At 41.9% G+C, this 58,471-nt stretch overlaps 1 protein-coding gene and 2 pseudogenes across 1 annotated transcript; 2 read left to right on the plus strand and 1 right to left on the minus strand.

Moving 5' to 3' along the window:
• Nucleotides 1-13,165: 13,165 nt before the first annotated feature.
• Nucleotides 13,166-13,737, plus strand: LOC120304943 (annotated as a pseudogene).
• Nucleotides 13,738-20,396: 6,659 nt separating this feature from the next.
• ACP3 (acid phosphatase 3) lies at nucleotides 20,397-46,785 on the minus strand. The gene is made up of 11 exons (XM_039336070.1): nucleotides 46,622-46,785; nucleotides 44,760-44,855; nucleotides 44,373-44,459; nucleotides 43,240-43,392; nucleotides 40,890-40,988; nucleotides 30,980-31,084; nucleotides 30,076-30,208; nucleotides 28,669-28,751; nucleotides 22,989-23,095; nucleotides 22,471-22,617; nucleotides 20,397-21,377 (listed from the first exon to the last, which is right to left on the minus strand). The coding sequence occupies exons 1-10, from the start codon at nucleotides 46,730-46,732 to the stop codon at nucleotides 22,476-22,478; spliced, it is 1,116 nt and encodes a 371-aa protein (XP_039192004.1). The 5' UTR covers nucleotides 46,733-46,785; the 3' UTR covers nucleotides 20,397-21,377; nucleotides 22,471-22,475.
• Nucleotides 46,786-51,812: 5,027 nt separating this feature from the next.
• Nucleotides 51,813-54,595, plus strand: LOC120304942 (annotated as a pseudogene).
• Nucleotides 54,596-58,471: the final 3,876 nt, after the last annotated feature.

The following is a 58,471-nucleotide window of genomic DNA, read 5'->3' on the forward strand; positions in this document are numbered from 1 at the left end:
AGACCTGCTCACAGCTCAGACCTGATCTTAGTATTATCTATGAGAGATTCAAAGCTAAGAGAGCAGCTGGGCAGTGAAATTGATCTCTAGGGACTGTGGAGATGAACACTTACTGACTCTTGTTTAATAAACAGCCTTCACTAGAAAGACCATCTACAACTACACCAGAAATAGAGGAGGGTCAGCAAAAAATCTTGGCTATGCTAAAATCTATACTTGAAACTATTCTTACAGCCACTGAGACAATGAGATCTAATCTGAAAAACCAAGGTGCCAGTCCAGATGTACAAAGCAGAACCTTGATTGCAACTAAAGAACCAACAATCCAAAAAACAACAGAAGTGGAAGAAGTGAATACCAAGACAGAGGACTTTAAAGATCAACAAGTACAGTTCACTGAAAATATAGACAATGAAACCACAACTTTAAAAATGGAAATGACTTTCCACACAAACCAGAAGAAATCTGAGAAAGAAGAATACCAGATTGAATTGAAGACAAGTATACCAGAGCAGCTGTGGGGATCTGGACCATCAGAGTGACAACTTAATGATTATAAATGGGCCAGTTCTTCCAGAAAATTGGCAACTAGATAGTCTCCTTTAATTCAAGTAACATACACAAGAATGAAGGGAGATCTATTCGATGATTTAAAAGCATTGGCATGGAAGCCTGATTGACAAAAGAAGAAAGCTAGAATTAGGTTGAAAAACTGGGCTCTTTGGATTTACTAGAGAGGATCCTAAATTGTCAACCAGTGGGCTAAAGGGAGATTTTGAGACAAGGGGAAATTTGACTATTAGATTTAAAATAGTTGGAAAATAGTAAAAAATAAGGGATTAGTCTATTTAATACTGAGAGACTTACAAGGAAAATGAAAACTAACTATTAGGAAATAGGTTTGAACCATTGCTTAGCCCAGACAGTATAGATGATGGACTTGAGCTAACAAAGGATAATCTGTTATTAAGGTGGTGATGTACTAGGGTGAGAAATAGAAAATGTTTATGAAATAGAATAAGAATATATTTAAATAAGCAATATGTGCATTTTAGACATTATAATTTTTATGAAGTGAGACAAAGGAAATTTGGGTTACCTGAAAGTAAAATACTACGGATATTAAAGGTCAAATCTGAATACTGTAATTAAAAACTAAAAATTAGGTAAAACTTAATAACAGGATATGGATTGTTTATGAAGATCTATTAAGATATGTATAAGCAAAAATGTATTGATAACTGTGATAATGAAGTTTTCACTGAGTTTGATATAATTAGAAATTTACTAGCTTAAATATTTTATTTTTATATTAACTCTGATAATATAATATCCAGTCATAAGATTGGGATGATTAACAAATATAAGGGATGGATGAAAGAATGGATGGACTGTCAAGCACAGGAAATCAGGAGCCAATACAGGTTTATTGCATGCTAACACTATCTATAAGAATCTGAACTACTAATGGTCAGAGCAAACTGGCAGTAGATAAGAGTGAATTACCCATCCCTCCTTCCTCTTCCAATGCTGCATCATTTTTTCATTTTTTTCAAAATCCAAGTTCTCATGCGAACTTGACAAGGGTGGAAGGGAAGCAATTGAAAAAGTATTTGCCTCATCCTCTTCTGAAGAAGCTGGCAAGCCAAGTGGCAATTGCTGACATACAAACACATCATTAGAAGTCCCTCCTTTCCCTTTCTTGTAAGGTGAAGATCAGAGGTAGAAGGCCTATTGTAAGCAAGTGCCCCACTTCTCCCAGCACAATCCAGAAGAGCTCGTTAATCTCTTCCTTGCCAGCTTTGTCAGTTAATGTGATGCAGAGTGGCTGGGAGTTTGGTCAGTTATGGTTTTTCAGAAAAGCACTGGTGAAACTGGCAAATTAAATCAGGAGTATGAACATGTCATGCATTTTCCCAGTGGGGTACTTGCTTACAATAGGCCTTCTACCTCTGATCTTCACCTTACAAGAAAGGGAAAGGAGGGACTTCTAATGATGTGTTTGTATGTCAGCAATTGCCACTTGGCTAGCCAGCTTCTTCAGAAGAGGATGAGGCAAATACTTTTTCAATTGCTTCCCTTCCACCCTTGTCAAGTTCGCATGAGAACTTGGATTTTGAAAAAAATGAAAAAATGATGCAGCATTGGAAGAGGAAGGAGGGATGGGTAATTCACTCTTATCTACTGCCAGTTTGCTCTGACCATTAGTAGTTCAGATTCTTATAGATAGTGTTAGCATGCAATAAACCTGTATTGGCTCCTGATTTCCTGTGCTTGACAGTCCATCCATTCTTTCATCCATCCATCTATCCATCCATCCATCCCTTATATTTGTTAATCATCCCAATCTTATGACTGGATATGACTGGAGCAATCAGCAACAGCGTAGACTTTCTAGTATTGAATCTGTATTTCTTCCAGTTCATATTCTGTTTCTCTATCCATTATGACTGGTGATGGAGTGGGGTCCTGGGATATTAGTGTACTTGGCCAAGCATCCTTGGAAAGCATGGATTGGTGAAAGACTGGATTCACCTTCATAGATGGAGGCAGTTGGAGGTTGAAGGCTACAGGATTGATTTATTGGAGAATCTTGAATGGTCCCACAAATTTAAGGCCTGGTTTTTTGGAAGGTCTTGGAAGATGCTAAGAACTTGGTCTTCTACTGCTATAGCAACCCCTTCTGCTGGTGGGCATCTGCTGTCTTTTTGTTATACTGTTTTTGCTTTGTCAAGCTGCTGCTTCAAAAGATCTTGAGCAGCAAGTTGTCCCATAAGAAGCCACTGCTCCTGGGATGATTGAATCCAGTGCAAGGTTATCTGGCAATACTGTGGAGTGCATACAGGGCTTAAAATGGTATCATTGAAATTGATGAGTGGGGTGAGTTGTAAGAAAATTTTGCAAAAGGCAATAACAATAGCTAGTTTTCTTGATTGAATATGCAGTAGCATCTCATATACTCTTGGAGGAGCTGGTTCTTCTCAGTTTCTCTATTTGTGGCAGGTTGATGGGCTAAAAAGAGGTTGACCTTGATATTTAGGAACCAGAACAGTGGTTTCCAAAACCTGGATTGGAACTGTTTGCCTCTATATGAAACCAGTGCCGAGACTATCCTGTGGTAGTGGAAAACATGGTCTAGAAAAAGTTGGGCTATGTCTTTAGCATTGAATAATCCCTTGAAGGGTATGAAATGAACCATTTTGGTGAGAAAGTCTATCACCATCAAAACAGTAGTGAAGCTATGGACAGGGGGTAAATTAGTAATAAAATCCAGACAGACAATTTGTCATGGATAGGGGAAGCATAGGGATTGGCTGCAAGAATCCTCCCAGCTTCTGATAGACAGGTTTGGCTCTCCTGCATGTGTGGCAAGAGGCCACATATTCCTTGATATCTGCTGTCATCTTGGGCCACCAAAAGTCTCTTAAGGTTCTATGCAGAGTTTTGATTGCTGCCTTCCCTATAAGGTGGGGAAACTACTATTCTGCCCTTGTGTTTTAAGGTGCTTTCCTCCATTCCAAATAGAGTTACAGTACTTGCTAGGTCTTCCTTTAGGTCATCCATGTGGTCCAGAATGTTGAGCTTTTATTCTGGTGATTAAGTTCTGATGTGGTGGGGTAGCTCCCAACCTATCAGTTGCTGTTGATGCTGGAAATGCGATGGCTGTAGAATTGTTGCTGGTACGGGAGCTTGGCGCAGCAGTTAGAGTGCAGTACTGCAGACCACTTAGCTGACTGTGTTCAGCAGGTCAGCGGTTCAAATCTCACCAGCTCAAGGTTGACTCAGCCTTCCATCCTTCCGAGGTAGGTAAAATGAGGTCCCAGATTGTTGGGGGCAATGTAAATATATATATATATATATATATATATATATATATATACATTGCTTACTGGTGTACACCGCTTAGAGAGTGCTTGCACTTAAAGCGGTATATAAGTCTCATAAATAAATAAATAAATAAATAAATAAACTTGATAATATTCGGGTTTTGAAAGAGAATATCTGGCATCAAGTTCTTTGAACCTGAGATATATTAAATCAAAGCACAAAAAGAATTGGCTCCATCTGTTTTCTCTGGGTGAAAGCAGTTTGGTCTATTGTTAGTGTACAGTTTTTATGTTATGTTGACTTCTGTGGGAAAATGCACTTCTTCCAGAAGTGTCTCCAGTTTTGGAATGTGTATTTAATGGTTAGAAGCTTTTTATTGAAAAGGGAGCGTTGTCTTACCTGAACGCCTTTTCTCAGCATGATGATGGAGAATCCACAGATGGGTTGTCTTAATCTATCTGCTCCAATTAGACTAAGTCTGAAATTTAGTACCACCCCCTCTGTGCCAACTGCACCCCAGTTTTAGGCTAAGGCGATACTCAGACTTTAGTCCGACGCGTCTGAACAATATGGGAACCAGGCTAACTGACCTAATGGGAGGGAGTGGATTCTCCATCATCATGCTGAGAAAAGGCATTCAGGTAAGACAACGCCCCCTTCTCCAGCATGATTGGATGGAGAACCCACGGATGGGACATACCAAAGCCCTGTGTCCCTAGGGTGGGGAATTAGATTGGGCCTGGGTCCCATCCAACATTAATGCGTGTTCTAGAACCTTGCAGCCAAATGAAGCCGTAGAAGATGCATATACATCCCTCTTGTAGTGACAGACAAAGACATGTTGCTGCTCTACAAATTCCCTCTATGGAGGCCTGAGTAGACCAGGCAGCTGTAGTAGCTGCGCCTCGGTTGAATGGGCCGTGATATGCCTGGGATCTCGCAGTGACTGAGACTGGTATGCCAGAGAAATACAAACTCTAATCCACCTGCGTATTGTGGTTGAAGAAACCTTCTGACCTAGTGATGAAGGGTGATAGGACACAAACAGAGCCTCTGTTCTGTGGAAAGATGAGGTTCTCTGTATATAACAATATAAGCCCTGCGCACATCCAATTTGTTCCACTGAACCTCTATGTCATTAGATGGGTTAGGACAGAAGTCCGGCAAAACTATTTCCTGAGATCTAGGATACAAGGACTTGACCTTAGGCACGAAGGAGGGGCCTAGCCTAAGGGTTACCTGTCCTTATGGAACGTACACAGGTCCTTCCTCACTGAAGAGTAGCCAGTTCAGATATCCTTCTCGCTGAAGTTACAGCAACAAGAAATTCCACCTTCATTGATAACTGTTTAAACAAACCAGTGTCAATAGTTCAAAGGGTGCGAAACAAGAGCCTATAAACCTGATGAAGATCCCACGAAGAGTATCTATGTACAGTTGATGGTCTGACGTTGTGAGCTCCTTTTAGGAAGGAGCGTATCATAGGGTAATGTGTTAAGGATTCATTGCCACAGGAAATAACTGTGGCAAGTGCTGCTACCCGCCTGCGGATGGTGCTTGTGGAAAGCCCTTTGTCTAGACCATCCCTCAGGAACTCCAAGATAACTGGCATTGAAACCGCCAACCGTATATTCTATTCGTCGAGGGTCGCCTGGATTGCTGAATCATAGCTATGACCCTTGACGAATATGAGTCTCAGCCTAAGGCCTGCCTCTCAAGTGCCAGACGGTTAACTGGAGTCATTGAGGGTCTGGATGGCGTAGTTCCCCCTGAATGTGGGAGATGCGATTTGCTGGGATCCTCCATGGAGATGATGCGGAGAGCTCCATCAGGTCGGCGACCAAGAGTGTCTCGGCCAATGCGGCGCAACCAGGAGGACCTCTGCTCGTTCGCGAAGGATCTTCCTGATCGTGGCAGGAAGAAACGGCAGAGGAGGGAAGGCATAGAGCAGTTCCCTGGGCCAGGGACTGCGGAGCGCATCTGTTCCCTCCGCTGATGGAGGTGGGAACCCGGAAAGGAATCTGGAAGTTGTGAGTTGGTGGGGGAGGCAAAAGGTCTAAGGTTGGGGAACCAAACCTGTCCACGATCTCTCTGAACACCTTCGGATCCAGCTGCCATTCGGAATGGTCCATGGTTGCTCAGTTCAGTGAGTCCGCCTGCTGGTTGGTCACTCCGGATATGTGCTCCGCCCTGATGGAGGCAAGATTCAGTTCCGCCCAGGACCCCAGCAATTTGGCCTCCTGCATGAGAGGCCTGGACCTTGTCCCCCCTTGTCTGTTGATGTGGGCCTTGGCTGTAATGTTGTCGGTTAAAATCAGGACATGTTGGCCCTGTACTATATCGGTGAATCCCTTTAGGGCCATATGTATGGCTCTGAGTTCCATCCAGTTTATATTGTTCTTTAGGTCCTGTTTGGACCACCGACCTTGAGCCCAGTGCGTGTGGAGGTGTGCCCCCCACCCAAACAGGCTTGCATCTGTGGTAATGGTAATCCTGTCTGGTTCTAATACTGCTCCCCGTGACAGCGCCGGGGAGTCCCACCATTGAAGGGAGTTCAAGTCTCTGAAATGGAAGGAGAAGCCATGTAATTCTCTGGCGTGGAGGCGTGCCCATGGCACAATTTGCACGCAGGACACCGTCTTCCCCAGTAGCTGTGATAGGGAGGCCAATGTGACTACTCTGGCCCTTTGGATCCGACGTACAAGAGTCTGAATAGAGTTCCTTCGGTCCTGAAATAGGTAGACCGTACAATTGTCCATGTCTATAACAGCGCCCAAATGGAGGAGCCGGGTTGTTGTATGACTTTTCTGGAAATTAACAGAAAACCCGTGCTCCTGAAAGACCTTGATGGCTAGGGCGAGGTCTGACTGAGCGTTTCGGAATGATGATGACTGAATTAGTATGTCATCTAAATAGCATTGAATTCTGATTGGAATTTGTCTAAGGTGGGCTGCGAGCACTGCCAGTACCTTGTAAATACCCTCGGTGTCGATGAGAGGCCAAATGGTAGGGTTCTGTACTGGTAGTGGGCATAGCTGAATCTGAGGAATTTGCGGTGGTTAGGAAACATGTCTCAGTTAGGTCTATTGAGGTAAGAAAGTCACCTTGCCTGATGCTGGCCAGGATTGATTGAAGTGGTTGCATCTTAAACTTCTTATACCTCAAGTAAGGTTTAGATCTTTCAAGTCTAAGATTGCCCTCCAGCCCCCCAAGTCTTAGGGATGACGAAGAGGTTTGAGTAAAACCTTCGTCCTTCTTGGTCTTGTGTACTGGTTCAATTGCTCGTATTTGTAATAAATGAGCTATGGCCTCTGACATAAAGTCAGCCCTGGACCTGCGGAATTTGTCAGGTGGTTGAGAACAAAATTCTAGTCTCAAACCTTGCGTGACAGTGTCTAACACCCATGCATCTGTAGTGATGGCTGTCCAAATGCTGGAATAAGGGGCCAGCCGGCATCTGTAGTGGTGACTGCCCAAGTGCTGGAATAAGGGGCCAGCTGGCTTCCTATGGGAAGTGAGACTGTGAGATCACTTGCCTTGTTTAGAGGAACAGCCCCTCGGCCTTGAAGGGGCCGCTTGGCCTGGATCTGTGGTCTGCTTCTGCATGCTGAACGATCCTGCTGTCGTTCTTGTCTCTGAAAGGAATAGAGGGATGCCTGGGCCCAGTCCCAGGATGGAGCTGGTCGAAAGGCAGCCTCCTGTAACTGCTCTGTGACATGAGTTAACCAGAGTTTTACGTTTGTCCTTACCTTCAGTTAAGTATGGTTCTAGTGCCTTACCAAAGAGATGTCCACCTGTGTAAGGTTTAGAGGCCAGACGCCACTTGGTCTTGGTGTCTGCTCGCCAATTCCTGGGCCAAAGGAGCCTTCGTGCTGAGATGTCTGCAGCGATGGTCTGGCAGTGTATCTAGCCATGTGCAGAGAAGCGTCGGCTAGGTACTGGGATGTAGCCACTAACTTACCCAGATTTTGGTGAGCTCTGAGCTGGTCCGGAGGGATCCTGTCCTGGAGCTCACGTAACCCAAGGGCTGAAGCCCTGGCGAAGAAGGCCATGGACGTTGCCGCCTTTGTTGCCCAGGCTGATGCCAGATGGGAACTACGCAATGCGGAGTCAATCTTTTTATCCTCCACCCTAAGTGCCTCATTTATGTCCCCAGGGATGTTAGCATTGGGAAACAATGAGTTCAAGGCTCATCAATCTCAGGAATCTCCAATAGGGAGGCCAGAGAACGGGCAACATTGAATAATGTTCCCTCTACTGCACCGGGACTTAAGAAGGATCCTAAGTTCTCCCATTGTTCTTGAACTATATTCAGAAAAAGGGGAGGGCAGGGAATATTGTTCTGCGAGACTGAGGGCTCGGTGTATATGGCGTGGGGACCCTTGGACGTTGTAGGTGGGGTCTCCTGTTCTTGGGGGAGGTTTGCAGTAGTGCAGGCCCTGAGTAGCAGGGAATTAAAGAATGAATGGTCAAAGAGACCGACAGGAGGGGTGGGGTCAGAGGGAGTGATGCCCTCGTCCTCAAACAAAATCAGGCCAGATTGTTCAGCCCCTGTAGATTCCAAATCCGATGAGGGATCCTCCATCAAATCTGGAGATTGTGGATGATACGTGGCCTGGGGGGGTGGCTGTGGGGTGTTGGAGGCCATAAACTGAGCCACAGCCTGGGCTATCATGGACTGAAGGAGGTCCGGGTTCAAGGCCTGGTTCTCAGGAGGGCGAAGCCCTGCTGCAGTGGGGGTGAACATGGCCTGGGGTCCTGGGGTGTCCTGGTTGGTTGTGCCCCTCCCTGGGTCCACTCTTGTGGTTAAATCTAATTGGGGAATTCCCCTGGGGGAAGACCAGGCCCCTGGGGCTGAGGCACAATGTGAGGAAAGGGGTTCAAAAATGGACCTTCCCATCATGCCTGTCAGATCTGGGGAGGCCGCTCTCAGTCTTTGGGACTCCTCCTCCCTCTGTGGCTCCCTGCTTGGCCGGGCTCGCTTGGTGGTGTTCTTTCCACTTGCCTCTGTTTGGCGTTTCCTCTTGGCCGGCTCGCTGATTTTCTCTGCCATGATGAGTTGCTCTGGGCTCAACCTTGGCAAAACGCCCCCCCTCAGCGCTGTAACTCACCAAGGGAGCCTGCAGAGATGATTCAGCCCTTGAGGGGGGTGGGTGGGGAAGTAATGGGCACCGCGTCCCTTGGGAGCGAACAGGCCCTCCCCGGTTCAACGCTGTAGTCTCGAAGCCTCTGTCACCGATGATGAACACTGCCTTCAAGAGAAACTCCAGGCAGTCTGGGCCTCAGTCACACACAAAATGGCCACCGTGAGTCAATTCAAAATGGCGGCCGCAGAGTTCGCGCCCCAAAAACGGCAGTTAGAAGAAGGCCTTGAGGCCTGAGGCCTAAGCTGCGATGAGCCCTCGTTCCGAGGAATCGCTTGGGCTCCTAACACAGCGAATGGATTCCCAAAAAAAAGGCCATTAGAAGAAGGCTTTGAGGCCTGTGGCCTAAGTTGCAATGAGCCCTCGTTCCGAGGAATCGCTTGGGCTCCTAACACAGCGAATGGATTACAATTAGGTGAGCTGAGAGAGGCTGAGGCAGGCCGAGGCCTAGTAAGGCCTCCAGGCTCTGAAAATTGGATTGGTGCCAAAAACTTTCTCCTGCTGCTGGGGCAGTCTGCTGAGGCCGAGGGACCTAGAAAAGGCTCCCTCCAGGCCTGATGAGCCTCATCGTCCCTTGCGGAGCCCCCCAGTCAATTGGCAAGCTTACCCCTGCCTCTAAGGCCTCCAGCTCTGGTTAGAAGAATGGAGCCTTTGATGCAGAGGAACGGCCCCTGGTAGGAGATTTCTCTTGCTTCTGGGAATCCAATTTTCAAGCTGATTGTGAAGCTGAAAGGCTCTCAAAGGGAGAAAGGGAAAGTTTCCCCCCCAAAGGGAGGTTTTGTCAGCCTGTCAGCCTGCTACGCTACAGGTTGGGATGAAATAAAATAGGAATACACAGTCTTCTGCTCCAGGAGCGAAGAAAAAACACGTCTTAGAGCAAAGAGACTAAGTCTAAAACTGGGGTGCAGTTGGCACAGAGGGGGCTGTTATGTCCCGAGCCTTGCAAACGGGCTCGGGGCGTTTGCAGGCGGTCCCGGGCAGGTGCAAAGCTGCCCGGGACCAGACAGGCTGTCGCCAGCGCCGTGCGCATGCGCGGGTGCTGGCATGGGAAAAGTATCGCATTGACCCGGGAAATGTCTATATAAGGAGCTGGGAGGTTTTGGGAGCTGCTGAAGCCATCTACTTGTGAACTGAACACAGAATAAAAGAAAACTGAGAACTACAACTGCTTCTCGTGTCTTCTTTTCGCCAAGGACTCAACACTGGCGACGAAGGTGGGATCGCCTTACATCACCTAGAAAGGAAGAAATGTAAGCTTACCCAAGTGAGTCCTGAGCGGCGGAACGGCATTGACTCGGCAGCTACTCGCCAATCCAGTGCGCATTCGGGGGTAGGCTGGCTGATAGACCCATCTCCTGAAGATGGCAAAGGTTGGAAGGCTTTCGGAGTTTGACGTCTCACATCCAGAGCGGTGGGAGTCCTACATAGCCAGGGTGGAGAACTACTTCAAGGCAAACCAAGTGAGGGAAGAGAGCTTGAAGGCTGCGACCCTGCTTTGTGTTTGCGGTCAAGATGCCTTCGAAATCGCAGAAAACCTTGCAGCACCTGTTCCAGTAGAGTCTGTTAGCTACGCAGATCTAAAGAAGCTACTGAAGGAGCATTTCCAGCCTAAGATGTCTGTCATCGCATGGCGCCACACCTTCGAGCAGAGGGATCAACGATCCAGAGAGTCGGCCAAAGAATACATCACCGCATTGAGGAAGGCCGCCAAGCACTGCGAGTTCAAGGACCTCGAAGAACGACTGAGGGACCGATTCGTGTGCGGTTTAAGGCATCGAGATCTACAACAGAGGCATTTTGCCAAAGAAGAACTGTCCTTCCAAGATGCCTTAAGAGAGGTCACCGCAGAAGAAGCAGCAGGTGGTGACCTCAAGAACATGCGGCCGATCAGAAACAGTCCAGAAGTTGCATCCGTGCACCAGGAAGACGTCCAAGGAAACCCCGAGGAGGATCCGGACGAGGAAGTCGACCGTCTCCACCCTACGAAGGAAGGAAAGCAGAAGGGAAGCTCTTCAGCTCCACTCAAGTGCATCAGCTGTGGAGGTCGCCACAGGAGAACCGACTGCAAGTTCCGCTCCGCTACCTGCCGGGCATGCGGCAAACAAGGACACATTGCAGCTGTGTGTCTGGGCCGACGAAAGGTACAACCTCAGGAAGAACTGCGCCTGAAAGGTACCGGGGTCCCCAGCCAGAATAGGGTAGGTTTTTGCGCTTCGCGAAGAAGCATCTTCAGGACAGGCACACACAAGCCCATCAAGAAAAAGCTGTCACTCAAGGTGAAGCTACAAGGGGTTCCATTAACTATGGAACTAGACACAGGGTCTGCCCTTTCAATCATCTCCTTGCATACATTTAGGAAGATTTGTTCCGGTAGTGGAACTCAGGCCAAGTTAAGGCCTTCTGACATTGTGTTAACAGATTTTCAAAATTCAAGAGGGTGTGTTAAGGGGGAGGCCACCCTTAACGTGCAATACAAGAATTTTGAAGGTCCACTAGACTTATTAGTAGTAGGGGGTGAACGAACGAGTCTCATAGGACTCGATTGGTTTGAGGCCCTGGGGATACACGTCACAGGACTCAACAGCTTAAAAACACTCGACCTACAGGAAGTCTGCAAAGAATTTGCAGATGTTTTCAGCCCCCAGCTGGGCACATTCAAAGGACCCCCTGTGTCCTTAAAGCTAGACCCCACTGTCACTCCCATTAGAATTAAAGCAAGAAGGGTCCCTTTTGCTTTAAAGAGTAAAATTGACACTGAGTTAGACAAACTGATCCAACAGGGAATCCTAGAACCTGTTGATTCCAGTCCTTGGGAGACCCCCATTGTCACGCCTCTAAAGGCAAATGGGGACATTCGCATTTGTGCTGACTACAAATGCACTCTGAATAAGGCATTGCAGCAACATGCCTATCCTGTTCCTGTGGTCAGTCATATTCTGGCCTCCCTCAAGGGGGGGCGCGTTTTTGCAAAGCTTGACCTAGCTCAAGCGTATCAACAGCTGCCTGTTGATGATGATGCTGCTATAGCTCAGACTATTGTGACCCACAGGGGAGCCTTTAAGGTAAAAAGGCTACAGTTTGGAGTGAATGTCGCTCCTGGGATTTTCCAAAGCGTAATGGAAAACACACTACGGGGCATACCGGGGGTTTGCCCCTACTTTGATGATGTCTTAATTGCAGGAGACTCCACACACATTCTAGCTGAAAGGCTAAGGGCTGTTCTGTTAAGATTCAGGAAAACAGGCCTCAAGCTCAAAAAAGACAAATGCAAGATTGGGGTGCCTTCTACTGAATTTCTGGGGTTCAAAATTGATGCTGCTGGGATTCACCCTGCTGAATCCAAACTAACTGCTATTTTAGAAGCACCCAGGCCAAAGTCTAAGGCCGAACTTCAGGCCTTCCTGGGCCTCCTGAATTTCTACAATTCCTTCCTTCCACATAAAGCCAGTGTGGCTGAGCCTCTTCACAGGCTTCTAGACAAGCAAGCAGTGTGGCACTGGTCACGAACACATGAGGCTTGTTTTAACAAAGTCAAGGCCTTGCTCACTTCTAACAGTGTACTTGCACATTTCAACGAGTCCCTTCCTGTGTGCATCGCTTGTGATGCGTCCCCTTACGGGGTAGGAGCTGTCCTGAGTCACCTCAGGTCTGATGGAACTCAGGTTCCTGTTGCATATTACTCCAGAACATTGTCTTCTGCTGAGCGCAACTACGCTCAGATAGACAGGGAGGCTCTGGCTATTGTTGCTGGAATTAAAAAAATCCATGATTTTCTATATGGCAGGCACTTCACGGTCTTCACTGACCATAAGCTTCTGCTGGGACTGTTTACCACACGTAAGCAGACTCCCCAGATCATCTCCCCCAGAATGCTTAGGTGGTCTATTTTTTTGTCTGCATATGATTTTTCTTTACTCCACAAGCCTGGGAAAGAAATGGGCCATGCTGATGGCCTCAGTAGATTGCCTCTGCCAGTAGTAGAAGCTGACCCTGCGCCAGCTGTCAACATTCTATCAATCCAAGCCTTGCCCGAGCTCCCTCTTAGTGCCAGGGATGTTGCCGCTGAAACAGGTACAGATCACACACTTTCACGTGTCCGTTCCTGGGTTTTGTCTGGTTGGCCTGAGCACTGCCCTAGTCCTGAGTTTCAGAGTTTCTGGTCCAAAAGGAACGAGCTGTCCCTTTCTCAGGGTTGTCTGCTTTGGGGAAACAGAGTTGTCATTCCCACCTCAATGAGGACTAGGGTCTTAGAATCCCTCCACGAGGGTCATCCTGGCATTGTTCGTATGAAGGCTCTTGCGCGCAGCCACTTGTGGTGGCCTAGTTTAGATAAGGATATTGAGGCTAAGGTGCATGCATGCCACCTGTGCCAACGATCTCGCCCAGAGATGCCCCAAGCTCCTGTGCATAGATGGGAGGAAACACAGTCCCCATGGTCTAGGGTGCACATTGACTACGCTGGGCCCTTTCAGGGCCAGTTCTTCTTGGTCCTTGTTGACAGCCATTCAAAATGGCTTGAAGTTGTACCTGTCTCATCCACCACCACTGCAAAGACTATTCAGGTACTGAGGGGGATTTTTGCTGCACATGGGCTCCCAGATGTCATTGTGTCCGACAACGGCCCTCAATTCACTTCCTCCGAATTCCAAGCTTTCTTACAGCTAACATGATTCGTCATGCCACGTCTGCACCCTTCCACCCGTCCACCAATGGTATGGCTGAACGTATGGTGCGCATCACAAAGGACGCCTTGAAAAGGCTCACCTACGGGGACTGGCATCACAGGTTGGCTAACTTTCTCCTTTCTTATCGCACCACACCGTCCACTTCTACAGGGAGAAGCCGAGCTGAACTTCGTTGGAGGCATCAACTTACTACTAAACTTGACCGGTTGCATCCGGACAGACTGCCTTCATCTACCTCACATCCTAGGGCACCTAGACAACTACTTGTGGGTGCCCCGGTTTGGGCTCGCAATTACGGGCCTGGTCATACATGGGTCCCCGCTTCTATTTCCAGGGTCACAGGCCCTCTCTCCTACGAGGTAGCCCTGGACAATGGTCGTGTCCTGCGTCGGCACATCGACCAACTCCGCCCTAGGCGGGACCTTTCAGATGAGACTCCTGGGTCTTTTCCGGGGGGGAGGGGGACCCTTTGGAGCAAAGGGAAGGGCACGAGTTGCTGCCCATCTCTACTGATGGAGCCACTGATGGCCCATTTCAAGCTTCTGCAAGTGCTCTGAAAAGGAATTCATGGAGCTTACCCACACAACAGGCACTCACGCCTACTCCAGCCAGGGAGTCACCACGGGGGCATACTCACTGTCCACACACATCACACAGCACTCCAGTCACAGAGGATACCCGGGAGCATCCCAACAAATCATTCCCCGCAAGAGAGCTGGCACACAATCCCCAGAGTTGGCCTGACCTTACCCCTAATCCTACAGTGGGTCAAACTTACAGGGAGGTGGTCGAGGAACCAAGTCCCGACCGCAACACCTCTAGCCCAAATCAGGGAGTAACTGAGTTTTGGGAAGGTACAGAGACCCACACGAGCCCGGACACAGAACGGGGCTTAGGGATTGGACAGCCTCCTGACAGGTCTTGGACGGACCTAGGAGGTTCTATAGAGACGCCCAGCAGTGGCTATCACTTCAAGGGGCCCGAGGGCCTACAGCTAGGCAGGTCAACCAGGTCACAAAGTGACAGAAGCCCTGGCCTGACGAGCCCGGTGGGCGAGCAAGCAGGCCAGGCATCGGGGCAAAGTCCTTGGAAGGCACCAAGGCATGATAAGGGGAACAGGCTCTTGTCACCCCTCAGTCAGGGAACACCTGTCAGAAACCCAGAGCTGAGAAGGTCACAGAGAGCAAGGAAGTCTCCTAAATACTTAGAGGATTACATAACATTGCTGGCTAAACAAAAGCCAGGTAACGATAGGAGCACTGAGAAGCAGAACACTGCATAAAATAAATGATTATATGTTGGTAGTAGTTTTAGCCCGGGGGAAAGGGGTGTTATGTCCCGAGCCTTGCAAACGGCTCGGGGCGTTTGCAGGCAGTCCCGGGCAGGTGCAAAGCTGCCCGGGACCAGACAGGCTGTCGCCAGCGCCGTGCGCATGCGCGGGTGCTGGCGCGGGAAAAGTATCGCATTGACCCGGGAAATGTCTATATAAGAAGCTGGGAGGTTTTGGGAGCTGCTGAAGCCATCTACTTGTGAACTGAACACAGAATAAAAGAAAACTGAGAACTACAACTGCTTCTCGTGTCTTCTTTTCGCCAAGGACTCAACAGGGGTGGTACTAAATTTCAGACTTAGTCTAATTGGAGCAGATAGATTAAGACAACCCATCCGTGGGTTCTCCATCCAATCATGCTGGAGAATACCATCGTTCCATTTGGGGCAGTTAAGGCTCTAGAGAAGAAAACTTAAGGCAAGATTGTTTTCTCCCTCCCTCTCTTGTGGAAGAATGACTCTGATGGCAACATCTGAAATGTTTATTTCAGGGGTGTCAAAGTCAATTTCATTGAGGGCCACATCAGCATTGCAGTTGCCCTCAGGGGGCTGGGTGGGTGTGGCCTACTGGGTGGGAGTGGCTAGCTGTACAATGTTCGCATCAAGGGTGCCTGTGGGGGCTGGGCAGGAGTGGGACAGATCTGAGGGTCTCTGGCAGAAGGGGATGGGACCAGGGCAAGTGCCAAGGAGGAGCCTCACTGTTCCTCTCAGGCCATGCAGAGGGGCCTGGATGGTGGTGCGGGCTGCCTAGAGCCCTGGGCAGCAGAGGTCAAATGCCCAGTCTGGTCCTCGAGCACCCATGGCACCAAGCCCAGCCCCACTTCCCCAAGATGGCGCACATCTGCACTTACCTTCTCCTGCTTTACTTGCTTTCCTTAGCCAAGTTACTCATGATGGCTACAAGGGCAAAGTCAGAGGGAGGCCCATTCCCTCTCCATGGGAGGAGACCGGGCTTTGTATCCAAAGCTTCCTTAGCAATAGGATGGGAGACCCCAGAATAGGCCAGGAGGAGGGGGCAAGGAGATGGTGAAAGGGCAACAGGGCAGGACTAAGGCAGGACTTCTCTCAGACCCTCTCTCTCCTTTTTGTCTTTTCTTCCTTCCTTCCTAAGTACAGAGTGATGGGAAAATATTTGAGATGAGGGAGGGAGAAAAACAGGCAAGAAACGCAGCTGGGGAGGTGTCACCCTTTGTGAGGAATGGAGAAATGCACCCTCGCCTGGAAGTGGCCAGCACATGGCCTTCACCTACTTCACATATCTGACTTGGTGGGTTCTGGGGGAGGGGATGCCATGAGCAGCGTGAGAATCAACGTTACCTGTGCAATGCTGTCCAGTCCCCAGCCTGCCCAGTCTTGATAGGCAGCGGGACGCTCTCCTCACAGTGCCGAGAGGCTGTGATGAGTGGCGCAAATCCAAAAACAAGCACAAGGCTGTCCAGCCCCAGCCTGCCTGATCTTGACAGGCAGTGGGGTGCTCTCCTCACAGCACCAAGAGGCTGAGCCAGATGGCGCAAATCTGAAAGCAAGCATGAGGCCGTCCAACCCCCAGCCTTCCCGGTTTCGGCAGGCAGCAGAATGCTTTCCTCACAGCACTGAGAGGCTGAGCCGGGAGGTGCAAAGCACGCCAGCTTTGCACCTTGCTCCCTGATGAAACTGGGCAGGCTGGGGGCTGGGCAACATTGCACTTCTGATCAGATTCACTCCACCCAGCTCAGCTCTTGATGCTGTGAGGAGAGCACCCCTCTACCTGCCAAAACTGGGCAGGCTGGGGCTGGGCGGCATTGTGCTTCTTTTTGGATTTGCACCGCCCGGCTCAGCCTCTCGGTGCTGTGAGGAGAGCACCCTGCTACCTACTGAAACCAGGCAGGCTGGGGACTGGATGGCATCGTGCTTATTTTTGGATTTGCACCGCCCGGCTCAGCTTCTTGGAGCTGTGAGGAGAGTGCCCTGCTGTCTGCCAAAACCCCTTCCCCAGAGCCCATCAAGCCGGATATGTGAAGTAGGTAAGGGCCATTTCCTGGCCACTTCCAAGTGATGGTGCATTTCTTCATTTCTCACAAAGGGTGACACCTCCCCAGCATGCACCCAGGGGGCAGGGCCATTGTGGCAGGGGCTGGTTCCTCACTGTTTCCAGATGGCCTTGTGGAGCTAAGACTGAATATGTTTCAGTATAGATGGCCACCACAAAATTGTACATTGGCTCCCTCATTGTTTCCAGGATGGCTTCGCGGGCCACATGAAACCACTTTGCAGTCCTTGTATTTGACATGTCTAATCTATTTGAATCACAAATCTTTTTAATAGATCTGGATGCTGCAGGAGAGTCTTGTGGTCAAAAAGCTGCTTTTAACCCTTTGAATACTGTCTGGTGTGTAGAAGTTCAAGAAAATTTCACTTTTTTCTTTGTCAGTTGGCTGAACGGTTTGGCTTTGTGAGCAAAACTGGATATAAACTTTCTGAAGAAGCCAAGAAGCATTGGATATCTTTGGCTGTGTGCAAGAATTCCAGTATAGAAATGGGCCTTTTGGGGATACATTTCTATGCTTCCTGTGGAAATGCAGTATCCCAAAAGGTCTAGCTATTGCAGATCAAGGGCCTATTTTTCTGCCTTGGCAAAGAGATGATTGTCTCTTAGTCCACTAAGTCTACCTAATCTACTAAGAATTATCCCTACTCATCTGTGTGCTGAGCTTCATTCTCAGAGTAAATCCAGATAGGGAACTATGAATTTATCAATGAGGTCTGTAAAGACCAGGTACGTCAATCTGAAAAATATGGGCTCCACCTTTATTAATCCAATTGTATTCAAACTGTTGCATATGATTTTAAAGACAATTAAGTAAATTCATGGCCCTCTTTGAGTCTAATGAGATTGTAATCATTGCAGAGGTCTAATCTTGTAAAAATGTGTGCTTTCTGCAGTCTATCTAAGAGATCTGGAATTAACAGCAATGGGTAATGGTCTCTCCTGTCACTGTGTTTAGCAATTGGTAGTTGTGTACAAGTCTCAGAGGGAGGTCCCACTTTCGCCAGGTGTGCTGGGATCATGCTTCTTGGATATGAAAAAGGTAGGAGCCAAGGAGGGAGATTGGGATGGTTGTACGAATCCCTTTTGTGAATTAGAGTCCAAACAGGGAGTGGGTTTCAAATTATTTAGTAGACATTTGATTCTGCCTCTTGATGGGAATTTTGGCACCAGGAACCAGGTTTAGGATAAGATTACACTCTCTATGTGAGGGAAGGTCAGTGGCTTCTTACTCGCCAAAGACAAGTGATGTCTGCATACCTGTTTGGGAGATTAGGAATCTCTCTGTCAGTAGAGATAGCAAAATTAACTGCCTTGATGAGAAATAATGAACTAGACAGCTTTATAAGAGGCTGGAAACCATTTGTGGATTTTCTGTGCTAAATACAATAACAGATGGTTAACAGAGGGATTTGAAGACTAGTGTAATATTTGGACTAACCTTTTGAGTGTTTTTTTTTACATATATTAGAGGTTGAATCAATCAATCTCATCCAAAATATTTGTTTATGTAATATTTTTTGTTAAATAAGGATGATAAAGTTTATAACTATTTATAGACCCATTATTTAAGGGAAGGAGAATTTATCAGGTATTTTTTATTTTTCTTTTCAGCATACAGCCAGGTTTGATTTTTTTTTATATGTTTAATTTGGGTCATTTTTAAAAATCTTTTTCCTTTTATGTATACATTTTTTTTCTTTTTTGTTGTTGTTACTATTGGATGTATGTGTTTTTCTGTTGTGTATTTTATTCCTATTGATAAAACATAATAAATATATACATTAAAATATATATTAATGTAAACATATACATTTTAAAAAAGGAATCTCTCTGTTAGCCTTCAGAGGTGGCCGGTGGGGGTTTTTGAGGGCCAATTGCAGTGAGAAAGGCAGTAAAGACTATCAAAGAAAATAGACCATTATTCTACCTAATAATGGGGTTGTGATGTGGCAACTAATTCTCAAACCAGTAAGAGATCAATATGGTCAGTTGCTAAAAGGGCTAACTTTTCGGAATTCTGGTCTATTGTCAATTGTAATGGCATTTTGGTGTGAGTGATTGGGCCTGCTTTTAAGATTCGACCATCAATAGTTTTTATTTCCAATGGAAATTTCAAAGGGACAGTGGGACTCTTGAACTTCTGAACTGTGACGAATCTTATAAAGTTGGCTGTTGCCACAGAATCTATCAAAATGGTGTTGGTCATTTCCTGACTGCTTGGGACGGTTAGATAGAATCTAGTTTGGCATGAATTTATACTCTGGCATGAATGCAAGTAAGTCCTGTTCAGTACTTGGTAGCCCCTTCCTGTGAGTTTCTGCAGGATGGTGTTTAGCCATATCTCTGGTCTTGCAGCTTGCTGCCCTGGTGGTGAGTAACAGAAACATTGCTGGGCTTCCTGTTTCCTCAATTGGGAGGTTTAGTAGGGCAGTCCTTAATCATGTATCTGGGTTCTCCACAGTAGAAACATGTTGTTGCTGTTCTCCTGTATCTGGGGTTTGTCTGGCTTCCCCAGTTTGCATCAGTTCTTTGCCCTTCAGATTTGGAGTAGTCGGAATGCTCAGGGTGGTGATGGGAGGTGGCAGCTGTGGAGGCAGGTTGTAGGGACTACTGGAGAGGGCCCATATTTCTGCAAATGTGATTCAGCTGTTCTAGAGGCCAGGTAGATATTCTCTTGTGTAAAGGAATTCTTTCAATTCTTTGGCAATGCTCCTGTTAGGCCTGCTTCTAAACTGTGAGATCAGAGCTGACTTGTTTCAAAATAAATAAGTGCAAGGAGTTTGAATTTTTCAACATACGTTCTCATGGTGGTGTTGCCTTGGCGAAGCTGGCAGAAGCACTGATCAGCAGTCTCCATCTGAATGGGATCTCCAGAGTGTTGTTTAAACCTGGGAAACCTGGAAGTTATCTAAGATGGGGTTGTTGTGTTTGTTGAGTAGAAATGCACATCTGGTAGTGGAATTAATTAACAGACTGAGGATGGGGGAAATTTGTTATCTGTGGGAAAATCCCCTGGTATGGTGCCAATGAATATTTCTCACTGAGCTAGGAATGCTCTCATCTTGTTGAATCTTTGTGATAGGCAGCTAAGAATCTTGGGAATCAGTGTGGTGGCCACTGGAATTTGGCCCTGGGTGGTGCAGCAGTCTGTGGGAGTTGCCGGGGAGGCATTTGTTGATTCAGGACTTGTACATGCTGAAATATCTGATGCTAAATTTCTCATATTGTCTTTCAATCCATTTTGGCATCTGGCTTGTTTGCTGTTGCTGCAATTCTGGGATTGGATGCCATTGCTTGGGTCTTTCAGAGGCCATGGAAATTTTTGGTGTTGTAGAGTAGTTTAATGTCAAGCACAGGAAATCAGGAGACAAAGCAGTTCCAATGAATACAGATTTATTGCAAGCTAACACTTTCTACAAAAATCTGGACTATTAATGGTCAAAATGAATTGGTGGTAGATAAAAATCAACAGAACTCAAGATGGGCTGGACTAAGATCTCTCCTGGGCACAAAGGGACTGATGATGTGTTGAACCCCTCCCTCAGGCTTAGCCTGGTCATCTCCTACATGGCTTAATCAATCAATCAATCAATCAATGAATCAAATACATTACTTCTGGTGTAATTAATTGTTCCAACATCTCATGAAAATATCAAAAGTTCCCAGGGATCCTTGTGTGTTACATAGAACAGAATAGAATAACAAGAGTTGAAAGGGCCTTGGAGATCTAGTACAATCGCCTGCTCAGGCAAGAACCCCAATACCATTTCAGACAGATAGTTGTCCAATCTCTTCTTAAAAACCTTCCTGACATCCTCCCTGATAGTTCTGGTGTGTGTAAGTTTCATGTAATCCAGTGGTTCTCAACCTTTCTAATGCCGCGACCCCATAATACAGTTCCCCATGTTGTGGTGACCCCCAACCACTTATACATCACCGGGTGCCAGGGGCGTGGCCAAAGAAAACGGAAAAAAATGGCAGACAGCCTTGTTTGGTGACCCCCGTGAAATGGTCATTCGACCCCAAATGGGGTCCCGACCCACAGGTTGAGAACCACTGATGTAATCTAACCAATAGGTAAATAAAATTGTTACCTGGATGATATGGAGTCATATTAATATGACTTCTATATTTCATGGAGAATGGAATTCTGATGAACATTATTTAACTCTACAATTTCAGGCAATGGAAGAAAACAGCAGGATAAAAAAATCACTTTATTTTTTATTTTTAATTAGTAGAAGATTCATAAGAAGTGTGATTTGATTATGGGAATCTTAAAAACATTTTCACTGTTCTGGTAATTGTTGACCTTCCATTCAAGATGTTGATTATTTTGTTCCTCATTGCTTTGATTTCTTCCTGGGAAATGGTGAGAAAGGAGAGCCAAATGCAAGAATGCTCAATGTTAATATTTATAAAGATATATTTAGGAAATGTGGACAAACTAATTACACATTAAATACACAAATCTTATGCTTTTAAAACTGCATTAAGACTTTTGGGACTCATTGTATTTGAAATATACTGCTTCTGATACTGAAAACAATTGTTAGCCATCAAGATTAATAGCCATGCATACAGTATATGTGGGTGGCTGATTGATGATAAGATATACAAAGTATATACTAATTTGTGTTTAAACCATATGTGTACTGCAATATATTTTCCAGAAAATATGTATGGTATTAATTTGATTTCTAGAGAATGGTTTCTGTAGAACATAGAATAATAGGGTTGGAAGGAGCTTTGGAGATCTTTTAATCCAAATCATGGCAAGAGATCCTACACCATTCTGGACAATTAGCTGTATTGAAAACCTCCAATGATGAAGCACGTATAACTTCCAGAGGCAAGTCATTTCACTGATTAATTGTTCTCATTGATAAGAAATTTCTCCTTAGCTCTTGATTGGACAATTGGTTTCTTCCATAATGTGATACTCTCACCTGAGTCTACAAATCAGACACTGAATTGTTATTCCTTCATACCAATTAATTAAACTCATGTAAGGAGATAGAGTCCTTTCTAACATACTCTAAACCTACATTCAGCAGTGGGGTAATAAAAAGACTAGTAGGCTTTTAATAATTTAGAATAAGACAAGATGAAATGAGATATTGAATTCCTCAAGTTTACAACTTAACTTCTGAAGAAGAATAGCAGTTACATTAAAACAGTGCTTCTCAAACCTGTATAAACTACCCAATATTAAGTAAAAATGCTTTGGATAATAACACACAAATCCATTATCCAATCACAAGGACATTTAAATAAGGACTTTCTAATACACAGTAAAAAGGACTTTTTTATATGCAGTTTTGGTGATGAAGAAAAATGCTTAGAAAGCACCATATTAAAGGGATCTGGAAATGTAGGTAACCTCTTGTTAATTTTGTTTCCACTATTTTATTAAAATCTCAAGTAAATAGATGGAAACATGATAATGTCTTACCTCTTTCAACATTCCTTTGTTGGTAAAATAGGAGCAACCAGGTTTTGGAACTTGTTTAATGGACAAGCCTTTGTGCATCCTGGCAAAGTGAGCAAATGGGGTTCAACGGCAGTGCTGTTCCGATAATACATCTCAATAGTATAACTTCTGAATATGTATCATCCCAAAGAGGAAGAAAGGCAAATCAATATATCATTAAAGAATAATCATAGTATTAATAGAATTTACTACTCTTCTATTTGGTTTACAACACAAATGCCTATTTCTATTTTCACACAATGAAAAGAATTGGCCTAAACATGGATGTGTACATATGTGTGTGTGTGTGTGTGGGGGGGGAGAGACAGATAATATAGGACATACAAAATGAGAACTACAAGTTTCTTTCTCTTTTCCAAATGTATATGTTCTTGTAAATTGAATATCAGTGCATTGTGAGAGTATGGATATATTTACAGTATGCAAAATCTTACTCAAGAAATCATGGTTATTTATTGTATCTGTGAATTAATACTTGCCCATTGTCTTCTTTATATAGCTCAAAAATATGGGTAGCAGCATAAGGAGGTAATAACTGGTTGTAAACACCAAGTGCTATTTGGAGAGCAATGATTGTCATATCATGCTAAAATAGAAAGAAAAATAGCAAAACGTTGAATTGTGTATATATAGTGTATTTAATATCTCAAACTTCTTAACTCTGAGAGGTTCCCTGTTACAGCCTGCCATGATGTCAGTGGGTATCCCATTATTCCTCAGTCTCATTTCTGTGACACCATTGTTTCAAGTTCAACCAGAACAAATATTTGGCAGCCCAGATATATATATATAGTACAGTAGCAACAGTACTTTGTCACTTTGAGATGAGAAGCACAAAAATGTTTGAATAAGCCCTAACATAAAAGAAAATAAATAAAAAGAAAACTTTCCAAATTATCACCCCAAATTCAGTGCACTTGTGTAATGTGGCCGAATCCATATAGGGGCCCTCAGCCTTCCCATAACTGTTCAGTTAGGCCAAAGGTAGTCAATCAGAGATTGACTGGGAGATCCTTAGCACATGTTAATAAAAGTAAATACCACATAGTTCATGTAGATCTGACTTCTAAGTACAGGTAGCCTTAGACTTACAACCATTTAATGACTGTTCAAAGTTACAATAGCACTGAAAAATGCGACTTGTGACTTATGACTTACGACCTTTGCAACATAGAATAGAATAGAACTGGACGGGACCTTGGCACTCTTCTAGTCCAGCCCCCTGCTCAAGCAGGAGACTCTATGTCATTTCAGACAAGTGACTGTCTAGTCTCTTCTTAAAAAACTCCAGTGATGTAGCATCCATGATTTCTGGAGGCAAGCTGTTCCACTGGTTAATTGTCCTCACTGTCAAGAAGTTTCTCTTTAATTCCAGGTTGCTTCTCTCTTTTATCAGTTTCTTGTCCTGCCCTCTGGTGCTTTGGTGAATAACGTGCCCCCCCCTCTTCTTTGTGGCAGCCCATCAAATACTGGAATACTGCTATGTCACCCCTGTTTTTTCTTTTCTTTAGACTAGCCAATCCCAAGTCCAGCAGCCGTTCTTCATATGTTTTTGTCTCCAGGCTTTTGATCATTTTAGTTGCTCTTCTCTGAACTTGAAAGGGCCCAGCATAATCTATATGCACATTAGACCATGGGGTTTGAATTTCCTCCCACCTATGTACTGGGGCCTGAGGCATTTTAGGCCGAGACTGTTGGCACACTTGGCACCCGTGCACCTGGGCCTCAATGGCTTTACCGAGTCCAGGCCACCAAAGATGGCTGCGTGCAAGCATTTTCATCCTGACTATGCCAGGATGTCCCTCATGCAGAGAGATCAAGATTCTAGACCTCGATGAGGCTGGGATCACTACCCTGCTATCCATAACAGGCATCCCCTGAAAGTGGAAAACTCATGCTTCTTGTGCCAGAAGCTTTGGAACACAGTATCTGTGCACTTGTCAGGCCATCCTGACAACACCCCATGTCAGCACGTGTGTAAGCGTGTGATCAGTGGCAGTTTTTGCAGCCACATCCCTAGCATTGAGGGGAGAGTCAGGCAACTCCTGAATTGACAGAATATTAATAGCTGGAGCAGGATCTGGCTCTAATTGGTTCAGGGGTAGTCTGCTCAGGCCATCTGCATGACCCATTTCTTTTCCTGGTTTGTGGACTAAAGTGTAGCCATATGCTGACAGGAAAATGGACCATCTCAGCATATGAGGAGAAATAATATGTGGGGTCTGTTTGTTAGTTGTAAACAAACCCAGCAAAGGCTTGTGGTCAGTATAGACTGTGAAATGGCGGCCATATAAGAAATCATGAAATTTCTTAATGCCAGCCACTATGGCCAAGGCTTCTCTGTCAATTTGAGCATAATTCCGCTCTGCAGAAGACAGAGTCCTTGAATAATAAGCCACAGGGACCTGTGTCCCATCAACCTTCAGATGGCTAAGTACAGCTCCCACCTCATAAGGAGATGCATCGCAGGCGATGCAAACAGGCATTGAAATGTGCTAAAACAGCATTAGATGTGAGCAAGGCCTTAACCTCATTGAAACTCTTGTCATGGATTTTAGTCCACTGCCAAGGAGCCTGCTTGTCTAAGAGCCTGTGTAATGGCTCTGCCACAGCAGCCTTATGTGGGAGAAAAGCAAGGTAAAAATTTAATAGCCCCAAGAAGGCTTGCAGCTCACTCTTAGATTTAGGGCTTGGGGCCTGCTGGATGGCTTGCAATTTAGTTTCAGCAGGGTGAATGCCTTGAGCATCTATCCTGAATCCTAAGAAGTCAGTAGAAGTGACTCCTATCTTACATTTATCCTTCTTTAGTTTAAGGCCTGCTTTTCGAAAACGAAGCAAGACAGCCCTTAATCTCTCTGCTAAATTGTGAGATGACTCTCCAGCAATGAGGATATCATCAAAATAGGGACAGACCCCAGGACTACCTCGAAGTATGCTCTCCATGACACTTTGGAATATGCCAGGAGCTACATTTACCCCAAATTGCAGTCTCTTGACCTTAAATGCCCCTCTGTGAGTTATAATAGTCTGGGCCTTTGCAGCTGCCTCATCAACAGGTAGCTGTTGATAGGCCTGTGCCAGGTCAAGCTTTGCAAAAATGCGCCCCCCCTTGAGGGAGGCCAGAATGTGACTTACCACAGGTACTGGATAAGTGTGCTGTTGCCGCACCTTATTCAGTGTGCACTTGTAGTCTGCACATATACGTATGCCCCCATTAGCCTTTAGAGGCTTTACTATGGGGGTTTCCCATGGACTTGAATCTACAGGTTCTAGAATGCCCTGCTGAAGCAATTTGTCCAGCTCAGCATCAATCTTGCCTTTGAGGGCAAAAGGTACCCTCCTAGGCTTAACCCTGATGGGTGTGGTGGTTGGGTCTAACTGTAGCGAAATTGGAGGCCCCTTGTAGGATCCTAGCTCTGAACTAAACAGATCTGCAAACTCCTTGCAGACATCTGCAAGACTCAACATTTGCAAATGGTGCAGCCCAGTTACCTGGATTCCCAGAGCCTCGAACCAATCGAGTCCAATGTTCACCCCCAACAACCACCACATCTAGGGGACCTTCAAAATCCTTATGCTGTACTCTAAGGGTGGCCTCCCCCTTAACACACACCATAAAATTCTGAAAATCAGTAAGTATTAGATTCGATGGCCTGAGTTTAACTCGAAGGCCACTGCTGCTGCATATCCTTTTGAATGTGTTAATGAAATAATGGAAAGAACAGACCCCGTGTCCAACTCCATTGATAAGGGAACCCCTTGCAGCCTTACATTAAGGGAAAGCTTCTTCTTAAGGGGCTTATGTGTCCCTGTCCTCAAAATACTCCTGTGCAATGCGCAGAAACCCACCCTATGTTGGCTGGGGACCCTGGTACCTTTCAGATGCAATTCTTCATGAGGTTGGACCTTCTGGCGACCCAAACAGATGGATGCGATGTGGCCTTGCCTGCCACACGCTCTGCAAATGGCGGAGCGGAACCCGCATTCAGCTTGCTTGTGGCGTTCTCCGCACCTGAAGCATTGAAGAGATGCTGGGCTTTGTCTGGACATTCCTTCTGCCTTCTTTCAGCTGGCTGGTGAAGTCTATCCAACTCTTCTTCAGGATCCGCTTCCAATCTTTCTCGAGCGTCCTCTTGATGAACGGTAGTTGTCTCTGGAGGGCTCCTGATGAGCCGTAAGGTCTTCACAGCCCCGCCTGCTGCTTCCTGCTGCTTCCTCAGCTGTCACCTCTCATAGAGCATCTTGGAAAGAAACTTCTTCTTTACCAAAAATCTTCTGCTGTAAGTCTCTGTTCCTTAACCCACATATGAAGCGGTCTCTCAGTCTTTCTTCCAGATCTTTGAACTCACAAGGTCTGGCTGCTCGCCTTAAGGCCACAATAAAATCCGTAGCAGATTCACCTGGCCTCTGCTCCCTCTGCTCAAACACATGCCTCCAAGCAATAACAGACAACTTTGGCTGGAAATATTCCTTCAACAGTTTCTTCAAGTCAGTATATGTTACTGACTCCAGAGGTGCAGGGGCCACTAGATTCTCTGCAATCTCAAAAGCTTCTTGTCCACAGACCCACAAAAGAGTTGAAGCCTTCAAGCCATCTTCTCTAACTTGATTTACTCTGAAGTAATTCTCCACCCTTGCAACGTAGGAATTCCATCTCTCTGGGTGTGAGACATCAAAATCAGACAAACGACCAATCTTCGCCATCATACTTCCACTTGCTCCTCTGCAAACTTCTGTTTGGGGAAAGGGTCTTTTAGCTAAGCTCACCCTCCAGCGACACTATACTGGCAGGCTGGGACGCTGATTCAGAAGCCGTCTTCCCTCTGTAGGACTTCCTGGATAAGTCCTTAAAACTTTCTCTTTCGTTTGCAAAGGATCCCACCTTCGTCGCCAGCGTTGTGTTCTCCATTCGCTTGCGAATGATGAATAAGCATAGCGAAGTTTAACAGCTCTTTATTTGTTAACCAACAAAAACAAGAGGCTCGCAGGCCCCTTTTTATGGCCAGGACCCGTACAATAACAAGCAACAGTAACAGAGCGTTTTCATGCCTTGCACATGTGCACAAGGCCGGCGCTGCTCTGTCTGGTCCTGGGCAGCAACCACCTTGTGCACATGCTGGCGCCGCTCTGTCTGGTCCCGGGCAGCTTTTGGAATGCCCGGGACCAATGCAACGTCCCAAGCCTGCTTTTGCAGGCTCAGGACACAACAGTACTAGAACGTTGTATGATCTTGATTCTATGCCTCTGTTTATACAACCCACGATTGTATTAACATCCCCATGATCATGTGATCAAAATTCAGATCTGGTTCAAATTTCAATGCCCCAGGGTCACATGACCGCTTTTTGCTGTCTTCTCACAAGCAAAGTCAATGGGGAAGCCAGAATCAACTGCAGTGATTCAGTTAATAACTGTGGCAAAAAAGGTTGTAAAACAGGCCCAAACTCATTAACAAATGTTTCACTTAACAACATAAATTTTGGGCTCAGTTGTGGTTGAAAATCAAGGATTACCTGTAAATAAATATAACTGCAGAATTCTTCACTTTAACTGCGAAGAGAACTACCTTAGAAGGTTATCTGAGGAAATAACTGAAATAAAGAATTGAAGCTGAGATTCTTTGGTTCTTTTGAATCTTATTTCCCTACAATTAACAAACATATTTCCACTGGCAATTTATAAATTATTCCACTTATCCTTGTGGTGGCTTATCAATATTAGTATGATTTATATTGCTACATCAATGGGCAGATGATGCTGTGGATTGAAAATATGGAAATATTTGACATTCTATTGCAACCTTGTTTTTCATACATTTCTTAAAAAGACTTATTCAGTCATGTATATTAAATTTGGATATTCTGTATATATTTTATAATCTCTTCCCTAATTAGTCACCAAAAATTAGAGATCATGTCAATTCTTCCAATTGACAAGGACTATGCTGTAGTATATTAATATCCCAAAGATGCTTTTTCATGAGGCAACTGGACTTTCTTCTTTTTCTTTGAAGACATTTCACTTCTCATCCAAGAAGCTTCTTCAGCTCAATTTTCAGTATATGAATATATTATTAATAATAAGAAGAATGTATGGCTGTGTCATAGCAAGAGTCTGTAAGCTGCATGATCCTTGGGTGCTATAAATGATAATACTTACTGCTGAATACATTATCATTTTATATCGATTCTTGCACTTAGTGACGTTGATAATTTTTTCCAGAATATGTTTCACAAGGATACCTTCATGGAGATTAAAAAGAACATGAGAGCTGTAGTATTTGAAAATAGAAATTTTTGAAAAATATGGAAAAAGGACTTGGTTAGAAATTTGGTGAGTTTGCAACTCTTTGTGGTATAAAATTATTAGAATAATTTATGAATGGTATTAGAACCCCATAAAAATGGCTTCATATTAACCAATATCTTTCTAGGCTGTGTGAATGTATTGACTATGTAAAATGGTTTTTTTTTATTAAATTAAGCATTTTGGCCAACAGTTTTTGAAGAATTTGAAAAATAAATATAATGAAGTCTCGCTCTTCATTTTTCCAAGACTCATAAATTCATGTAAGATAAAGTATTCTACTTATTAACCTTCCAGATTTTTCACAGCCAATAAATATATATTTTTAATGGAAAAGTAACATGTTTCTTTGGACTGTAAAAAGTGTATGAAATAAAATTCTCTAAAAAAAATTATCACAAGAGCAAAGAAAAGTTTAGCGGGAAAACTTTACTGACATTTTTCTGCATTTTTAAAATTGTATCAGTCAAACTACAGGATGCTAAAAATAAATACCATGAAGATGGGCACTTCCTAACATGTTAATATATAGAAATATTTCTTTGGATAGAAATATTAATGTGCATTTTTAAATGTTACCAGTACATAAAAATTTAAAAGTATTTATACAGACATCTGATTTTGTTATTTTAAAGAAATCTGTTCATAAATAACACCATTGTTTGTACTATTTAGTTGTTTATTATGTTTTGGTTAAATAAATAACCAAAATTTAAATAATTAAATACTTTCAAAAAGCATTTCGAAACATATTTCTGCTATTAATCTGTTGTACATTATAATGATGAGGCAATTTATTTTTTAGATAGACATTACATTCATACCCTACTGTGTGGCATGCCTTAGGGATCAATACTTTCTTTTCTCCTACCAAGCATCTGCATGAGACCGTGGTGTGCTTATCCAACACCATGGGATGAAGTGGCTACCTTTATAAATTAAAATTCTTAGTTTTAATTCTTAATAAAAACTACATCTTTTTTTAAAAAAAGAAGAGGACAGCACAGGGTCAGAGAAATAATTAAGCATTAGGTTGTTGAGCCAAACATTAAGAGCTAAATAGAGTCTCGTCTATGTAAAAGTGTCTAAGTGAAAGTTGATCTCTAAAATATATTGACAATTGAAATAAATTATGCACAAGAGTTTTTTATATACAGTATATTCATATGTTAAGGCTCCCACTATGATAATATATTTTACATTTTCATAAATCTGAAAATCAGGCTAAACAAATAAATATACAATTAAAAGAATACTTGCCTCCTTGTAGTTTTGATTTCTCATTTTTTAATTGTCTCCCCAAACCGGCATTTACCAAATATTCCAGCAGAAATTTCATCTGTTCCATAGTCTTTTTATCAGCCCATCTTGGCAAACAAAGTTTGTGAATTTCCTATAGTAATAAGGGAAGATAAAAAAAGTAAGCTATGCTTAGTAATAATCCCATGACTTCTATTATTTTGCACACAGACTTTTCTGAGTAGAAAAAGCCTCACTGCCATTATTAATATTAACTGCTTAGAGAGGGCTGTAAAGCACTGTGAACCGGTATATAAGTCTAAATGCTATTGCTATTGCTGTTACAGGCAGCAAAAGTGAACTGAAAATCTCTTTACTAAGGCTTTTCAAAGGTACATACATGTTTTCCCCCATGTGAAATGAAAGAATATGTTTATTTGTTTTCAGGAATTTTCTGCCTGCACTTAGTTTTTGTAAAATAGAGATGTATGGTAATAGTTTACTGTGCATGTGTAAATAATTTAAGTAGGATCTAGTTTGTCCCTTTTGTTAGATAAAAATGAGACTCTCTGAATCTACTGATCCATTCCCATATAATACTCTCAACTTCTGACAAATTGCACAAAGATCAATTTCCCCCTAAAGTTTAAATAGAACTTTGTCTTTTAAATATCCTGTTTTCAGATGTGTTGAATGATTTTGTATCTGGAAAGAAACTATGGTCAGTCAGAAATGACTAGAGTTTTGGACAGATGGAATTCAATTATATTTAAGGAAACACACATTGGTTTTGCTTTTATTTCACTATAGTGCAGTTAACCAATTATCTGATCATTCAAGTTCTTATTAGAAGTTGTATGGAGTTTTGAATCATGAATCACAGCCCACAAATATTGGAGAGAGCACAATAATGTCTTAAAAGTACCTGAACTTTTAAAGTATCATACACTTTCCAGAATAACATGTTTTGAAAATCCATCAGTTTTTTAATGTCATATCCCAAGTTGTAGGCAACCTTTTGTATCAGTGCCTGAAAGATGAAACCACAATATTCAGTCATCTGTACATTCAAACATATACTCATCTTTGTACTTTGACTGATATGTTATTTATTTTGCCTTTTAGAAACTGGCATTCTACACAAGATCCTGTGAAGGGATTATTGGAATATAGGAAAGAGAGTTGACTAAAATAGGGCAAATGAAAAATAATGGCCTAGTTTCTTTCGCAAAGTCTCAGGCTGTTTAAAGGGCAGAAGGAATGGCCTAGAAATACAGGAGAAAGAACTGTAACACAATAATCAGTTAAAAGAGAGCTGATGTAGCCAGACAAAACATCTCAGAAACAATCTTTCATAGTTCTCGTGAAGATAAAGGAGGAAGGGAGAATTGCACTCAGACTTGCAAGATTCTGTTAACTATGTCTTTACAATAAAAGTAGCATTGCCCTACATGACTTTGGTTTCCTAGTCTAGCTGACCTTGAGAACATGAATGTTTATAATCTATAAGAAAAAAGTTTATAAAGCTCTCACCTTAAAATATTCCATGTTAACTGAAGATTACAGCTTTCTTATTTAAATTTCTAATATTTTGTAATCTATTATTCTACCATTAAACTTAAACCACTCCCTGCCACTATCTTGCCAGAATGACCCAGCAATAGTTTTCTGATCACAGAAACAATAACATCATCTGTTATAGTCATCTACTGATTGTAAAAATAACCTCCAGGCACACCAAGCACATCATTTTCCTTTTCATGAAGTATTGATAGAACAGAATATCTGTCGTTCCAGTGTTGAACTGTGGAGTCCTTGTGCTCTTTAAGCTTGGTTGTTTTCTTATACATGTTTCAACATTCAACTAGGTAACATCAGGAATGCCAGTGATTGTGGGTTTTGCTCCCTCTTTATATGCAGTAGCTTGCCTTACTAGTGTGGTTTTTCTTCTTGAAAGTTTCTTATTATACAATAAATGACAACAAATTAATTACAAATTAATACATCATCCAACAACAAATGGGCAAATCATTCAACAAAATGGATATTTGCAACTTTGTCAAAATGTGCTTGACCACTCCCTCCGTTATAGTATAACCAACACAAACTATGAAAAGAATAATATTGTCATACATCAGAGACATTACAGACTATTACAACCATATGGCATTGCCATAGCACATAAACCAATCAAAGCCCTCCAACACATCCTAAGAAATCCAAAAGATCAGAAGCTCTAGAAGAAGAAAACAGGAGTCATTCACAATACATAGTGTAAGGACTGTAACACACACTATATAGTAAGACAGGCAGAAGATTCACAGAGTACATCCAGGAACAACAACTAACAGTGAGAAGGTACAATGAAAGCTCCTTAATCTCACAACTGATGAACAATTCAACAATAGTTTCAACTCAGAAACTGAGCATCCAAGACTAACCTAATCCAATAATACTAGGAAATTCCTGGAAGATTGGCATTGAGACAAATCAGTCATCAATAGATACCTAGATATAAGCCACCTTTATGCACCATACCAGAAAAAAGCTAAGAGAGAAACAAAAAGATTAGAACATATTTTCCCAGCAGCTAACACCAAGATAAGCAAGGTTACTGGGCCACTTTCATACAAAATGGCATTGGAGGATGGTCGTGTGCTGTGCAGGCACATTGACCAGCTGCAATGGAGGTTACTTAGCCATCCTTCTGCTCCTGACTCTGTTCTGGGGGGGAGGAGGACCACAATTGTGATTGTGAATCCCTGCCACTCGGTGAAAGCGGGACATTGCATTCACTAAACAGGGGTTTTGCCAAGGTTTTGCAGCTCCTTACTCTGGCATTGCGTCCATGGGACATTGTGTTCAACTGGCTTATGTCACCGATCCTTCTTCAGGCTTTGCGCCAACGGGACAGTGATTCCAACCGGCTCCTTATGCTGATCAGGGGAATTCCTCTCCACCGCAGAACTCTGGATTGGGCCTACCGGAATAGGCCAGCCAAAACCGAATGGACAGGCTTGGGTCTACCGGAACAGGCTAGCTTTCACGATCCAGGTTCTCCCATATCAAACGGGTCCCAAAGTCCCGGTCTGCCGAGCCTGGCAGACGAGCTTGCAGATCAGGCACTAGCAGCAGCTCCAAGACAATCGGAATGGGCCAAGGGCCCACCTAATTTTCTGAAGGACTATGTAAGGTTTCTGTCACTGCAAGCTTAAAGAAAATGCTTATGTATTTTTTAAATTACAAACTGAAATGCTTATGTATGCTCCTTGAAATGGAAATGTATAGTATTTTAATATTGTGTTGGAGAACCTATAATGTTGTGTATTATTGACTGTTATAATGTGTGTTATGGGAACGTGTGTAATATTGTAAAATAGGAAGTATGTGCTAAAGATCCAAGAGGGGAGGGGTGTTATGTACTAAGCTTAATTGGGAACAGGTGCAGGGAGCTGCCCTGAAACAATCAGCAGTCCACGTGGCCTGCTGGACCAGACTTGCTGTCTGCAAGGGCTGACTAGGATGCATTTGAGCGGGAAAATATGTTGCATTCATTGGCTGACAACACCCTAGGGTGAATGTATCAAAAGGGGCAGAGCCATCTTGTTTTGAATTCTGTTCAGCCTGAAATAAAAAAAGTACCTGTTTATTACTCTGCCTCTTCAATGCCTACCAACACAAGAAACAGAATAAGATCGACAAAAGAAAGTGCTCGGGAAACAAATGGAGATAATAAAGCATAAATTAAACCTGGCTGAGACGGAAATAATGGCTCAACAGATTAAATGGACCAAACAGAATTTCTTTGAAAACACCAATAAGCCGGGGAGATGGTTAGCATATAGACTGAAAAAAGAAAGAAAAAAAAGAATGATAAATAAGCTACAAGATTCAAAAGGAGAATTACAGTTCCAAAATGATGCAATGAAAAAAAATCATTAAAGACTACTATGAGATACTTTAGAAGGCAGAGGAAGTTCCTAAAGAAAAACATACAGCTGTATTTTAAAAAAGCAGACTTGCCAAAAATTCCAGAGAATATTCGAAATATACTAAATGGAAAAATATCAATGATGGAGATTACAGAAGCCATAAAAAGGCAAAAAAAGGATAAGACTCCAGGCCCAGATAGACTTCCCACAGAATTTTATACATCATTACAAGATGTATTAAGTCTGACTTTGAAAGAACTGTGTAATGAAATACTCTTGGAGGCTAAAATACCAAAGTCGTGGACTGAAGCTAACATTACTTTAATACCTAAAGAAGACACTGATCTCACACAAATAAAAATCTATAGACCAATATCGCTATTAAATGTGCATTATAAAATTTTTGCTTCGATAATGGCAGAAAGAATAAAGAAATTCTTGACTGAATTTATATACCCAGATAAAAATGGATTTTTACCTAAAAGACAGATAAAAAATAACTTAAGAATGATCCTTGATGTTCTAGAGTACTATGAAAACCACCCAGGGAAACAGGTGGCATTAATATTCCTTGATGCACAAAAAACATTTGATAATCTAAACTGGCAATTTATGTTCCAGCAGTTGGAGGAAATGGATTTTGGGGGAATTTTCATAAATGCAATTCAAACAATTTACCATAAACAAGCTGCTAAAATAATTTTAAATGGAGATTATACAGAAAATTTTAATATCAAAAAAGATACAAGACAGCGTTGCTCATTATCCCCATTGCTATTTATATTAACACTGGAAGTATTGACTAGAAATATTAGACAAGATATAGAAATTAAAAAATTGGAGATAAAAGACCAAAAATATAAATTACAAGCCTTTGCTGATGACTTGGTTTTTATCTTGGGAGAGCCACTTGAAACAAGCACTAAATTGTTGGGGAAAATAGAAAAGTTTGGAGAAATGGCAGGCCTGAAAATAAACAGAGAAAAGACTAAAGTATTGACAAAGAACTTAACAGATAAACAGAAAAATCAACTTACAAAAAAGACAAATCTACAAATAGTTAAAAAAGTCAAGTACTTGGGAATCTATTTAACAGCAAGATGTGTAAGATTAAAAGAAGACAATTATGAAAGATTGTTAAACAAATAAAATTGGACTTGGAAAATTGGAAAAATCTTCAACTGTCAATGTTAGGAAGAATAACTACAGTGAAAATGAATATTTTACCGAAAATACTCTTCATATTTCAAATGATTCCTGTAAAATTTGGAAAGGTTTTTTTCTGATGACTTGAATGCAACAATACTGAGATTTATTTGGCAAGGGGAAAAAAGCATGAATTAAAGTGAAAATGTTATAACAAGCTAAAGATAATGGAGGATTTGGATTCCCAGATTGGAGATTATATTATCAAGCAGCTATTTTACTATGGCCGGAAGAATGGATAATGCTGAGAAATAAAAGATTACTGTACCTAGGGGAGCATGACCTACAAATTGATTGGCATGCCTTTCTATGGTATGGGAAGAATAAAACACAGAGATATTTTCAAAACCATTTTATAAGGAATGTATTTCTTTTGGAATGGGAAAGAATAAAGGAGAAAATCTATATTAAGCTACCTGAATGGCTTTCAACAATGGAAGCTTTTGCTTACCCAAATTTAATTAACTATGACAAAGTTGTGACTTATAAAGATATCTTGGATAATGAAGGAAAATGGAAAGATAGACAAGATTTACAACAAGTATACCAGTGTATAAGGACCAAAATGGAAAAGGCCAGCGTATAGCACAATTCAATATGTGGCTAAAGAAGTGGTGTAAAGGAGAAGGTTTTGAATATATCAGTCATGATGTCAGTAGCTAGTCCCATTAAAAAATGTACAAAAGAGATGGTTTGCGTCCATCAAAGAAAGGGACTGAGTTACTTGGCTATAAATTCACAGATTTTCTGGAGGAATATTTAAACTAAACAGCAGGGACAGTGAGCTAACTGATACAGAACATCCCTGTCCCTGGCAATCTAAAAACAATAGTGTTATCAGTACATGTAACATAGATATGTGTGTGGACAAAAATACCAACCTTGCTGTCAAGCAAAATCAAGCTCTTAATAACGAATGCCACAAAGTGCACTAACCAAATAGGTGGTAAGACATTAGGGGAACTCAGGCACCACACAGATTATGTAGGAAGTAAAAACAGGGTCGGTCATAAAGGACTCAAATGTCTATACACAAATGCAAAGAGTATGAACAGCAAACAGGGTGAACTAGAAATTCAGGTTAATGAGGGCAGATATGATATTGTTGCCATAATGGAAACATGGTGGGATGAAACCCACAAATGGAACACACAGCTAGAGGGATTTAAATTATTTAAAAGAAACAGATCAAATAAAAGAGGAGGTGGAGTTGCTCTCTATATAAGAAATAACTACATCTCTACAGAAATAGAGCACAACAATGATAAAAACTGTCCTGAATGCATATGGGTCAATATAAAAGGGTGGGGGGAAACAACATTGCCATAGGTGTATACTATAGGCCACCCAACCAAACACAGGAAATAGATGAACTTTTTGCTAGTCAGCTAACTAAGGTATGTAGGAAGAACATCACAATAGTAATGGGGGATTTTAACTACCCTGACATCAACTGGGAGACAAATTCTGCACCAAGTGGAAGATCAAACAGATTCCTGACAAATCTAGCAGACAACTTTGTCTCCCAAAAAGTAGAGAAGGGAACTAGGGGATTAGCCATATTGGATCTAATCCTCACTAACAGAGATGAAATGATAGAAGGTATTGAAGCCATAGGAACCTTGGGAGGAAGTGATCACACAATATTGGAAATCAACATTATGGAAGCACAAGCACTAGAACACAGTCAAACTAGAGTCTTGGACTTCAAGAGAGCTAATTTCAATAAACTTAGAGAGGGTTTGGGAAGGATTCCATGGATGAGAATCCTCCAGGGGAAAACAACTCAAGAGGCTTGGGAAATTTTGAAAAGTGAGATAATAAAGGCCCAATCTAGCACAATACCAACAAAGAGAAAAAATAACAGCTCTCAAAAGAAACCAGCATGGCTGCATAAAGAACTCTCTGATCAATTGAAAGATAAAAAGGACAAGTATAGAAAGTGGAAAGAGGGACACATAACTAAGTCAGAATATCAGCAAATAGTCCGAGCCTGCAAAGACGAAGTGAGGAAAGCTAAGGCTCAAAATGAACTAAGGCTTGCAACCAAAGTCAAAAATAACAAAAAAAGCTTCTTTCAACATATAAAGAACAAGAAAAAAGTGAAGAAAACGATTGGTCCATTAGTGGGTGAAAGTGGCAAGAAGGTGACAAGCAACAGGGAGAAAGCAGAACTATTTAACTTCTTTTTTGCATCTGTCTTTACACAAAGGGAAAAAACAGACCAACCTATCAAAAATAGTGCCATAAAAAACAAAATTAAAAATAGAACTTAAGATAGGCAAGAAAATGGTAAGTGAACACCTGTCCAGCCTAGACGAGTTCAAATCACCAGGACCAGATGGATTACATCCCACGGTTCTTAAGGAACCGGCAGATGTGATCTCAGAACCACTGAACTATATTTTTCAAAGATCCTGGAGCACTGGGGAACTACCAGAGGACTAGAAAAGAGCTGATGTAGTTCTCATCTTCAAAAAAAAGGGGAAAAAAGGACAAAGAAAATTACAGACTTATCAGCCTGACCTCAATACCTGGGAAGATTCTGGAAAAGATAATCAAACAATGAATCAGCAAACACCTAGAGGCAAAAAAAGTCATTACCAAAAGCCAATATGGATTTGTGAAAAACAGATCATGCCAGACAAATCTTATTGCATTCTTTGACTGAGTGACAAAATTAGTGGACCAGAGGAATGCTGTGGATATAATTTACTTAGACTTCAGTAAGGTATTTGACAAAGTAGACCACAACCTACTACTTGATAAGATAGAAAAATGCAGGTTAGACAGCATCACCACCAGATGGATCCGTAGCTGGCTGACCGGCCGTACTTAGCGTGTGGTCCTCAATGGAACCGCATCTACATGGAGGGAAGTGTGTAAGTGGGGTGCCCCAGGGCTCTGTTCTGGCCCCAGTGCTCTTCAACATCTTCATCAATGATCTGGACGAGGGGATACATGGGGAACTCATCAAATTTGCAGATGACACCAAGCTGGCAGGAATAGCCAACACTCCAGAAGACAGGCTTAGGATACAGGAGGATCTGGACAGACTTGAACACTGGGCGCTATTTAACAAAATGAAATTCAATGGTGAAAAAAGTAAGGTTCTACAATTAGGCAAGAAAAACCAAATGCACAGATATAGTATAGGGAGTACCTTGCTCAATAGTAGTAACTGTGAGAGGGATCTCGGAGTCCTAGTGGACAATCATTTAAATATGAGCCAGCAGTGTGCTGCAGCTGCCAAAAAAGCCAACACAGTGCTAGGCTGCATTAACAGAGGGATAGAATCAAGACCACATGAAGTATTAATACCACTTTACAATGCCTTGGTAATGCCACACTTGGAATACTGTATCCAGTTTTGGTCACCACGATGTAAAAAAGATGTTGAGACTCTAGAAAGAGTACAGAGAAGAGCAACAAAGATGATTAGGGACTGGAGGCTAAAACATATAAGGAACAGTTGCTGGAATTGGGTATGTCTAGTTTAACGAAGAGAAGGACGAGGGGCGACATGATAGCAGTGTTCCAATATCTCAGGGGCTGCCACAAAGAAGAGGGAGTGAAGCTATTTTCCAAAGCACCTGAAGGCAGGACAAGAAGCAACGGGTGGAAACTAACCAAAGAGAGAAGCAACCTAGAACTAAGGAGAAACTTCCTGATAGTTAGAACAATTAACCAGTGGAACAACCTGCCTCCAGAAGTGGTGAATGCTCCAATATTGGAAGTTTTTAAGAAGAAACTAGACAGCCATTTGTCTGAAATGGTGTAGGGTTTCCTGCCTGAGCAGGGGGTTGGACTAGATGACCTCCAAGATCCCTTCCAACTTTATCATCATCATTATTAAGGTATTGATTTAGCATGGTGGCCATATTTGCAAATTCAAACGAGATATGAAAAAGATGTAAAGACAATGGGATTTTATAAAGAACAGACAGAACTGGATCAAATATTGTTAAAAACAGATGAAAACTTGATTAAGAAACTTTATAGATTTCTGCTAAATTTAAAGATGGAAGGAGAACAAGTAAAAGAAACAATCATAGTTTGGGCAAAAAACTTTGGATATTCTATAGATTTGGAAGACTGGCAAAAATTATGGGATAGAAATATTAAATTAACTAACGCAGTTTCATATAAAGAAAACTTGTATAAAATGTTTTATAGATGGCATATGACACCAATAAGATTAGCGAAAGAAAATGTTTAAAAATACTTAAAATAATTGTTGGAAATATAAACAAAGACCAGGTACTTGTTATCATATTTGGTGGACATGCCCTAAAGTAAAAAGGTTTTGGGTTAAGATACATACATGGCTGGAAAAGATGATTAAAAAACAGATAGAATTCAAACCAGAACTGTTTTTGTTAGGAATATCATGAGAAGGAGAATGAATATTTAATATTTCATGTATTGAAAGCAGCGAGAATTGTATTTGCCCAATATTGGAAAAATGAAAACTTACCAACTGAAGAGGTTTTAATTAAGAAAATCTTAGAATGTGCAGAGATTAAAGAAAAAGAAGATTCAGTTTACTTTAAAACATGAGATAATTTCTACCAATGGTTGGGAAAATAAACAAGTGAGAAATGAATGTGATATGTTATTTTGAATACATACTAGTAAGAAGAATGTTATCCATTGAGTAATTAATACTGTTTATGATTACTGTTTATTATACTTACTACAATTATCTATTACTATATTAACTATTGTTAGCTAAACATATGTACCTGGATAATAGTCTGTTTGCTAAATATTGAAAATGTTACTGGGGGATAACCCCAATGTTAACCCCAACCCTGTCTTAACCCTAATCCTGATCCCAACCCTACCCTAAACTCCAACCCTACCCTGATCCTATTTTATCCCAAATCCTATAAAATTCAATAAAATCATTTTTTTAAAAAAATAGTGAATAAGTAGACTTTTGTGAATAAAGACAGTTTTTTCTGAATAAAGAAGGTTGTATTGGGAGTTACTTTGAGCATAAAAAGAATCTAATATGTTAATATGTTAACAATCTCCTTGTTGCTGTATCATCCTTTGACTTTGCCTCCCCTATCACAAGTAAATGAAACAGCAGTCATGGATTTATTCATTTTCCCAGATAAAAATCAGCAGAAAGTTTTATCTTCAGGCAATAATAAACCAATACAATGTAATAAACCAATACAATGTTTTAGCCACTTCCCTTTAGCCACTTTTAAAATAGTTCTTTCCCCACATAACTAATATTAGTTGATTAAATTTGCCAGGTGTGCCATAAGTCTGGATTCAGTCCTTTTATTATGACTTCTATACTAAGACATATATATATATATATATATATATATATATATATATATATATATATATATATATATATATATGTACAAGATCATATTTGTGTTTGCAGGCACGTAAAAGAGCCACATGGGTTAAATGGCAGCCATTTTGACTCTGTGCACAAAGCAAGAGGAGCTTTACTTTGCTCAGCTGAAACTACGTTTTTGTTTTCCTTTTGTGTCACTCCATTCACTTCTTATTTTGAGGAAGCTTATACTAGTAGTACTTTTCTAATGGAAAGATCTTCAAACAGCAATTGTAGTAACATGGAATTAAGCTTGCAGTTTTTGATGGTATAAATACCTTTCAAAGTAACAGAAGAAACGTGGTTATTTTTTTTTTGTTTCTGTTTCTTACCATATATTTTTGCAGTTCGTTCTTGGTTTTCATTTCTTGTATGACCTGTTGTAGTAATCCATTAAAACTTGGGCATCTATAATTAGGATATTTTAACAACTACAAGAAAAATAAAAAAAAATAAAAATAATGATTAAATAACTAGAATGGCCTCTTTATATAATTATTTTCCTGTTCATGGTCCATTTAGCTAACCTAACTGGAATTTGTACTATTAATAAAGGCACAAGACCTCCCTTTCACTTTACATATTATATGTAATTAAGGTGACCAAACGTCCTCCTTTAGGGAAGACAGTCCTCCTTTTGTAAGTTCTGTCCACCCTTGAAAAGTGTCCTCCTACATGTCCTCCTTTTTAATATTTGAAGACTAATCTGCAGGGCTTTTTTTTTTTCTCGTAGAACACTCAGAACGGCGTTCCGGCACCTTTTTTTGATGGTTTTTTTTCAACTTTTGCATGAGCTGTGCTACTCTCCCTATTGGCTTTTGAAAGCCAATAGGAATTGCTGCTGAGCGTGCCAAACACCCAACCAGCAAACTTTGCACATGCAAATTGTCTGCAGTGAAGGCGAATTGGCAGGAACTTAGCACCCCTGCCTGCTACCCAACTACACCATCTCCTAGTTAGTTCCGAAGATACCATGCTGTGGGAACCACGGGGCCCTCTCTACATGGGGATGCGCAGGGTGGGTGGTGGTGCTGGCGGGGCAGCTGCAGGCGGGGTGTGTCGATGGTGGGCTGCCCCCCAGGGCCAGAGCTGGTGCAGCTGGTGCTTTGGGAGCTGCGGGGCCTGCTCTACATGGCAGGGCAGTGGTGCTGGCGGGGTGGCTGCGGGCAGGGGCGCAGCAGGTGATTGACCTTCCATGGGCCAAGCCAATTTTTACAATATTTTTTCTTCAATTTATTTGTGTCCTCCTTTTCATTGTAAAAAAGTTAGTCACCTTAATGTAATGTATTATAAAGGTGTCTATATTGTGTGTAATTCATACTGTTTCAGAGTTCTGCCAGAAGATATATTCTGACTCTTGGCATTAAAAAAAATACTGCCTGCTGCAAGTATGTATATATGTGAGTGTGAATACATACATATACTTTATATTCATAAATGATATGTGAACATAATAATGCAACATATTGGAGTTGCATGTCTACAGTACAAGAGAGCCAGTTCTCTAGTGATTAAGGCATCAGGCTAGAAAGTGAGAGACCATAGCTCTGCTTATCTATGAAAGCCAGCTGGCTGACTTATTTATAAAAATAATAAAGGTTATATATGTAAGTGTATGTGTGTGTGTGTGTGTATGTGTATATGTGTATATACGTATATGTATATACAGTGAATATAAGCAATGAATACATGCAGTTTCCCTTGCCAAAAACTAATTCAGCTCTCTGAAGTCACTGAACTACTGCATATAATTTTTCTTGTTTTCTTTATTATGTACTTATTATGCAAATATATATGGCTGCCCATCTTTCAATCAAGTCTAGATAGTGAATGAAATAAAATTATGTATAAAAGCAAATCTTTTTTTTTTTAAAAATGATAAAAATAATAGAGATACCAGATAAAAACTCTTTAATAAAGCAGACTAAATGCAGACTGGGCTCTGTTAACATCCCAAAACTGGAATGGGACAACTCACTGCAGCTGACTCACCCTGTCCAACTCGCTATGGCTATCTTGTCCTGGCTGACTCGTCCTGGCTGACTCACTATGGCCAATGCACTGCAGGACAATTAAATAACTCAAGAGATGAATTGCACTCAGCCTTAAGGACTTCTAAACTGAGAATGTTTAAACTTAAAGCAAGACAAGGCTCCTGCAATTCACTTGTCCCTGTCTTGAATTATCCCACATTGAATTGTCTTGTGGAGAATTGTCTTGTGGCAAATTGGCTGTGGTGAGTTGTCCTGTGGTGAGTGGGCTCCAGCAAAATGGCTGGTTGAATCAGTTGTCCTACACCCTGCTAAAGCCTTAGGAAAAAGGCAAGATTTTTAAAACCTTTCAAAAGGTCAACAGTACAAATTTCCAGAGGAAGCTATTCTATGGGTAATTCCATAATTCCCCTCTCTGATAAGAGACAATGCTATCTTTCCTTCCAGCATTCTAATTTTGTGTGTGTATATATATATATATATATATATATATATATATATATATATATATATATATATATATATATATATATATGAATATCCAAGGATCTGTACTTTTCTTGCAATCTGAGATGACACAAACCCACAGCTATGTTCAGCCATCATATCCTATTCTGCACCACAGGGTACAAAGTACTATTAAACGAGTTAAGGTACTATTAGAGAGTTAAAATGTAACATGCTTCCTTGCCTTTTCGTCTGAAATGGGCACAGTATGAACTGGAATAGGTTGCCAATTAATGTTTGGATTCCACTTTTCTTCGGTTGAAGGAGGAAAGAGACCAGCCAGGACAGCTTGAGCACTCATTATAGTTCGATCATAATCTGTACTTCGGACATAAATCTAGAAAAGGAAAAATAAAGAGTTGCTAACCTGATCTTCTTTGTAACCATGCTTTTTAAAATTATTGTTATGCATTTGCTTATCTCCTTGTTTAATATGATTTATGTCATGTCATCATATATGGACATGTATATTGCTAATGGGAATGATATAAATTCCAGTAAAAAGCCTATGTGATAAATTTTGATTGAAGAAATGTTTGTCTTTAAATGTCATCAATATGATATGGCTGTGTCTTACACATGTAATCCAATCAGGATTCCCAAGTTGTCTGTGTTTATATTAAATATTTTATATGGTTTATACTTTATAACCTCAAATGAAAGCTCAAATATCTGATTCCCATACATTCTTTGTTACAAGCAATGAAAAAAAGAAGAATTTGAGAGCAGGGAGTGATGAAAACACAATTCTCTTACTTTCTGTCTCTGTCTCTGTCTCTGTCTCTGCCTTTGCCTTTGCCCCCCCCTCTCTGTGCCAGGAAATGGAGAGATAGATAGAAAGATACAGAGTAAGGGTACAAAAAAAAAATGACTGTTCCATTGGACTTCTTTGTTCTTTCCTGCCATCACAAAAGCTGCCATTGGGATAGGAAAGGAGTGGCAAGAAATAAGAAACAACCCTGTCACAGGGGAAGTGTTTGCATCTCTTGGGAATTTCAAACAACTAGACTGATGTTGGACTACTCCATCTATCAAATACACCTAATTTCAGTTTTGTAATTTTTAGTCCACTTTGTATTGTAAGTATCCCTAAATGAGCTGACTTTCAGTTCATGTCAAATAAAATATTACTGGATATAAAATAGGGCTTTTTTCCTCATAGAATACCCAGAATGGAGTTCGGCTACCTTTTTTGGATGGAACCTTGTAGGGTAGGCAAGGAGGGTTGTATGATGTGTGTGAGTTCCAGCACCTTTTTTTTTTTTTTAGAAAAAAAGCACTGTATAAAAGAAATAAAAAAATATTTCCCATTCTTACCTCTTTTGGCTTGTATGAAGGACTTAAGAAGTTCTTATATCTATCTTTTAACCACTGCCCAAGTTGATATGCCTGCTGGGTTCCAGTCTGCAGTAGTATAACATGTAGTTAAATATCTTGAAACAATCAATAAACATTTTTACCTATCAATAATTTAAAAGCTCTATTGAATCTTAAAAAAATTATGCTGTAAAGTTTGGATAAGATATTTATAATAATAATAATAAAGTTGGAAGGGACCTTGGAGATCATCTGTAAATCAATTTCTGTAAGTCAATAAATGTTGAATATTTGAGCACAGTCTTGAACAAACAAAGCTATAGTAAATGGAATTAAAATAATACTGTATTTGGGTTAATGAACATGTTTTAAAAATATCTATCAAACCTTAGTCAGTTGTCCATATCCACGTGGCCAGGTACTTTCTCCGACTGTATTTCTGGGAAAACTTGAAATAGGAGATCTGTCACCATGCCGATAAAGCTGGTAAAAATGTTTGGAGACAATATTAATTGTCAGAGAAATTGGAATTTGATACAAAGCATGTTATTATAATTAAATATCAGAAATTGCAATGAAATTTCTGGATCAGGAAAGTGCAATCTTTTCCAGTCTCTCTCTGAAGTAATATGGATGAAACACTGAAAATGAATAACGAAATGATTTCCTTCTGTTAGGTATGATCAAATATTTCAGAATTTCCTTGATTATTGTTTGATTAGATTGCTTGCTTGCTTGCTTGCTTGCTTCATTCATTCATTCATTCATTCATTCATTCATTCATTCGTTCGTTCATTCGTTCATTCGTTCGTTCGTTCATTCATTCACATAAAATGCCATGGAATCCAACAAATTGGTGGATCTGTGTATGACAGTAAAAAGTATTAATAGAATAGAAATTTGCAGCTCAGGGTTGAACTATTTAGTCCTGTGCAAGGAGCAAATCTGACTCCATTTAAATACTGATGATGTTATCTAGTTGGGTAATGAAACATCTGCAAGAAAACAACCAAGCTTAGAGACACCAAGGATCCCATAGTCAAAAGTCCCCAACAATCACTGATCCACAAAGTTATTATTTTTTAAAATGATAGAAATCTCATACTGTTACTAAGATTTCAGGGAAGGACACCAAAATCCCACAAGGTTTGGTGGTAGCACACCACATTGCCCATGTTTTGAATGTAATTCTTCCTGCTCCCAAAAATAACTTTAGAGACTAGTACTTGGTACAGCATTCATGAAGGCATTGGAAAAAATATTCAGTTGTTGTGATGTGTCTATATCTTCGAAGAACAGAATAGTGCAAGCAATAGTATTTTTTGTGATATTCTATGGGAGTGAAAGTTTGAGTTTGAAGAAGGAGAATAAAAAGAATATTAATACCTTTGAATTTTGGTATTTGAGATGATGAATATTGTGAACATCCAAGAAAACACACAAATGGTTCATGAACATTTCAGTCTAAGTTTTCACTGGGGATGCCAATGACCAAGATTAGTTATCTTACTAAGCGAAGATCTAAATTTCTGCAAAATTTTGCATTAATTTCGAGACATGTGGAAAGTAAAAGAAAATAACTAGTATCATTGGACTCTGTTAAAGTGATGATAAGTTAGGAACATATCATCATGGGGAAAAATCTGTCTATATAGTAACTAAAAGTTAACTTAAACTTAATGGCACATAATCTATCAATCAATTCTTTATCAATCAATCAAGACTTCCACAGGACTATGGTTCATGTGCCTTCCTATCTCCCATTGAAAATGTGCTCAGTTCCCAAAAGCTGTGGTTGGTCTTATCTTCATATATTCAAATGATGGAAATAATCAGATCGTTTCAAAGAAGATAACCTTCTTAACCAACTTTTCCTGACCTGTTGAACTTTAGATGTGTTGGATAGTATCTTTCAACATTCACAGCAAAAGACCATCTTGGAAAAGATTATTGGAGACATGGATGCTATTACTATTGTCAGTTTTATATGTTGAAGTCAGATCAAAATTTTGGAATTCAGTGAAAAATAGGTTTTCTTTTGTTGTTGGATATTTCTTTCTCAGTTTCTGCAGCCTTTTTCTAAATATAATTTCTTTGCTGTTGGTTTCTGATGTTGACATACATGAAACAGGAACTGTCCAATACATCATTACAGAGCAATCAAAATCTAAAGGTATGATCTAGAAAGAAAAGCATTCCTAAATTGCAAAGGACATAAAATCAGCAATGACAACAAACCTTGTACTTACAATCACATTAAATTTCATTTGCCTTCCTGTTGCACAGTGGAAAAGCAGACCAAAAAAGAGACTAAGGGAGGAAAAGCCCAAACTATGTAAGATGAACACTAGATTCATCATGCGTGTGTTTGATAGCAGCACAAAAAAACTTTTGGGAAAAACAGCGGGCAAGAAAATCCTGTGCTTTTAAAAGAGCAAACAAAGGGGTGGAGACTCCACGGATATTTCATCCTGAAAGCCTCTTTGCTTGTATTTTCCTCTTCTCGTTAAGATATACAGATCTTCTTCTGAATATTTATGAACAAGAAAAAGTTAAAAAATATAATGGGATTGTATGACCTACTTCTGAAATACCTGTCATTGGTGTTCAGATCTTCTAAATCTGTGCATTCAGTAGGAAGCAGGCACAAATAGGGAGCTTCTTGCATTACCCTATTATATGTCTCACTAAATCATAGTGCAATGAATAAATGTCTGGGTTCATATAATCTCTACAGTGAATTCAAACAGACCCATTATATTAATTACATATATTAACCATATTGGAAAGCTTCATATATGGCAGCAAAATGTGTCTTCTATTATGTTTATGATTTGGACATAGATTTCAAGAGGCCAGAAGCTTCTGAACTGCTTACTCCAAATCATTCTCCCTACAAACCTATTGGCCCTCCAGGGAGCTTACCTCAGTGTGAAATGAATTTGCATTTATAAAGAGGAAATACTCCTACTCTATATTTCATACTGAAAACTAATTTGACAATATTCTTCTGATTTTTTTTTCTCATTTAGCTATATATATGAAAAAAAGCAAAAATTCCAGTATGGCAGAATGTTTTCACTTTTGAGGCTGCCTCTAGTTCGTGCTCATAGTTTTCCTAGATTTTTTTTATTCAGTAGAATATACTGATAGAAAATAATAACAAATTTATTGTATTGTTGTATGTTTCACTTAATAAAGGTGTATTCAGTAAATTTATTACTGGATTAAATCTCTCTATGTGATTGTTTGATGGACACGATCAGTTCAAGAACTTACAGTACATTTGGCTGGATTCCTCTAGAGACATTAAAGAAGTTGTGATGCAGCCTAGGTCAATACATGGGAGTACCACTTTTTTTTTTTATAGCAATGATCCATGGATCCAACCCAATGATTTAAATGTACATGTGACTGGGCTCAGCTTCAACTTTGCCTCCAAGATTGCACACATTCACAACAGTAGGTTGGAAGCCATCATAGGAGGCAACAAAAATGGTCTTCCAGGGACCCCCTTGGTTTTTATGGAACAAAGGTTCCCAGCCCCAATCCTCCTCCTAAAAGAGTTGGATTATGATGAACCTTCTTCAAGTGTAGCAGGAATGGTTGGACATCCCATTAGCATCCAGCAGTTAATATACAAGCTTCTGTATGTTGCTGCCTATGCTGCTAAGCATAAAAAGATCCATTAGGTCAATCAGGGGTGGGGAAATCATACTGCCTACTGTAGATTACTTTATTTTATTACACTTTGCTTAGCTCTTAAATATTAACCTTGCTCATAATATATTATACCTTACATTAATATAAAACTGTCAAAAAACCCCAGTTAGCTTTGTATAGTTTACAGGAAGGTGCATATTTATTTATAGATTTTACAGGGGATTCCATGTGAGTCAATGGAAACAAAACAATGAGAGGAATCAGAGCCCCTGAAAGACAAAATAATGATAATTTCAACATTTGGTTTTGTAGCTATGTCTACTTCATTAATAGGATTCTGTAGGAGATGCAGTCTGAGAAAATTACTTTGGGAAGTGAGAATACACAACATGCTTAATATAAATCTATAGCTATTCCTCATTTTATAACTGTTTGTTTACAATGGCTCAAAGTTACAACGGCCTCAGGAAAAGTATTGATAAGAATTATATAGCCACCCATTTCACATAAGTGACTCTGGCTCACAAAATTAAAGCAAACAATCCCAGCAAACATAAAAACCCTGATGCCCAAGGATGAACTGTTAACTCTACCCACCATGAACAGTAGCCTAGTTCATATAATGCCATGACTCAAACAACCAGACTGTCAGTATTTTGCAAAAGTCTAAGAGAGTTGACAAGGCCATGTGGTCATGGGGACATCCCAGTTCCTCTACCACCTCTAATACAAAGAAAGATCTTACATAAAGATCATGTTTCAAGAAAATTGATGAAAAAAGAGCACAAGCTATTTTTGAATATTGTTCTAAATCTGAGCTGCCGTGATTGAAAAAAAAATATATTTGATTATAGATCTTACTGCATTCTTCAGGCAAGCTTATATTTGAAAATTGTTCTAAATTATAATGAACTCTTGGACACAATGATTTTTATGTTTTTACTTGTAAATTACAGGATAATAGGTACATAAGCACTAAATAGCAACAAAGAATTACAGATAACATAAAGTTTAAGAATGTGCATAGCAAGTAATGATCCAGAATAACAATAAAAATAATTGATTTGAAACATGATCATTGAGAGAAAACAAGAGACAAACTGTTCCATTATCTTAATAGAACAAATATGTTCTGTGCATGGAAAATTAAATATTGTTGAAGCAATTATTTGCATACTGTTGAAACAACAGTCACAAAATCTAAATTACATAGAATCTTACCTGAATATCAAACAGTCCGTTCTCAAAGTTAGAAAGAGATTGGAAATGTTACTGTAAACATTACAGTGTGTTCTCATATGTGTGCACATAAATTCATAAGGAAACTGAGGAGAAAGATGGAAACTCAAAAAAAAATGCATATAATGATTTGGAAGCCATGGTTTTATATTAATGGTTTGCTTAGGCCACAGTTTTCTGGGCTGACACAGCAAATTGAAGTCTAAAGCAAATATGAAAATATTAAGGATATATTAAGGGCATAAGTCATTTTATTTTGATATAAGACTGGACAATCTTCAGGCATGTGGGTGCATATATCCTTTTTAGACTTCATGTACTTCCATCCTGAGCAGTTTGGGGAAACACTCTGTGCATTTAATTTTGGAAAAAGTATTATTTTTTTTGAAAACACACACACACACACACACACACACACACACAGAGAGAGAGAGAGAGAGAGAGAGAGAGAGAGAGAGAGAGAGAGAGAGAGTTTTATATTCGCTAAGTAAAAGTAGTAGGTATGATGCTACAGAAGGCAGGTTATATTAAAGCCATAAATAAATATTAGAGCATCAGTGTAAGGCCATCAAAGCCCATCAGGATTTTTTTTTTTATCCACAGAAATGGATGACATCAATGATCATTAGATGGAGTCTAAGTGTATTTCTGCCATCTATCCATCCACCCACCCATCCAATGGAGCCACCTCAGTTCTTTAGTGTTTGTTTAGGTTTCCCCTAGGTCCAATGACATAACCAGGTTTTGAGAGACATCCGGAATGTTCTCCATTGTTAGGAATGGGCTTCTTTGCGATGAGTTTCTTTCTGAAGGAGAGAATGGGCTTAAAGCAGCAAGAAGGCAGTTATGGCACCAGTTCTTTGGATGTGCTTGTGACCTCTATAAGAAAGTCAAGAGATATTAAAAATTCTTCATCTTTTCTTAAGTACAGTATTCTGTAGATACAATGTAGATATTCTATGCAATCTAGGTCATTTGAAAAACAGGAAGTCCTTATTCAATGACCAATCTACAATTCAAAGTTATGATGGTACTGAATGAAGGGACTCACAATTATAGTTGTGGCTGTTGTGGCTATTGCAGCATTCTCACAGTCATATAATCATGATCTGGCTGCTTGGCAAATGTCTTGCAATTACATTGGTCAGTGTTATGTCCCGAGCCTTGCAAACGGCTCGGGCGTTTGCAGGCAGTCCCGGGCAGGTGCAAAGCTGCCCGGGACCAGACAGGCTGTCGCCAGCGCCGTGCGCATGCGCGGGTGCTGGCGCGGGAAAAGTAACCCATTTACCCGGGAGTTGCCTATATAAGAGGCTGCAAGGCGTTTGGGCGAGGCTGAAGCCATCTTCCTGTAAGCTGAACGCTGAATAAAAGAAACTGAGAACTCCAGCTGCTTCTCGTGTCTGTTTTCCCGCCAAGGACGCAACACTGGCGACGAGGATGGGATGCCTTGCACTACCTGGAAAGGAAGAAGTGTAAGCTTACCCAAGGAGTCCTGAGCGGCGAAAGAGGAACGGCGTCGACTCGGCAGCTGCCCGCCAATCCGGTGCGCATTCGGGGGTAGGCTGGCTGATAGACCCGTCTCCTGAAGATCCGAAGATGGCGAAAATCGGAAGGCTTTCGGAATTCGACGTCTCACATCCAGAGCGGTGGGAGTCCTACGTATCCAGAATGGAGAACTACTTCAAGGCAAACCAAGTGAGGGAAGATAGCTTGAAGGCGGCCACCCTGCTTTGCGTTTGCGGCCAAGACGCCTTCGAAATCGCAGAAAACCTTGCAGCACCTGTCCCAGTAGAGTCTGTAAGCTACGCAGACCTGAAGAAGCTGCTGAAGGAGCATTTCCATCCCAAGGTGTCCGTTATCTCATGGCGCCACACCTTCGAACAAAGGGATCAACGGTCCGGTGAGTCAGCCAAGGAATACATCGCCGCGTTACGGAAGGCCGCCAAGCCCTGCGAGTTCAAGGACCTCGAGGAACGACTGAGGGACCGATTCGTGTGCGGGTTAAGGCATCGCGAGCTACAACAGAGACTTTTCGCAAGGAAGAATTATCCTTCCAAGACGCCTTAAGGGAAGTCACCGCAGAAGAAGCAGCAGGCGGCGCCGTCAAAAACATGCGGCCGATCAAACAGTGCAGAGGGTGCGTCCGTGCACCAGGAAGACGTCCGACGAAACTCCGAAGAGGATCCGGACGAGGAAGTCGACCGTCTACACCCCGCGAAGGAAGAGAACCAGAAGGGAAGCTCTTCGGCTCCGCTCAAGTGCATCGGCTGTGGAGGTCGCCACAGGAGAACCGACTGCAAGTTCCGCTCCGCTACCTGCCGGGCATGCGGTAAACAAGGGCACATTGCAGCTGTGTGCCTGGGCCGACGAAAGGCACAACCCCAAGAAGAACGCCTGAAGGGTACCAGATTCCCCAGCCAGAATAGGGTAGGTTTTTGCGCTTCGCGAAGAAGCATCTGTAGAACAGGCACACACAAGCCCATGAAGAAAAAGCTGTCACTCAACGTGAAGCTACAAGGGGTTCCATTATCTATGGAACTAGACACAGGGTCTGCCCTTTCCATCATTTCATTGCATACATTTAGGAAGATTTGTTCCAGTAGTGGGACTAAGGCCAAGTTAAGGCCTTCTGATATTGTATTAACAGATTTTCAGAACTCAAGAGTGTGTGTTAAGGGGGAGGCCACCCTTAACGTGCAATACAAGAGTTTTGAAGGTCCACTAGACTTATTAGTAGTAGGGGGTGAACAAACGAGTCTCATAGGACTCGATTGGTTTGAGGCCCTGGGGATACACGTCACAGGACTCAATAGCTTACAAACACTCGACCTACAGGAAGTCTGCAAAGAATTTGCAGATGTTTTCAGCCCCCAGCTGGGCACATTCAAAGGACCACCTGTGTCCTTAAAGCTAGACCCCACTGTCACTCCCATTAGGATTAAAGCAAGAAGGGTCCCTTTTGCTTTAAAAAGTAAGATTGACACTGAACTAGACAAACTAATCCAACAGGGAATCCTAGAACCTGTTGATTCCAGCCCGTGGGAGACCCCCATTGTCACGCCTCTAAAGGCAAATGGGGACATTCGCATTTGTGCTGATTACAAATGCACACTCAATAAGGCATTGCAGCAACATGCCTATCCTGTTCCTGTGGTCAGTCACATCCTGGCCTCTCTCAAGGGGGGGCGTGTTTTTGCAAAGCTTGACCTAGCTCAAGCATATCAACAGCTGCCTGTTGATGATGATGCTGCCATAGCTCAGACCATTGTGACCCACAGGGGAGCCTTTAAAGTAAAAAGGCTACAGTTTGGAGTGAATGTCGCTCCTGGGATTTTCCAAAGCGTTATGGAAAACACACTACGAGGTATACCAGGGGTCTGCCCCTACTTTGACGATGTCTTGATTGCAGGAGACTCCACACACATTCTAGCTGAAAGGCTTAGGGCTGTCCTGTTAAGATTCAGGAAATCAGGCCTCAAGCTCAGAAAAGACAAATGCCAGATTGGGGTGCCTTCTACTGAATTTCTGGGATTCAAAATTGATGCTGCTGGGATTCATCCTGCTGAATCCAAACTAACTGCTATTTTAGATGCACCCAGGCCAAAGTCTAAGGCCGAACTTCAGGCCTTTCTAGGCCTCCTGAATTTCTACAATTCTTTTCTTCCACATAAAGCTAGTGTAGCTGAGCCTCTTCACAGGCTACTAGACAAACAGGCTGTGTGGCTGTGGTCACAAGCGCATGAGGCTTGCTTTAAAGAAGTCAAGGCCTTGCTCACTTCTAACAGTGTTCTTGCACATTTCAACGAGTCTCTCCCTGTGTGCATCGCTTGTGATGCGTCCCCCTACGGGGTTGGAGCTGTCCTGAGTCACCTCAGGTCTGATGGAACTCAGGTTCCTATTGCATACTACTCCAGAACACTGTCTTCTGCCGAGCGCAACTACGCTCAGATAGACAGGGAGGCTCTGGCTGTTGTTGCTGGAATTAAAAAATTCCACGATTTTCTATATGGCAGGCATTTCACGGTCTTCACTGACCATAAGCCTCTGCTGGGACTGTTTACCACACGTAAGCAGACTCCCCACATCATTTCCCCTAGAATGCTTAGGTGGTCTATTTTCTTGTCTGCATATGATTTTTCATTACTCCACAAGCCTGGGAAAGAAATGGGCCATGCTGATGGCCTCAGTAGTTGCCTCTGCCAGTAGTAGAAGCTGACCCCGCGCCAGCTGTCAACATTCTATCAATCCAAGCCTTGCCCGAGCTCCCTCTTAGTGCCAGGGATGTTACCGCTGAAACAGGTACAGATCACACACTTTCACGTGTCCGCTCCTGGGTCCTGTCCGGGTGGCCTGAGCACTGCCCTAGTCCTGAGTTTCAGAGTTTCTGGTCCAAAAGAAACGAACTGTCCCTTTCTCAGGGTTGTCTGCTTTGGGGAAACAGAGTTGTCATTCCCACCTCAATGAGGACTAGGGTCTTAGAATCCCTCCACGAGGGTCATCCTGGCATTGTTCGTATGAAGGCTCTTGCACGCAGCCACTTGTGGTGGCCTGCTTTAGATAAAGATATTGAGGCTAAGGTGCACGCATGCCACCTGTGCCAACGATCTCGCCCAGAGATGCCCCAAGCTCCTGTGCATAGATGGGAGGAAACACAGTCCCCATGGTCTAGGGTGCACATTGACTACGCTGGGCCCTTTCAGGGCCAGTTCTTCTTGGTCCTTGTTGACAGCCATTCAAAATGGCTTGAGGTTGTGCCTGTCTCATCCACCACCACTGCAAAGACTATTCAGGTACTGAGGGGGATTTTTGCTGCACACGGGCTGCCAGATGTCATTGTGTCCGACAACGGCCCTCAATTCACCTCCTCCGAATTCCAAGCTTTCTTACAGGCAAACCTGATTCGTCATGCCACGTCTGCGCCTTTTCACCCGTCCACCAAAGGTATGGCTGAACGAATGGTGCGCATCGCAAAGGACGCCTTGAAGAGACTCACCTACGGGGACTGGCATCACAGGTTGGCTGACTTTCTCCTTTCTTATCGCACCATACCATCCACTTCTACAGGGAGAAGTCCAGCTGAACTTCGTTGGGGGCGCCAACTTACTACTAGACTTGACCGGTTGCATCCGGACAGACTGCCTTCATCTACCTCACATCCTAGGGCACCTAGACAACTACTTGTGGGTGCCCCGGTTTGGGCTCGCAATTACGGGCCTGGTCATACATGGGTCCCCGCTTCTGTGTCCAGGATCACAGGTCCTCTCTCCTACGAGGTTGCCCTGGACAACGGTCGTGTCCTGCGTCGGCACATCGACCAACTTCGCTCTAGGCGAGACTTTTCTGCTGAGACTCCTGGGTCTTTTCCAGGGGGGGAGGGGGACCCTTTGGAGCAAAGGGAAGGGCAAGAGCTACTGCCCATCTCCACTGAGGGAGCCACAAACGGCTCGTCCCAAGGTTCTGCAATTGCTCCGAAAAGAAAGTCATGGAGCTTACCCACACAACAGGCACTCACGCCTACTCCAGCCAGGGAGTCACCCCGGGGCATACTCACTTTCCACACACATCACACAGCACTCCAGTCACGGAGGATACCCGGGGGCATCCCAACAAATCATTCCCCGCAAGAGAGCTGGCACACAATTCCCAAGGTTGGCCTGACCTTACCCCAAATCCTACAGGGGGTCAAACATACACAGAGCTAGTCGAGGAACCAAGTCCCGACTACAACAACCCTAGCACAAATCAGGGAACACCTGAGTTTTGGGAAAGTACAGAAACCCACACGAGCCCGAACACAGAATGGGGTTCAGGGAATGGACAGCCTCCTGACAGGTCTTGGACTGACCTAGGAGGTTCTACAGAGACGCCAGCAGCGGCTATCACTTCAAGGGGCCTGAAGGTCTACAGCTAGGTAGGTCAACCAGGTCACAAAGTAACAGAAGCCCTGGCCTGACGAGCCCGGTGGGCAAGCAAGCAGGCCAGGCATCGGGGCACAGTCCTTGGAAGACACCAGGGCACAATAGAGAGAACAGGCTCACGCCTCCCTCCAGTCAGGGACTTATGCCAGTAACCCAGAGCTAAGAAGGTCACAGAGAGCAAAGAAATCTCCTAAGTATCTAGAAGATTACATAACATTGCTGGCAAGGCAAAAGCCAGTAATCAGTGGGAGCACTGGGGAGCAAAATGTCATATAAAATAAATGTTGTATGTTGGTAGTAGTTTTAGCCCGGGGGAAAGGGGTGTTATGTCCCGAGCCTTGCAAACGGCTCGGGCGTTTGCAGGCAGTCCCGGGCAGGTGCAAAGCTGCCCGGGACCAGACAGGCTGTCGCCAGCGCCGTACGCATGCGCGGGTGCTGGCGCGGGAAAAGTAACCCATTTACCCGGGAGTTGCCTATATAAGAGGCTGCAAGGCGTTTGGGCGAGGCTGAAGCCATCTTCCTGTAAGCTGAACGCTGAATAAAAGAAACTGAGAACTCCAGCTGCTTCTCGTGTCTGTTTTCCCGCCACGGACTCAACAGTCAGAGTGTCTTGCAATCACGTGATTGCTATTTTCAACCTTCTCTGCCTTGCTTCTGATAAGCAAAGTCAATGGGGAAGAAGGCAGGAGGTTACAAATGGTGATCAGATGGTAGCGGAATATTGTGACTGTGTAGGATTTACCTAACAAAGAGAACTCGAACTGTCACAACTATCACTGTAAGTCAGTGCAATCGCATGACACTGCACTTTATGCCTGTGTTTCTTAGCAATGGAGTTGCCCCTCCCAATGACATTCTTCAAGTGAGGACTTCCTATGTAATATCTTTGTCTCTGTTATACTAGGTCAGGGGTAGGCAACCTTGGCTCTTTTATGACTTGTGGACTTCAACTCCCAGAATTCCTGAGCCAACCAAAAGAGCCAAGGTTGCCTCCTCTCTACTAGGTGATATCAATGTTGCAAGCATTTTACTTTCATTAAATTACCTAAAAACCAAACAAATAAACAAATAAAGAAATGACCCCAAGGAATAAGAAAAGAAAGATAAAAAAATATTTAAACTAGGCCTGGAAAGTAGGAAATCAAATCTCTCTCTCCCTCTCTCTCTCTCTCTCTCTCTCTCTCCTCCTTTCTGTTTAAAGATGATAGTGACATACATTGATATTGGATTATTGAAATTAAATAATTCTTCAATTTTTCTATATTACTCAGTTTCTAAGCAATTAATTAAACTTAGATTAATAAAGGACTCTTCTAAGAGATTGTGGGCATGGTGACCACTTGCAGAATAGCATCTCTGTAGGAAGCCTGCAAATTGCATTGATTGGATGTGCCTGTTTGGCAGCTGTGGAAAAATGATAACATAAATGGAGCAATTTATACCTCCCAGCATGATGGGACTGGGAAGCATCCCAAGGCCTGTGGAACCTAGCAGGGCAGAAAGCTTGCCTGAGGACTCTGAGACCTGGCATATGGGGATGCAGGTTCAAAGCCTTTGGGGCCAAATCAGTTTTGTATACACTGGTAGGACAAGGAGGTGGCTGAGGTGGGGAAAAATAGGCAGATCAGTACTGTTTCATCACCCATGCAATGGATCACGAGGGTGGGCAGATTACCAAGCACTTGAATTTTCATCATCTAATTGTGGGAGTCCTGCAGTAGCAGAGTACACATTGTACATCCCTTCATTTAGCACCATACAATTTGTATTATCACTGAGAGAATGGTCATAATAGTCCATATTGTCATGCTACTGAGAGCTAATACAGTAGTTATTGTATTTGATGTTTAATTTCTTGGATATAGGTACTTTTTTCTGCATACAGAAAAAAATAAAGAAAGGAGAGATAATTTTACTTTATGTTTGATCACCAGAAGTGTGGGCTTTTTTTGTGTTGATCTTTAGAATTTGTGGCTTAGCTTCTTGGCTGTTCTGCTGAAGCAAGCATCTTTCTAACCTTGATATTTATTCATGGCATATGATAACTTACACTTCCATAGATATCCAGACATATTGGAACAGATTACTAAAATATGCACATTTACTTATTGTTTTATCTTTCTATACATAAATCCATGCAAGCAAAACAATTAAAGAATTTTGAAGTACCTTATATTGATAGGCTGATCAATTTTAACATTTACAGATGCTTTTACTTAATTAGAAGTATTCTGGAGAAGATGTAATCTGTGAAAATACTGTTGAAAACCCACAACATTCTTGAAATAATTCTATCATCCTTAGGGCAATTTATAACAAATAATAACAAAATGGATGTGAAATATTACAATCATGGTGAAATCCTTACAACTCAATTTATATTAAGAAAAATCTTGCATTAGAATCACATTTATAGGAAGTATTTAGAACACAATAACATTCATTTAAAAGCAGATTAATCTCTTGGAATACTATTCTGAATCTGGAGTGCGATTGTTGAAAATAAGCATTTCAGAACACATCTGAATTCTCAAGCAAGTATATATTAGAAAGCTTCTGTCTTGTAATGCTCATCCCTAGTCATTCTCTTCACTAGACTAAACATAATCTGTTCCTTAACCATTTATTATATGATTCATTCTCCAGACCCCCTAAACTTTGTTGCTCTTCTTGGCACTCTTTCCAGTCTCAACATTTTTTTGTAATGTAGTGACCAGAACTGGATGCAAGAAGGCAAGATTTTTCAGATCTGGTTTGCCATTGCCTTCTTCCTAGGGCTGATAGTGAATGATTGGTCCAGTTGGTTTCATGTTTAAGGCAGGACTAAAATTCACAGTTGTGGTTTCTTACCTGGTGCCTTAACCATTACACCAAACTGTCTCTCTTATAGGACAAAAGTATTATTATCTTAATACATCTAGTAACCTAAATTCATTGAAAATTGAATATTCTGGCAATTAGTTATACATTATTGCAACAATAGTTAGAAATAGCATACAATTGGTTACACAGAGTTTTTGTTGAATATTGAACAGTGCCTTCATGAAGTTACTGTATGTTATTGTTAGAATTAGTACATCTTCTCAATTCTGTGCACACAAGCTCATAAGGAAATTGTGGATAAAAAGGAAACTAGTTAATATTGGGTATATTATGTTACTTGACTTGAAAGATAAGGTTTCATATTAAGCAATGATTTGTTTAAGCCCCAGATCACTATGTTTACATTCACATTAAGCTTAATGGGGCAATGTTAATGGGTATAAGGCAATCATCAAT

Source organism: Crotalus tigris, unplaced genomic scaffold, assembly GCF_016545835.1.
Source record: "Crotalus tigris isolate CLP2741 ecotype Arizona unplaced genomic scaffold, ASM1654583v1 scf7180000017666.27876245, whole genome shotgun sequence".
Classification (NCBI taxonomy): domain Eukaryota; kingdom Metazoa; phylum Chordata; class Lepidosauria; order Squamata; family Viperidae; genus Crotalus; species Crotalus tigris.

Bases quoted from the DNA above. Each gene is read 5' to 3' on its own strand.
- ACP3 (XM_039336070.1), bottom strand. From the start codon at position 46,732: ATGATGAATCTAGTGTTCATCTTACATAGTTTGGGCTTTTCCTCCCTT. The intron at 23,096-28,668 runs GTAAGTATTATC...TTTCTATTTTAG, and splicing joins AAATGATAATGTATTCAGCA to CATGATATGACAATCATTGC. The intron at 22,618-22,988 runs GCAAGTATTAAT...ATACATATTCAG, and splicing joins CTATATAAAGAAGACAATGG to AAGTTATACTATTGAGATGT.